General features: G+C 38.3%; 4 protein-coding genes across 5 annotated transcripts in view; 2 read left to right on the top strand and 2 right to left on the bottom strand.

The window, feature by feature from the left end:
- The first annotated feature begins 5,059 nt into the window (after positions 1–5,059).
- On the top strand, positions 5,060–29,299 carry Coq9 (ubiquinone biosynthesis protein COQ9, mitochondrial). The gene is made up of 4 exons (XM_065226432.1): positions 5,060–5,196; positions 20,113–20,768; positions 28,880–29,089; positions 29,153–29,299. Exons 1-4 carry the CDS (start codon positions 5,145–5,147, stop codon positions 29,189–29,191), a joined length of 957 nt encoding a protein of 318 aa, XP_065082504.1. The 5' UTR covers positions 5,060–5,144; the 3' UTR covers positions 29,192–29,299.
- Positions 5,504–7,833, top strand: LOC135704863 (glomulin). 2 transcript variants are annotated; one of them, XM_065226377.1, is made up of 2 exons: positions 5,504–6,265; positions 6,326–7,833. In XM_065226377.1, exons 1-2 carry the CDS (start codon positions 5,584–5,586, stop codon positions 7,441–7,443), a joined length of 1,800 nt encoding a protein of 599 aa, XP_065082449.1. In that variant the 5' UTR covers positions 5,504–5,583; the 3' UTR covers positions 7,444–7,833. The 2 variants fall into 2 exon arrangements, with proteins under 2 accessions (XP_065082449.1, XP_065082450.1); XM_065226378.1 differs by lacking the exon at positions 6,326–7,833 and having other exon boundaries at positions 5,504–6,314.
- Positions 29,300–35,551: 6,252 nt separating the features above from the next.
- LOC135704862 (GEL complex subunit OPTI) lies at positions 35,552–36,290 on the bottom strand. Its single transcript, XM_065226375.1, has 3 exons — positions 36,072–36,290; positions 35,914–36,017; positions 35,552–35,853 (listed from the first exon to the last, which is right to left on the bottom strand). Exons 1-3 carry the CDS (start codon positions 36,177–36,179, stop codon positions 35,658–35,660), a joined length of 408 nt encoding a protein of 135 aa, XP_065082447.1. The 5' UTR covers positions 36,180–36,290; the 3' UTR covers positions 35,552–35,657.
- Positions 36,291–54,928: 18,638 nt separating this feature from the next.
- LOC135704868 (suppressor of cytokine signaling 6-like) overlaps positions 54,929–60,948 on the bottom strand; it is an 8,767-nt gene continuing 2,747 nt past the window's right edge. The window contains exon 2 of the mRNA XM_065226382.1: positions 54,929–55,291. Coding sequence (XP_065082454.1) covers positions 54,997–55,291 — 295 coding nt within the window. The 3' untranslated portion in view covers positions 54,929–54,996. The remainder of the gene's footprint in view (positions 55,292–60,948) is intronic.

Below are 60,948 nucleotides of genomic sequence, written 5' to 3'. Positions count from 1 at the left end.
TCGACCCATCAACTCATGAACCGGGGACCAACGGCTTTACTTCCCATCCGAAGGAAGGCGTGATCAGAGATGTTATGCCTCAGAACATCCCGGCGGCGCCGACTGGGATTGAACCCAGGCCTGTTGGGGTGAGAGGTAATCACGCTTACCACTACACCACCGGCGCCGTTCACTCCCTATGAGTTGTGGTGGGGACGAAAGCCTGAATTGGGACACTTGCGCGTGTTTGGCAGTGAGGCGTATGTGCACGTTCCTGCGTCAAAACGGGTAAAGATGGACAGCAAAGCAAGAAGATTGGTGTTCGTTGGATACTTTATGCAGCATAAGGGGTACCGGTTCCTTGATCGAGAAACTGACTCGATAACTATCAGCAGAGACGCTCGTTTTCTGGAGTTAGGTAACGGGTCTTCGTGTGTGGAGATTCCTGCGTTTATCGAAAGTGATTTCGGATGTCAAAGAGCGGACCCGAAACAGGAGGAGCAAGAAATCGATTTGCCGAAACAAGAGGAGATATCTGATGATCGTGATCCGTTGAGTGACGGATCTGAGTGTGACGAGTTCTACGAAGTTCCTGAGGCAGAGGATCAAGATCAGGAAAGCACAAGGCGATCAACTCGTTCAACCCGTGGAGTGGTTCCACGACGCCTCGGGGATTATGTCTTGCACTGTGCAGTTGAGCAGGCATCCTGTGCTTTCGAAGAACCCAGTAGCTTCAGAGAAGCTATGGAAGATGACCAGTGGTGTCGTGCAATGGAGGAGGAGCTGCATGCCCATCAGCGCAGTGGAACTTGGGAACTCGTGCGCCCACCCGAAGGGCGGAAAATCATAGGGTCTAAATGGGTGTTCAAACTCAAGCGAAACGAGAAAGGTGAACCAGTGAAGCACAAAGATTCACGAAAAATAAAGATTTTCTTCTCGTCGGACACTTTTACCATCTTCTACTGCTGCTTATAATAGGATGAATAACCACTCGCGTTTTATGTAATGAATCTACGACTTACGAGGGAATGACGGACGTCGCACGCAAATGAACTTCATTTTATGCACTAGCATTTTTTTCATCCAACTCAGAGTTATTTTCACTCAACACAAGCTTTATAGTAAGTTACTCAGCGTTGAGTAAATTAAGTAAATTTCATTTTTTTTACTCACCTTTAGGTAATACATGTATTAATCAAGCGTTGAGTTGAAATTAACCATCATAACACATTCATTTTTACCCAATGGGATACTATAATGGTTTTACTTAATTTTGGGTTGTTTAAACTCAAGCTTTGGGTAATTTTCATTTGTTGTGTGCAAAGAAATAAAAAATTACCCAAATTAGAGTTCTTTTGACTCAACCTCGAAGTTCCGTACACGGTAACCAGCGTAAACACATTAATGTGTAAAATTTCACACATTTCGTGAAAAAAGGGGCCTACTCATAAAATTTGTATACTGCGTTTACTCATTTATGTGTAAACCCAGCAAACGTCAAAAGATGTGTATTTTTTACACATTTTTCAAGGACGGTTTTTACAGCAAAATGTGTAAAAAGTAATCATTTCTAGAACCTAAATATAATGGGTGCGCAAGGTTTTTTATTAACTTCAGAATTTTCTTGTTTGTGTCAATGGTAAAATAAAGACTGCTCGAATACAATAATATTTTATTAAAAAAAGAAATGCAAAAATAAGTAGCGGCACGTGATTACCTCTCACCCCAGCAGGAAAGGGGTTCAATCCCAGTCGACGCTGCCGGGATGTTCTGAGGCATAACATCTCTGATCGCGCCGAGGCGTCGGTAGCATTGGTGCTCAGCACGGAAAACAAATCAAGGGTAGAAAAACAAAAATCAGTATATGAAGTATATAAACTAAACTAAAACTAAAAACTATGAAAAAAGTTTAAATCACCTACCCTCTGGCATGTCCATCGTTGCGCACTGTCCAGTTTGGACCGTAGTTCCTCCACTTTCCTACTGTTCTTCACTATTTAGCAAATGGCATGCGTAAACAAAGCAGGATGCAGCAAAGTTTGAAGTTTTTTTTTACCCATTAATGAGTATAAAAATACACATTTTTTGACTGGTACTACATACTTAAAATGTGTATTTTTTTACACATTTTAGGATCTTCAAATTTACACATTTTTTGACAGCTGCATATAAATATGAAAAATGTGTATTTTTTTACTCATTTATGTGTTTACGCTGGTTACCGTGTACGAGCAGCTAATTTTGGGTAAACATGAACAGACGTCCATACACGGTGTTTCGCGAAAACCCATTAATGGGTATAAAAACACCCATTTCCGCTAAAAGTGCCCCTCCTCATTTAATGGGTAAACTATGGTTTACTCATTAATGGGTAAATGAGGGATCTGTCAATAAATGGGTGTTTTTTTACCCATCTTCTTGAATTGTGTTTTTCGTAAAATGGGTAAAAAAATACCCATTTCTTCAAATGGAGGATGCTGGTCCTCGTTGATATAAAAAAAAACTTTCTAATATTTACATTGAGAATAAATGCATTTGAAGCGAAAAAAAATATAACACGAGATATTATAATACCACATTGGATAAAACTGTATAGACTTATCCGTAAGTCTCTCCAATGTTTCGGAATCTAACCTTTTCCAGAGATCGTTCATTTTTGCTAAAAAAAGCGGACAGAAACTTTTTGCATTCCCAATGGTCGGTGACGGAATGAGACGATAAAATTTCCAAGTGTTTTTTCACCCATTAGTGGGTAGAAAATATACCCATTATGCAATCGTGAACTGATTCTTTAAATGGGTATTTTTTCACCCATTTTATGATTTCCAAATTCCCCCATTTTTTGACAGCTGCATACATGGTTTGAAAATGGGTATTTTTTTACCCATAAATGGGTTTTCACGAAACACCGTGTACACGGTGTTTCGCGAAAACCCATTAATGGGTATAAAAACACCCATTTTCGCTAAAAGTGCCCCTCCTCATTTAATGGGTAAACTATGGTTTACTCATTAATGGGTACATGGGGGAACTTGTGTAAAGTTAAGTGGAAACGTCGCCGTTACGATTTGTAAGGATGCTAACACCACGTAACGACGACGTTCCCACTTATTTTACACAAGTTTCTGACCGAGCTTGAACGTCTGTTCTCTGTGATGAGACGATAAAATATACCCATTATGCAATCATGAACTGCTTCATTAAATAGGTATTTTTTCACCTATTTTATGATTTCCAAATTCCCCCATTTTTTGACAGTTGCATACATGGTTTGAAATAGAAATTCTATAGAAGGAGAGATGAGCGGAGAGAATGTTTTGAGCCAAATGAATTAATTATATGATTTGAGTTGTAGCTATACTGAAGATCTGAGAGATACCGCTCCTTCAGTGGTAGGAAAATCATTTTTGCAGTATGGAGAATATCAGAAACTCCACGATTTGTGACTAAACATGCTTTCGCAGAAGGAAACAAATAAACGAGTGTTTACCTTATCACCACAGTAATGTACTCGTGCAATTTTTGTGCATCTAAAACTGCCCATAAAGACGATAATGAATAAAAACTGAAAATTTTCATGCATTTCCAAATGGTTTCCTACCATTCCCATACATTCGAAAGTGACTGGCCCTCTGCATGTGGATGATGTCAAAAACAACAAAACATGATTAATTATTAATTTACAGGTAAATCAAGCATGATTGACCGCCCACGGTGAACCAACAGATGATGTTTGGGACTAAAATTCATCCTCAATGTGTAAGAACTGGAGATCTAATATTTAGCAATACCAGCGCCGGTCGTGTCTTAATGCAGGTCAACTAGGGAATGGGAAGGAATGTATTGACATGGTATTCGCTGTGAAGGAAACTGAGAAATCCTCTGCGCTTCCACGAGAAATCACTGGGATGTTGGATGTGGGGAAAGGTTGCACGCACACGCAGGGATCGTTTTTGGTAGAGCGATTATAATACACAAACACACACACACACACGCGCTCGCACTCATCCAATTTCTATTTTTAGATCAGGACCCACACTGTGGTAAGTGATGCGATCGGTGTTAAAGAAGAATTTGTTTTCATTATAATCTAGTGGGTATAGAATAAGGCAAAGTGAAAAATTGCAAGGAAGGGGACGGGCCTGGGATTGAACTCCCGACCTTTTGCTTAGTAAAACGCTGTCCAGACTGGAGAGTTATAACATGTTGTCAAATAATTGCAACACAGAAACCACCATCAAGATAGCGCTATAACATGTTATAACTCTGTAGTCTGAACGTAGCATAAGCAGAAACGGTAACCACTGAGCTACCGAGCCTCCTCAATTATTAAGTTACAGCACTTTACAGGTAAATCGAATCAAAAGTAAAAGTCATGTGAAATGCTAAGTTTGAGCAAGGGTTGCAAGATTATTTAGATGGGGATCCCTGCTGCCGAATTGTATTTTGTTTTCTCCGCCTATCTCTCCCTCTGAGCATTTCTAGTTTGAAAATGGGTATTTTTTTACCCACAAATGGGATTTCACGAAACACCGTGTACTTTTACTGTACACGGTAACCGCAAAATATACACACAGTAAGCGTTTTCGAGGGAAACTGGGACTACCCATGAGTAAAATTTTACGCATTTATGAGTAATTACAACTATAAAAACAAGAAAGTATTCATTTTGAATAACAAATACTCATCAATGGGTAATATTTTTACTCATTTAATGGGTAGTCCCCCCAGTCTCCCTCGAAAATGCTTACTTTTTAGTCATTATTAGGTATTTTGCGGTTACCGTGTAGGGCTTTAGTCCCGTCAGGTTCTGACTCTGACGTTCAAAGCTGCATTACAGGGGAAACATGTCAGAAGGGTATAACTCGAAACGTATACAATGACTTTGAACGTCGATTTCTCTTGAATGACGACACACTCATGGAATCTGACGACACCAGCTTATAGGACAAACATTTCTATCATAATGATTTAGTAAATTTAAGTGGGTGTGTTCTCATTCGTAAGAAACCGACGATCCAAGTTATTGTTTACGTTTTGAGTTAGACCCTTTTCACATGTTCCCCTGATTATTTTTCTTTCATTACCCTCAGCGATAATTTAAGCATTTTTTTGCTGTGATACCGAAAATTAAAAAATATTCTTGTGAGTGCTTGTGCTTAACAATGAATTCACTGTGGAAAATAATTTCGCTGCAGAAGCGCATTAATAGTAAAGGTAATGTACTACAAAAGTCTGAGATAAATTATGAAGTCATAACATTATGAGTTCCGTATTTTGGGTCGGGGGAAAAGAACTGTCAGCTAATTTCACAAGTTTCGCTAATGTTTTGTTGAATATGTTTTATATGGTGTGGATTGTGAAGTTTTTCCCAAACTTATAAAACTTGTCGACTTGGTATAGACATCGTACGAAAGAACTGCGACTGCAATTCGATGTACTTTCGCGAGTGCTGTTATGCACAAAGTTTGGATTTCTTTCACTTGTAGATTATAAGTTTTTTTATTCATAGTGTTGTATTCAGAAGAGCTGCTGTATTTTTCTATTGAAGAATTCTTGTGTATTCAACTTAATCTGTTTCTTCGCTGCGCGTAAACCTAAAATATGAGTTTAGCTAAACTTGTACATGCAAAGCTGAAAGCAGGAGAGTTTAAAGATGTGATTAAGTTATTACGAGATAATAAAAACGAAGCACTGCTGCACATGGAAAGCATGGACATAGTTTCTATTTTGGTTGACAATCTGACAGAAGAGAACCTACGAGATGATTTCAAATTGTTTTCGACATGTGAAAATTTGTTGAAGCTCATCGCTGAAAAATGTGTCCCACAAGAGGTTCTGTTTGAACTATTGCAAAGAGTGGAGCTCACGAAAAACGATGAAATCTTCACTAGCTTGCTGAAGGTGCTACAAGTTGTGCTACTGCGCCTAAACGAAAACAAAGCGCGTTCTCTAGAATGGAGCATGAACTCAATATTCTCGTATATAGAAGCAATTGGACTTCCTGACTATATGACCAATATTGGATCAGAAGAAGAAAAACTACTGGAATGTGATGAGACCATTCGGCGGATCCTGCAGCTGTATATGACAGTTATCCTATTTTTGGAACCGATTGTCAAGGCTTTTCATAAAGAGAAAAATAATATTTTCGAAGTCACAGGAATTACACGAAAAAACGTTGTCATCAGCTTCATTCTTCAGCTGATGGGTAAACCATTGGTGTACTTAAATCTTCATCACCCAACGTCGCGCGTATATGAGGATAGTATACTTGCCAAAGCAGGTGAGAGATTTCGGTAAATTATGAATACCAAATAGGCACCTAATCATGTTTTATTCAAAGGTTTTAAGACGTATAGCCGGCAAGTTGCGGAAGAATTGGCATCAGCGTTATCTAAATTACTTGGTGATCCCTATCGGCTATTGCAATATGGTGAAAGACGATTGCGTTGGCCACCGAAAAAACGCCGTCAATCGGAAGGTGTCTTCGAAGAAACATCACTGAATATCTTCATGAATGAAGAGAAATGCCCTCTGCTCTCCTTGGGAATGTACCATTATTTGCTAATCGGAGAAGATCTTCTACCGCATACTGCTCCAACTGTCTACTCGCGTCATTATGTCTTCGAAATGTGCTTATATTATTGTACTGAATTAATGGGCCATGATCAAACTGTTGTACATTACAAAGGCATCTTGTTGGCTAAACAATTGCTGAGAATTATGGGTGCTGAAAAGCTGTCCTCCGAAAATTTAGATGTTGCAATTCATCAAAAGTTCTGCAAAGCCTTGTCAAAATTGATTGTTTACTCGTCTATCGAAAGAAACCGTAAGGAAGGCACATTTCTCCTTCGGGATTATATCTACCAATTTGACCCAAAAGGCAGATATTTGGTGATTGCAAACCTCTTTCAGTCGATAGAACACAGTGGACTTCACTCATACGTTGCAACAATTTACAAAGACCTGATACACAAGGAACTAACTAATGGCATTTCCAGTGAATGGTACGTTGGAGCACCATTTAAGCATTTACTGCTGAAGGAAATCTGCGTTCTGAATAAGGGAATCGAAACAGACCTCGTTGAAAATGCGGATACTGTGATATCTGGCCTCAACATCTTGAGATTTCTTCTGATTCGTGATAAAAACAACCAAACGTCAATATGGGACTGTATTGAAGAAATCGAAGACAGCTTTTTGAAACCTTTGAGGAAATCTATCGATTTAGCAAGAGCTCATTTCAAGCAAGAACGATCTGTTGTAGAGCAAGACTCTGTAGACATCCAAAAGCCGGATTTTGACCTTACCATCGGGGTTCTAAATGGAGAGCAATTCCCTGAATTGAGCAAGGATAAAAAGCTGGAAATGCTCACACAAGCATTGAACACATTCGATTTGATGGACTGCCTTCTCGCCAGAGTTGTTGAATGCGCAGGTTCAAAACCTCAGTGTAATTAATGTATATCAGCAGGAGAATAAATTTTAATAAATAACTGGATTCTTTTTTGCATTTCCCTCTATCCTCCTCTAACCACTCTTCCAGCAACTGATCTTCGTACCTTGATGTTGATGCTGTTGTTTCTGATACAGGTAATTGTTTCAGTCGGTAATTGGTTGATTTAGATGTTTAAAATAGTTTGTTTTTTGTTCTGAATGTGTTCAACATGGGAAACCCGGAATCTTCAGAGAATTTTATTTTACCACAAAGAATTTTTATCAACCAAATGTTTAGGAATACAACATATTTAAGTACCGTGACATGCTCTATAACCGTGAGGTTAAGAACGCTTCATGTTTAAATCAGTTAGCAAACAATAAATGTGCAGTTATTTATGTTTCTTTAAGCGTCATATGATTGTATACTGTATACAATTTGCCAGAAAAGTTTGATTTGCAATTTTTACAACCTAAAAAATAATAAAAAGTGTAACGTTTAAATATACGCTTGTGTCTAATACCGCGCACTTGAAGGGTGACACGTTCATGGTTACATAATGAGTATATTTTCTACCCACTAATGGGTAAAAAAATACTTGGATATTTTATCGTCTCATTTCATTTCATTTAGAAATTTCTAATCCTTCCATTGACGTTAAAACTCTTGCTGACAATCTATCGTATCTTTGTGGGATCCTGAAGCATACTGTTCTAGAACCTACTGGGTAGTCGTAAAGTACATAAAACAACACGTTACCAAGTAGCTTGCCATAAGAACAAACGAATGTTCACATCTGTTAAAAGGACAAGGCAGGTTAAAGAAGCAATTCACCACATTTCCGTTATCATACTGCAGAACCCATAGGCTCACGACATGATTCAAAACGAAAAAGAATATAGGTACAGAGAAGATTTGTACCTTCAAATATGACAAACTGTATTTTCCTGTGAAGGTAAACAAAAAGTGACGACTTTCAGCTTTAAAGTTCAAAACTTCGATGACCGAATCAATTCAATATTGGACAGTACACTCGGTTCTCATTTTGCGGTCAAAACTGATGAAAAACTATGGACTTGAACAAATACTTTTTTTTAACTAGTTCGTTTATTTGGGAGGCTCAATGGCGTTAGCTTTACGGAGCCGATAGTTCCTTGTTCTTTGTTTGTAACAAAATTCACTAAATTATATGTTTAGTAGGAGTTGGGCCGAATACTCGCGGCTTACTCAAGGTTAGAGAGGTACATTGTCGAAGGATAGGATCAGGGGAGGAGTTTGGAGGTAAGGTTTCGTTGTCTCATCAGAGCGTTGTCGCCAGTATGAATGGTAGTGCGGTTCTAGTTTCGTCTGGAGTTCGACCGGCTATGGTGACCAGTGGGCGACGATGAGACTCATCGAGACGGGGGGACAAGACAAACAAAAACTATTAAAGAGAGACAAAAGACAAAGGAATTAAATTCTTATACTGGACATTTGAAGAAACACATAAACCGACTGCATATAGCAGATATCGCGAGTTCCCAACACGTTTCTGATAGGAACATAGGGTTGTCTTCCTTGGGCCTCAAGGGTATTTAAAAGTTGCTTTCTGGCGGCGTCATTATCCGTACATTGCCAAACTGCGTGATCGATGTCATCGTAACCGTTTCCACACCGACAGATGTTGCTGTCTACGAGGTTTATTCTATTGAGATGAGCATCTAGCGAGTAGTGGTTGGACATAAGTCTACTCATCACGCGAATGAAGTCACGACTTAAGTCCAAGCCTTTAAACCACACTCTCGAAGAAACATTAGGAATAATTGAATGTAACCACCGTCCAAGATTTCCATTGTCCCAATCGGTTTGCCAACTCGAAAGGGTACTCTGACGCACTAAATGGTAAAATTCATCGTGTAAAATTTGCCTGTCATAAAATTCGCCTTCCTGCGCGTCCACCTTTGCGAGAGAGTCCGCCTTCTCATTGCCTGGGATTGAGCAATGTGAGGGGACCCATACAAAGGTAATCATATATGATTTTTCGACCAGCACACTCATCTGCTCCCTTACCTTTGAAAGGAAATAAGATGAGTGCCTACTTGGTTTCATCGACCGAATAGCCTCAATCGAACTGAGACTATCCGAGAAGATGAAGTAATGGTCTGCGGGCATGTTGAAAATCATCCCCAATGCGAAGTTGATTGCTGCCAGCTCAGCAACAAAAACGGAATAAGGTTCCTGGAGTTTGCGGAAGGCGCTAGAGTTTTCATTGAAGACACCGAAGCCAGTGGATCCACTGAGACGAGACCCGTCTTTAAAATATCTGTTTACGAAATTGACGTGTTGGTACTTTTCAGTAAAAATACGCGGGATAATAATAGTTCGAAGTTGATCTGGAATCCCGTTAATCATTTGTTTAATGGACAGATCATATTCAATCGAGGAACTGCGATTGGTGAAGTAAGCACGGTCTGGAGTATAACAAGGTAGACACATATCCGACAATATGTAGTGGTGGTAGATTCTCATAAATCGAGATTGTGTGTTCAGCCCGAGGTTCAGCCCAAGAATTTCTTCAAAATTTGCAATTATAAGTGTGTTCGTCACTCCGCATTTGATTAGTATTCTGAGAGAGAGCTCCCAGAAACGGTAAGGGAGGGGTGTTACTCCTGCCAGAACCTCGAGACTCATGTTATGCGTTGAGTGCATACAGTCAAGAGCAATACGCAGACAACGGTATTGAATTCGTTCCAATTTTATTAGGTGACATTTTCTTGCCGAGAGAACCCCACCATGTGCCCAAATTGAACGGAGAAAGTTGATCATCTGCTGACATTTTTGCTTCAAATACGTAATATGGGTATTCCAAGTGCACTTTGAATCAAACCAGACTCCAAGGTAGTTGAAAGACAATGATTGAGTAATGTTTCTGCCCAAAAGAATAAGATGCATTTGGGCTGGGTACCGCTTTCGAGTATACACTACCAGTTCAGTTTTCTGCGGCGAGAATTCGATCCCTAGATTCCTAGCCCAAGAAGACAAGTTATCTAAGTCTTGTCCACATCTGTGCAGATTGTCTGACAGAATTTCAATGGAAACTGAATCAAAAGCCCCTTAATGTCCAAGAATACTGAAGCCAATTTTTCCTTGTGCGCAAAGGCCAGTTGAATATCTGTGGAAAGCAGCGCTAGACAATCGTTTGTTCTTTTGCTCTTGCGGAACCCAAACTGTGTATTTGATAGCAAGTTATTTGTTTCGACCCACTGATCGAGTCTCCGAAGGATCATTTTCTCCAACAATTTCCTAATGCACGAAAGCATAGCAATCGGACGGTATGAGTTATGGTCAGACGCTGGTTTGCCAGGTTGTCGAATGGCTATTACTTTGACCTGTCTCCATTCAGGCGGTATAATGTTGTTTTTTAGTAAGGAATTGAATAAGTCTAGCAAGCGTCTTTTAGCGATATCTGGGAGATTTTTCAGAAGATTGAATTTAATCATATCGCTTCCCGGTGAGGAGTTGTTCGATGAAAGAAGAGCCATAGAGACTTCCAGCATTGTGAATGATCTATCCAGAGAGCTGCCGCTCGGAGACGCTTGTCGAAGAATGTGTTGTGCTGGAACTGAGTCCGGACAGACCTTTTTAGCGAAATCGAATATCCATCGGTTGGAGTATTCTTCACTCTCATTAGAAGATGAGCGGTTACGCATGTTACGAGCCACCCTCCATAAGGTGGTCATTGAGGTTTCTCGTGAGAGTCCCTCGACGAAATTGTGCCAATAACCGCGTTTTTTTGCTTTGATTAATTGTTTCAGCTTTGTTTCAAGCTTTGAATATTCCTCGAAGTATGTGGAGGTTTTGTGTCTACGAAAAGCTTTTTTTTTTTTTGTAAGGTTTGTTTTTTTCCGTCGATCTTGTTTTCCGTGCTGAGCACCAATGCTACCGACGTGCCAGGAAGGCAGCTCCCACACCTGGACCCTACCTATCGACCCATCAACTCATGAACCGGGGACCAACGGCTTTACTTCCCATCCGAAGGAAGGCGTGATCAGAGATGTTATGCCTCAGAACATCCCGGCGGCGCCGACTGGTATTGAACCCAGGCCTGCTGGGGTGAGAGGTAATCACGCTTACCACTACACCACCGGCGCCGTTACGAAAAGCTTTGAAAGCATCAGATTTTTCTACATACAATTTAGAATGCACAAATTGTATGTAGAAAAATCTGATGCTTTCAAAGCTTTTCGTCCCATCCAGGTGTGGCTGGTCTCCTTTTGAAAGGCGCACTTGGAACTTTTCTTTTTTGTGCTTCCAGTGTACTTTTGTAAATCAAATCGGCGAGGAATCGATATTCTTCCAATGGTGGAGCGTATCTATTGATTCGGCACCGATTGTCACCGCCGTTGCATATTTATGCCAATCTATGTTCCTTGTAAGATCAAATAGAACTCGAGATGGTTCTGCAGAGTGAGGGGCACACTTAATTGAAATGATGATTGGCAAATGATCGCTACCATTAGGATCATTGATAACCTTCCACAGACAATCCAATGATAGCGATCTTGAACACAAAGATATGTCGAGTCGGCTTTCTCGAGCCGGAGGTTTTGCTATACGTGTCGCTTCACCAGTGTTCAAAATAGTCAAGTTGAAATCGTCGCATAAATCGTAAAAAATAGCCGCTCTATTGTCGTCATATAGATCGCCCCACCCAGTACCATGGGAGTTCATATCACCCAGAATTAATACTGGGGATGGAAGAATCGAAACTAGATTCCAGAGTTGACTACGGCTAATGGAGGTTCTTGGTGGAACGTATACTGAAGCTATGCAAAGATCTTTGTTCTTCACATTTATTTGGCAAGCAACGATTTCGACGCCGGATAGAGCAGGAAGGGGAATTTTGTAGAAAGGGTAGCACTTTTTGATCCCTAAAAGTACTCCTCCATAAGAATCGTTTCTATCCAGGCGTATAATGTTAAAATCGTGGAAGTTGAGTTCTTTATCGGAAGAAAGCCATGTTTCACAGAGAGCAAATATATCACAGTCAGAATTGTGAAGTAAAAATTTGAACGAGTCTAGTTTAGGCACTAGACTACGGCAGTTCCACTGTAGCACAGTGATCATATCTTCGACCTCGTTCGACGAATTATCCATCGAAAGATATGATTGATGCAAGGAGGGGCCATGAAACAGTCAATTGCTTAAGATATGATTCTAATGTTGGAAGCAAGGCAGAAACTAAGCTTCTAAGAGGGTCTTGTATGTTGAACATATTTAAAATGAATTCCACAATGTCCGAAAAAGCTAGCAAACCTCGCTCGGACTTGGATTTCTTTTGAGAAGTTTGAGGAGCAACTTTATTATTTTTCTTATCTTTTTTGGGCAATGGTGGAAAATTCCTGCTGCATCCAGGGATTGGTTCAGCAGGAGCCTTCGGTTTCGTTTTTTCATCCCCATTACCCTGGGAATTTGCCAATCTTCTGGAGGTGACTTTAGTTTTCTTACGGCGCACTTTCGGGGAGGGGCATTTTCTTTTTGAGGATCCGTCCATTTTTGAAGGTGCGTGTACCACCGTAGAATCACCTTCATCGGATGAGTCAGAGTCCGATTCTTCAGCTGACAAAATCGAAAATTGGTTTGCATCTTGGACGACTGATGCAGCCTTCACCATTTGAGCATATGTCTGCTTGGAGCGTCCTGAGATTGAACGCTGCACTTTATCGGAGTGCTGCTTGTACATCGGGCACTCCTGCAAGGGGTGAGGATTCTCGCCACAGTACGCGCATTTTACTGATTCTTTGTGGCAAGAATCCTCTTTGTGGCAAGAATCCTCTTTGTGGTTTTCACCACATTTGCCATAACGAGTTTTGTTGCCGCAATGGCTGGCCGAGTGTCCTAGCCTTTTGCAGTTGGTACAGTTATAAACCCTCTGTACAAACAATCGCACCGGAAAAAAATCACCATCAACTTTGACAAAGTTTGGGAGAACTGAACCAGCGAAAGTCACCCGAAACGAGTCTGAATGCTGACAAACTTTCTTGCCATCTTGTAAAGACACTGAATGCAGTTGCCTAACATCCAGTATCTTTACAAGCTCGCTTGTGACTTTTCTGTTTTTAAAACAACCCGAGGCACGTTTCAAGTCCTTGACAGACAGACTCGCGTCGGAGACCATGCCTTCTATCTCCACATCTCGAGAAGGGATGTAGATGTTGTACTCAACACTAAACAACTCGTGATCAGCAATTTTATTTGCTACATCATAATTCGGTGCTTCTACACGCAGTTTGTTGAGTTGAATCTCTCCTTATGTACCAAGATTACCGGATACTTACGCAGCAAGTCTCTCGAAATATCGATTTTTAGACCGAAAAAAGACAACCCATGGTCCTTTCGAAAGTGGTTGGTAATACCTGGTTCGCGCAACGTTGGCATCGGAAGATGCCATAAGTGTTGCGCAAAAGCGGTGCGCAACCGCTTAAGAAGGAAAAAATAAAAACCTTCTTCAATTTATTAATTTTAATTACTAGTAATTAAATTTTTTGCACGGCGTACAAGCAAATTAAAGCGAAAAAAAACTTATATCTAGTTGCAACAAGTTGTCTCACTATGAACCATACTCCCTTACCAGGGGTGAGAGACAGAGCCACGCGCCACGAGGCAAAACAAAACTACAATAGGGAGGCAATGGACTTGCAAAATGTATTGTCTAATACTTATGCCGGTTGTGTAAACAACCTATCAGTCGGTGCAGCTAGGTATTCCGTTTGCTGCTGCTACGCTGCGGCTATTGACGGAGATGATGCGATGATGATGGTGATGATTTGATGATGATCGATCACTGGGGTAAAGGTGAACAGTTTATACGTAAGACTCAGCTTACGATAGCTGCTTCCGAAAACCGTGCGCGGTTCACCTGAACACTTTTCTCTTAACAACGATAGCGATGGAAACGCGGTAAAAAACGAGTGTCGTATGAAGAGACCAGGACGCTGTTAACTGGCTCAGCGCTCGATACGGAATGAACAAATACTTCGTCCACATTTATTTATTCAATTTATAAGAATCCATTTGAAAATGGGTATTTGTTACCCATTTTACGGTACACATAATTTAAGAAAATGGGTAAAAACACTATTGACAGACCTCCCATTTACCCATTAATGAGCAAACCATAGTAAATGGGTTTTCGCGAAACACCGTGTATGGTGGTAAGGGCCCATGCATTAATTATGTCACGCTAAATCGAGGAGAAATTTACCCCCATCCCCCTATCGTGACGTTTTTCCTGTACCTAATGCATTGCTTGTCTCAAAATCTTAGTCCCCCCCCCCTAGAGCGTGACATAATATATGCATCAACTCTAAGCTCCAACCGATATTCTCCTCGGATTAAATCCCGATCAAGAATATCCGACTGCTTTGATGTTGACGTCAGAGTTAATCAACACGACTCATACCACACATAATGTAGATCATCCAAACAGGGACGCTATTAATAGTTAATCCGAGTTGGAGCTTACCGCCATTTTTTTCCTCAGTTCGGGACATAACACTACTGCGAACAGTAATTTGATCTATTGTAGTATATCCCGTGTCCTTAGTTTAGTGCATGTTATTTTACTCCATCACTATTGAGAAATGATGAAGTATTCGGTTTTGACACAGTTGTCATTCTTGCCTTCATCGCAAGGAATGGATTCTAATTGAAATGGCCCGCTATTTATACCCTTCGGAGTGTTGGAACCCCCTCCAATGGGGACGGCTTTACTTCCCTTCCGAAGGAAGGCGTGATCAGAGATATTATGCCTCAGAGCATCCCGGCGGCGCCGACTGGGATTGAGAGGCCTGCTGAGGTGAGAGGTCAAAAGTAAGTAAAAGTGAATTGGCCGTTGGATACTTTTTTCTAACCGTGTACACCACCGGCGCCGCTGATATGTTGTCTTAAGCAAGTTACAAACGCAATGCAACGCAATCAATATTTTGTTTTTTTTACGTGTGTAACCAGTTGTTGAATTTGTCATACATCAGTAAAGATGACTCATATGCTAACGTTTGGGATAATTAAAAATCAATATTTAAACAAATATTCAAGTTTATTGTCAAACCCACGGTATTAGGCGCTGCGCGGAATTAGGGCAGCTCTTTCTGATCAAAACTGGAGAAAAATGTATTCAAATCTCTAATAAGGACAAATTCCCAAAGGCTTGGTACTTTACTTAAATCTTTGGTTATTATTAGTTAGGTAGGTTCCGATTCTACACGTTGTAGTTTCATTTTTATACCTGTGATCTTGAAATTTTTACCTAGGGGATGAGTGCTTAAGGGGGTTAGGTTTTTGATAAGTCTTTAGTGGGAATGACACTGCACATTGTAGTCAAAATACGTATCTGTCATGAATACCAAAATTAATTAAGTGGAATTCAATGGAAGATATCCCTTTTTGCTGTTTTTATTTCATTACTTCAATATCCAAATTTATCTTCCTCGTTATTTCATTCGGTGGACATAATAATTATGGAGTGGATTTATCTTGAGATCTTCTTCTTCTTCTTCTTCTTCTTCGCATTTCAAGTTTATTGCTTATCGCATATTGGCTTCTTGAGTGCTCTCAACTTAGTGTTCTAAATGCTCTTCCACATTGTAGCTGCGCTTTAACCGACTGAGCTAAGTTAGGACAGTTATCTTTAGTAACAACATAAATTCTTTTGTTTTTAATATTCTGGAACATGGATAATTTCCACAGATTTTGAACTTAGACTATTTTTTTAAATCTTCTACCTAATGAAATCAAATCAGACATTTACAAGAACCTGGAATGAAAATAAATATTCAAACTTCGAACAGAACCCAGATTTCAAATAAATTCAAAGAATTTCCTGGATTAAAAGGTAAATATGAAAGGATGAATTTTTAGGGAAAGATTTCAAACAAATTCCTGGAATTCTCGGGGTTTGGGTATTTTCTGGGGTTTGTGCACTGGCTTTTGCAGATTTTACCTGGATCTTATTTCGAGCCTAACCCAGATAAACAAAAACAGACACTCGCACTGCACCAGGTTTCTCCTATTGATCAACATAAAATTATCAAACTGTATCTCCCGTTTATTCCACACGCCAATGCAGGTATTTTGTTCCGGTACATTTCACAGGTGTTTGTTTCCTAACGACAAAATGATGCTGCTCCTTGTTGTGGTGGATAACTTTACTTCCGACTGCAATATACGAATAAAACAGATTATTTTGAAATGAAAATATTCTGCGGATTTATTTTCACCTCGAACCTCGCGAAAAAGCGTTAAAACGACGTGAGAAAATAAAGCATAGTGGAAATGGTGATTTGCTTTTGTTTACAAATGGCTTCCATTAAAACTTTCGGATGTAAAAAGAATACCAGGAACATGCTATTTAAACCGTAAAATATTGTCAGCAAAAAATTGTCGGTGCGCAGCTTTCTATTCTACTACAAATGCGGTTAAAAAACCATCAAAGAAAATGGTTTGTGTCTACAATCGCATGCCACATGGTAGATTCAAACATTTTAACGATTACTATCAACCGAAAATCTCAACTACGATTAATCGTTAAAAATACTATATACTTTCTTACTAATGCTTGCTACTTTCTACTGAAATGCGGTAAATACAATTAGAATTGTTGTAATTTCAACTATTTTATGACACAGTTTTCTTGCATTAATTCCTACACAATCATGCTCAGTGTAAATATGAAAGGATGATTTTTTAGGGAAGCGAAACGTAAGGTGAAAGTAGTTCTGGTTCTGAGTAGAATTCCAAGGGAATCCTGAGTAGAGTTAAAAGCAATTTTCAAGAGAATTCTGTGGCGCATTTCAAAGCAACTCCAAAGAAAGTTCTGATTAAAACTGCAAAGTAATTTTGAGGAGACTATTCTAAGGGATTTTTAAGGATAAATGAAAGTAAATTCTGAGGAAAACTCCAAGGTACTTGTAAGTAGAATTCCAAGAGAGAAAGGAGAATCCAAAGGAAATCCTGAAAAGAATTCAGCAGTTTCATTTCAATGAGATCTCAGCAAACAGTTCAGTTTTTTTTCAATGTCACTTTTGCTGAGATCTCAGTGAAACTTACTTTTGCCGAGATTTGCACAACCGAGCTCGGTAGAAAAACGAAATGTGTGTGAATAATTCCACAAGCATTCTTAGGAGTATTTCAAAAGAAGTTCTACATCTATTTCCAGAAAATAAAGTTCCAAGTTGATTCAAACACAGAAAGTTTACCGATATCTCAGAAGGAAAATGAAATTATGAAACTTTGAAGTTATTTTAATTTAATACCTCATGCTTAGAAAAGTTCTCTTGATTCTGGATTAAGAAAAACCTTTAATAGGCGAAATGGTTGTAATGTGTGTGTGTGTGTGTTTTTTTGGCAAGGAGGAAACCTTCAAAAGGCCATCATCTGAAATCAGCTGAAATGTTCAGTAAATCATTGTGTGCATTTGTGCATTTTTACTGAACATTTCAGCTGATTTCATGGTACTTATTAACCTTTCTACAGCAGCTTTTCCGATGATATATGGTACAATTACACTTCAAAATGGTGCAAAGCGGTGCATACTAAGGAGCATTTTCAAATGCTTAATGTACAGTTTTCTCTATTTTAGGGAGCGTACTTTAAATATTTACTGAGCATTTTACGATTTTTAACGTATTTTGATCGTATCTCAATCATTTAAGGAGCAACCCGATCTATTTTAAGTAGATTTTTTTTACTTATTAAGGAACATCGTCATTGTTTATTTTTTTTTCTTTTTTTTTTTACAATTATGCATAGAATTTGCAATGTAAAATTAGACGAAATACTATATACCTACGTTGTATTCGGGGTACTCGTACACAACGTATATTCGTTATAGGTCAGTAGTAAAAGAAAGGGTATATAGCAAAAACATTGGTCAAGACGTTTTTGGCGTTTAATTATCTTTCTCTATCCAGCACACAGGGATGAATGTATGGTTTTTTCCCCACTAATCTGTTTCCCTCTTGCTCGCACTCCTTCAATTTAAATGGTGCGTTAGTGTGCACTGATTAAACGCTCTATAACTTGAGCAAAGACTACCAAAGGATGTTTAATCAACGCATCGAGCCTGACCGGACTTGGTCAGCAGGTTGTCATACAGCTTTCTAGCACGGGTTCTAGCTACGGTTATCTGCTTGAGTGATCGATTTGGTTGCCTAAATACTGGCGCGGTATGCCTGTAAGCATTCGGCATCTTACATTATACGAGGGGCACGCAATAAAAATAACCGGTGCGTTGAAGTTAAAATGCAATCAAAGGTACTTAAAACAATTAATGACAATAGGTAATGAAATTAATTTAATTACAGCCATTGCCTACGTCGGAGTTCAAGATTATTGCGTGCCCCTAGTATTTTTACTCAAATTTCGATCGGACACACCTGGGTTGTAGCGGCGTCGGTGGTGTAGTGGTAAGCGTGATTACTTCTCACCCCAGCAGGCCTGGGTTCAATCCCAGTCGGCGCCGCTGGGATGTTCTGAGGCATAACATCTCTGATCACGCCTTCCTTCGGAAGGGAAGTAAAGCCGTTGGTCCCCGGTTCATGAGTTGATGGGTCGATAGGTAGGGTCCAGGTGTGGAAGCTGCCTTCCTGGCGTCGGTAGCATTGGTGCTAAGCACGGAAAACAAGATCGACGGAAAGCAATTCAAGGAAAAAAAAACACCTGGGTTGCTTCTGATGGACCTCACGACCTTTCCCTGGAGCTGATGGATGGCTGTTCGAATCCGGCGTTTACTTTGAGGCTTCCGATTCGTCATCAAGGTTTCCTGTACGTTTTGAGCACGCGCCATACAGTGTTTTTAGGGAAATTCTCGGGGAAATTCAACACTTGGACAGCTTGGACGCGGACCACAATGGGTTTTCCAGGTGACTGCGCACGATTTTTTTTTCTACGCTCCTTTTGCATGGTGACTGTCTTGAAAATAAAAGCGTTTTATGAATTGAAAAAATACACTGTTAATGTTAGCAAATATACTTCAAAAGCTTGCAAAAACGTCCACAAGGAGCGTTGTAATAGCAAGAGTTTGTTCCATTACTAACCACCATGAACCATGGTTTAGATTAAGGTTATATTTATTGATATCATAAGTCATACCTATGATTTCCGGTGAAAATGTGACGTGCTCATTGCAAGACAGTCTACACACTAATATTATTCACAGATTTCTGTGAAATTTTACCGAAATATCAAAGCTGAACCACAGACAAACAGACATAATTCTTGCAAGCTATTCATCGAACATGCTTTTAACGGTCAATTTAAAAGTATCATAGTTGGTAGTACCGCCACCTGTAGCGCGCATAGTCAATTCCCTTGCATTTGACGTTTACACACTACCGCCATCTGTTCAGCGTACTACCCACACAGTGTACTCAACAGATGGCGGTAATGTTTTAGCGACGATGTTTTACTGTGAGAAATGTTCAATGTGTTATGTCTGTTTGTCTGTGGCTGAACGTTCGGAGATTTTGCACAAACTTCGAACAAAAAACTCCGAACTGTTTACCGAACGTTCAGCTGTTGAGATTTCACTGGTCATTCACTACAATCAGCCAAGAGTAATGCTCAAACACTGTTGTATGATCGAACGTGTTTGTTTTATCTATTTCAACGTTCAAATCTGCTTTTATACTATAAACCCTTTTCTTTTATTACAGGTATCATATTACGATCCGTTTGCTCCTATCTTCGAGTATGCCGTGGGAACTACAACCTAGATTTTAAACCCAGCATTGGTTATCAATGTATTCAAAGTGAAATGTGCAGCACCTCCGCCTCCCAGCCACGGGAGAGTTTTGATGATTTTCGAGCTCGAGAAGAGCAAAAAGAAAAAGAAGCGTTACACCAAAATTCACCGAACAACAATAACAAAAAACAAGAAGACCAAGACGATGAAAAAGTCTTAGCTATAAAGGAATCGATTATGAATGCAGCTCTAGGTTTTGTTCTTACCCATGGCTGGTCCAAACAAGCCATTGCGAAAGGTGCTGAGAGTGTTAATTATCCCAGCGTGGCTAACGGATTATTTCCGCGAGGTGGTATAGAGTTAGTCCAATTTTTCTACAGACAGTGCAACGAAAAACTAGTACAACATTTGAAACAAGAAACTTCCGGGACAGAAAAAGTAATTGATCCTGTATCATTTGCAAGAAAGGCAATTGAAGTGCGATTACGAATGTTGACTCCATACTTGAAACATTGGCCTCAGGCGTTAGGTCTCATGACGCTACCACCAAATGTTCCAACTTCATTGGCAAATGTCCTTACTCTAGTAGATGATATTTGTTATTATGCTGGTGACCGTTCTGTCGATGTATGTATAGGTTTGTTAACCCTCTCCTTCCCACACTGAGGCAAAGACGTAAGAATTCCATAAGAACCACTTATACATTTTCGAGAAAAAGGTTTCTTATGAAAATCATAAGTTATTCATGGAACAGAACTCATAAGTTAGCATATATGAAAAAAAAAATTAAAAAAAATATATACAGGGTGTTTGGTTCCGGGTTTTACATATTTTCAGGGTAGATAGGGCTCCTAAAGTTATGAAAAAATCTCCATGAAACATAGGGTCGGAAATGACTGCTAAGTGAGTTATTCAACATTTTATGTTTTTTTGTATTGCCAACTTTGGTTAGCTATATTTTTTTAATCTTAATGTGGTTTTCTGATTTCAACATACCAAATGAAAGATTAAAGTCTTAGCTATCATTGCTCTTTAGTAAAGAACTCGATTAAAGTTAATTATCATACATTAAAATTGAAAAGTATGTTGAAAGTACCAAAAAAACTGGTGAAATTTCATACATTTTAGTGTTTTTAAGTTGAAAATTTTCATTTCTGTTTATTTAGTTGTTCTACAAAACATGTTCTCCATGCAGTTCCCTAGATTTGTGCCTTTGGTAGTAAATTTGGTAGAATGTTATTGTAGATGTTTAGCTAGATTTTTAACTTTTGATTACCACACATCTCCTGGGCCGAAAGAAAACATAACTGCGGAGATGTTTCGCGGTATCGAATATTGCTCAGTCTCAGCAGAAAACACAACGAGAGACACCGAATTCTGAGAGCGGAAGGGATAGAAGTAGGTAGTGGTAATAATTCGATGTCCCTTTTATTTCATAGCACTCGCAGTTCAGCTGCGGTGCTGTTTCGTTTGTGGAGTGTGGAGCTCCGCTGCTTCTGTATACACACTTAGATTTTTTACAGGAGTTAGTATTTTTACTGGATTTTTGGATTACTGACTCGGTTAAAATTCAAATGACTGTTATTCGTAAAGGTTGGATAAAATCGAAAAATTTTCATCATTACGCGGGGTTAACAGAAGTTAGTCTGTAAATTTTCGTAACACATTTTCTCAACTTTGAATTTCTCACAGATTTTTTAAATTTTACCGAGGAGCTCCGCAATTCAAAAACTCGGTAAAAATTACTGACTCGATAAGTGTGTACTGATGTATGGTTGGTGAAGAGGCTAGCATGTGGAGGGTATTCTCGGGCTAGTGAATGCCACCTATCCCCACTTATAATTCAGTAATACACTATTTATCCATTTCTGTTTGATATGTTTACAAAGTTTGCAAACAGAAATAAGCATTGCAGTGTAGTTACCAATTTTCCATGTCATTGACTTCAGATAACTGTTCAAAATCCCAGATTTTTTATAACGGAATCATGAACAAAAAACCAAAGACCATTATGACAAACGTGATCGGTCTGAAGGGATCTTTACATAGAAATTGTTTTAAGGTGATACGATCCAGAACCTCGGGCTCTGGTTCCACTTCGCTGAGCTGCGAGTGCTATGAAATAAAAGGGACATCGAATTATTACCACTACCTACTTCTATCCCTTCCGCTCTCAGAATTCGCCGATTCGGTGTCTCTCGTTGTGTTTTCTGCTGAGACTGAGCAATATTCGATACCGCGAAACATCTCCGCAGTTATGTTTTCTTTCGGCCCAGGAGATGTGTGGTAATCAAAAGTTAAGAATGTAGCTAAACATCTACAATAACATTCTACCAAATTTTCATGTGCGTAGTCCACTGCAACAGCCGAACGTACGTGACTATAGCGTACTTTATGAAAACGTCACAAGTTTTTATGGCTGTCTTAAATCAATAATTACGAAGAAACCATAAAGCCTACAAGTTTACTACCAAAAGCACAAATCTAGGGAACTGCATGGAACATGTTTTGTAGAACAACTAAATAAACAGAAATGAAAATTTTCAACTTAAAAACACTAAAATGTATGAAATTTCACCAGTTTTTTTGGCACTTTCAACATACTTTTCAATTTTAATGTATGATAATTAACTTTAATCGAGTTCTTTTTCGAAGAACATTGATAGCTAAGACTTTAATCTTACATTTGGTATGTTGAAATTAGAAAACCACATTAAGATTAAAAAATATAGCTAACCAAAGTTGGCAATACAAAAAAACATAAAATGTTGAATAACTCACTTAGCAGTCATTTCCGACCCTATGTTTCATGGGGATTTTTATATAACTTTAGGAGCCCTATCTACCCTGAAAATATGTAAAACCCGGAACCAAACACCCTGTACATACAGCCATTCCATAGCAAAACGATAAAGTGGTTCTCAGAATTTCGTAACAATTGGCAGTTTTGTTCCTTATCGAAAAATATTAGACCCGAATTTTTTTTATTTTCTCATTAGGGTGACCATTTAACTGTTAGGGTGGTCCAAAAAATCGATTTTTTTCTATTTTTTTTTCAAAAATGGCATTTTTTTTTTAAATCATAACTTTTGAACCATTGAACCGATTTGAATGATCAAAATATCAAATAAAAGGTATTAAAAATACTTTTCAGAAATTTTTTTTTTTTTGAAATTGGAGTATTGTATAGAAGAACTTTAATTGTATTTGTTTTTTATGGTTTTCATGGTTTGTAGACAATGCGCGTAACACGCTTTATATTTTTTTTTTGAAAATTTAGGCTTTTCTACACATCATATCAAAAAATCAGCAATGTATTTTTCTTCGTTTTTGAGTTACGATTTTTTGAAATTATCATGTTTAGAAATTTCGATAATTACTCCAATACGACTAGATTACCCTGCGTCTCCATTGATACATATCGAATGTAACATGGTTACATTACTTACTTATTTAAATTTCTGATCCTAGACTACCATGACATTCATAGAAACTTGAATCAAATTTATTGATTGCTTTTGCGTTATGTGTTAATAATAATTACTACAGTGATTCATAGCATAGGAATTCAAATAGAATATATTTATATTAAATCTTATGGTTTCCAACTATTCACATGGCTAGTTTGAAATAAAATTCATTAATTTTTTATTTTTATTTTTTTTATTGTTTGTAGACATAAAACATGCTTAAAGATACTTTCAAAGTTTCACAGTATGTTCTTCTTCTGAGAACGAGAATCGTTTCACAATAATATAATTTTCATTTTCTGGCCTAAAACTATGATATGACTGTGTTCCGGAAATTTGTTTGACATGATTATAACGAGTTTTAAGTTTTCTTTCCATCGCTTTATGATCTGCGTCTGAAAAAAGCCATAGTGCATTTTTGAATCGATTTTAGAAATTGCCCATGTATTAAGGTCTTTAGCAGTTGTAATGAGATGCCCCTGCAAACTTGCTTTAGCAGCATTTCGTTTCAAGACTCCTCCCAAAGCATCACATGGACCTTTACCGTGGCATGTGGCGAAAAAGTTCCACTCCGCGTCTATACCAAAATCCTTTTTCAAATGGCACAAATTAAAAGCTGTCATCTTTTTTTTGTACTGACTGCCTGATCCATCTGAGAAAAAGTGAATTTTCTTAAGGCTGGGTATCTTACTCTTGATGAAATTTATACAATTAACAACGAATAATCGAACTGAAACATGGTTGTGCTTGGTAAACTCCGCGATTGCAGTGAAACTAGTGAACATTAAATCTTTGGTATGATCATCTCTATAATAAATAGCAAATAGATGTATAGTGCACTGTGCGTTTGCCCAGTGAAATCCTTGTACAGCGTCTTGTACAACAAATTAAAAGTTTTCGGAAAAATCACTGATCGCGCACGGGCGGGATCCCTACGTTGTGTTACGGATATAAAATAAAACAACACCGATTGCTTTGCCGTCCTGCCATGGCAGAGGCAGTGAAACTATGATATATATTTATTGTTATCATCGGTATCATTTGTATCTGCTTGTGTGAATGTGTGTATCGCCGGTAGGGTAGGTGTACATATATACGACGTATTGTACAAACATACACCCCCCCAAAACCAACGGTTTTCAATCATGATGTAAGCGAATGTTGGCAAGAGGGTCACTGACATGGTATGATTTCACATCAGCTGGAAGTGACTTTCTATCTTGAAGAGTTTTAAAAATTAATTTAACATTTTGGTGGTAAACACACACACAAACAGTATGTGTGCCACTCGTTCCTGCCAGAATGCAATGCTTAGGGCGGTTACTTGCAAACATTGAAAACCCTATTTTAGTTGCGGGATATTGATCCTTGAAAATGGCATAAACTTCTTGCACAATAAAGAATGATACGGTCAAAATTTGGTCAATATCAACTTGACGTATTTCTTTCAATTTTGCATTTAAAAAACCTGAACACCCCTCATTTTGAAGGTGTGTGTGTGTAGAATGTTGCTCCTATTTTGATTTTGGAATTCACTCTTCAGTTGTCAAAATGCCGTCCAAGCAAGAAGAGCAGCGTATCAAAATTTTGCTCGCGCATCGCGAAAATCCGAGCTACTCGCACGCAAAGTTGGCAAAATCGCTAAAAGTTGCCAAATCAACCGTTACAAATGTAATTAAAGTGTTTGGGGAACGTTTGTCGACAGCCAGGAAGTCTGGATCGGGGGGAAATCGAAAACCGGAAGCCGCTGAGACGACAAAGAGAGTTGCCGGTAGTTTCAAGCGAAACCCTAACCTCTCTCTCCGAGATGCCGCAAATAAGCTGGGTGTATCGTCTACAACCGTGCATCGAGCCAAAAAACGAGCCGGACTATCGACTTACAAGAAGGTAGTGACTCCAAATCGCGATGATAAACAAAATACGACGGCCAAAGCGCGATCCCGGAGGCTGTACACGACGATGCTGACGAAGTTTGACTGCGTGGTAATGGACGACGAAACCTACGTCAAATCCGACTACAAGCAGCTTCCGGGACAGGAGTTTTATACGGCAAAAGGAAGGGGAAAGGTAGCAGATGTTTTCAAGCACATGAAACTGTCAAAGTTCGCAAAGAAATATCTGGTTTGGCAAGCCATCTGTACCTGTGGCTTGAAAAGCAGCATTTTCATAGCTTCCGGGACTGTCAACCAAGAAATTTACGTGAAAGAGTGTTTGAATAAACGTCTGCTGCCTTTCCTGAAGAAACACGGTTGTTCCGTACTGTTTTGGCCGGATTTGGCATCTTGCCATTACGGTAAAAAGGCCATGGAGTGGTACGCCGCCAACAACGTGCAGGTGGTTCCCAAGGACAAGAACCTTCCCAACACGCCAGAGCTCCGCCCAATTGAGAAATACTGGGCTATTGTCAAGCGGAACCTAAAGAAGACCAAAAAAACTGCTAAGGGCGAGCAGCAGTTCAAGGCAAACTGGCTTTCTGCGGCGAAGAAGGTGGACAAGGTGGCTGTACAAAATCTGATGGCAGGGGTCAAGCGTAAGGCCCGGCAATTCGGATTTGGAAAAGCGGAAGCCTAACTGAATATTTTTCCTGAATTTTATACTAATTGAACTTGAAAAAGAAATTTAATTTGATTTTTTAAATAAACGATTTCACCGATTTACACGCGTTTTCCCTTGACCAAATTTTGACCGTATCACCCTTTACTAATCTTCGTTGTATATAAACCTTACCATCAACATTTTTTTGTAATAACATAGTCGTGTTTTCCTGGACAGGCTCGGCTTATTTCGTCACTGGTATAGAAATCACGCAGGAGTGATGAAGTTTCTTCTGCTAAAGACGCCCTGCACAGCTTTCTTCCTGGTGTCGTCATTATCCCCTTGTCTTCCTGTAGTGTTTTGGTCCGATCCGCCATATATTGAGAAACACCGAATTCCTTCGTTATTTTATTTGCTGACCAGCTTCTGGGTAAAGTCGTAAGAATGCGATACTTCTCATTATTATCATGAGTTTCTAGAAACTTTTCCTTGAGTTGCTGAATGATTTCATCATCGTTTGTAGTAGGCACACTGTCAGTACTTCTGATCGATTGTAAACTGGGTGCTTCTAGTGACCCTGAAAATGTAGTAAAAAAAAAACATATTTGACAATACTGTAAACACACTACATTTGAGCCTGACGTTACAATGTTTTCAGATTGCTATAATGTGATGTCATGCTCGTTTGACTCATGACTAGGAATGAAATACATTTTTTTAAATACAATATTCACCTTGGCTGTTGACAGCAGGAACTCCGGATGGTCCAGCGGTGGCCTCTTCGGGTGCGGGTTTATACGGTTTGAGGTATCAATTTCTGCATATGAAGGAACTGCCTTCTAATTTCACTTTTTTCTTCACCGCATGAACTTGAAGAGCTTGGGTAAGATTCCTCTTTAACGCATTTGAAACCCACAAACAACAACAAGAACACTTAAAATTCATCGTTTATAAAACACTGGCTGTACAGAATATCTTTGGATTAACAGAGCTTTTGTTTCCTTACTGATTATTTAACTACTAAATTCATCCTTAAATATACCACCATGCATTGTACCTACGAACGAACACCGTTTTCCGTATGATTTTAGCATGTGCTCTGTCTAGGTAACTATTAACTTGTTGAAGTATTCACTTTGAATAAACAAGCCTAAAAGCAGAAGCAGAAAATCTATATGGATTATGTGACTATGTCAGCTATGTACCACTGGAGACGCAGGGTAATCTAGTCGTATTGGAGTAATGAGCGAAATTTCTAAACATGATAATTTCAAAAAAATCGTAACTCAAAAACGAAGAAAAATACATCGCTGATTTTTTTATATGTTGTGTAGAAAAGTCTAAATAAAAAAAAAAAAAAATCGTGTTACGCCCATTGTCTACAAACCATGAAAACCATAAAAACAAATACAATCAAAGTTCTTCTATACAAAACTCCATTTTCCAAAAAAAAATATATATTTTTTTCTGAAAAGTATTTTTAATAACCTTTCATTTGATATTTTGATCATTCAAATCGATTCAATGGTTCAAAAGTTATGATTTTTTTTAAATGCCATTTTTGGAAAAAAATGAAAAATTTTGGGCCACCTTAACAGGAAAATGGTCACCCTAATAAGAAAAAAAATATATATATATATCTATATATTATATATAAATTGTAGTGGACCGCCATCGAACCCGTTAGGTGTATTAGAATCACTCGTAGTACCTCATATAGTACGATAATCATTCATAAGTCGTGCTTTTTGGATGCTTAACTCATGCCTGTAACATGAAACATAAATGGTCTAGGTCACGGCTTATGGAATTCTTACGATTTTTTTCTTGGTCCGCCTCATGTTTGTCAATCTACCATTAAATAGTCAGTTCTTAGTTGAAGATGCTAATTTCAAATAACAGACTGAAGTGGTAATTTTTATACGATAGATGGAGTAGATGAAAGCATAGAGTTGATAGTTCCGTTAGAGTACGGCAGTGTGAAGATTGTATATAGATATTAGAAAAGCGAGCTAAGGACAACTTTTAAGGAAGGTACAAATCGGTTATTTTCATCTCTCTTTACCAAACTCCCCCTTTGGAGAGGGATGGTGAGGGGTGTCCCCCCCCCCTCCCCGCCACCACTGGCAAAAAGAGATGAAAACCGACCCGCTCAAATACCAACTGTGTGTTTGAAACAGTTCTACCGATTTTTTACCGCACTTCAGTTGTTATTTGAAGGAAGGCATCCAGTCGTAGGTTTTGGAAATTGCAACTATTGTTTACCCCTACCACGATATGTGCTCCTGTCATCGTCGACTTGACGATCTGCAGGGGACACGGGTGGGGTAGGTGCTGCTACTGTACCTTTCGACCATTGACAGTAATTGATGGTATGCTCCCATCCAGAGTTATGTACTTTGCATGTACTGTTATTTGAAATTAGCATCTTCAACTATGTAAATCGTTGACTTCACGTAGAAGTAATACTAAAAACATATAGTCAAAGTCAGTTCTTATTTAAACTTCTTCATGTGCTCATTATTCATTGAGAATTCAACTGAGCAACTATAAGAAGGCAATCAAAATACTATTGATTTTAAACAAAAACTTTTTTGATTGACTCGATGGTTTTAGACTGTATGGAACATCTTTTGTTCTATAACTTTTTTCAAAAAATATATTTTTGCATCTCAAAACAACGAAAATTGGGAATTGTGTGGCAATATTGATGCATTTTTTTCTCTATTCTAGTTCAATTGGTACACTAGGCGCGTTGGACTAGCGAGTATTTACAAAACTACTGAGTTGTACATGTTACAGGATAGTTCGACTGATTTCGAGAAAACTTGGAAATTTTTGGAACGACGTATAGAAGAAGCTAGTTTAGTGCATGATTTTCTGGTAAAATCAGAAGGTGCAACGTCGCACATACAAAATGCCGTTGGTTCAGCTTTTGCCACCGTGAGTATCAATCGAACTACATTGTTTTACTTAACTCAAATATTAAATAAAATTGATTTTCAGGCACGAAATATCCTAGGGCTAAATTTTGAAAGGCGATGATATCAATACCACGCGCGTAATAGAAATACAGGACCTACTCTTAGGAAAGGGTAAGCTTTGATTTTGTTATTCTATGTCGTAGTTCACTTAATAAACAGCGTCAAATGATTCTGAATTCTTTCTATTTATTGTGAAATTTCTAGAATGGTTAGAGGACAAAGGGGCAATTTCATATGGCCACTAGGGTGCGTCAATTTTACAACCCTCTGCTCCTCACTGCTTTTTTTTAACTCTTTATTTGTACCAAATTCAAAACAAATTACATGTAATTATTAGGTTACTAGGTGCTCCAGTTACTACAGTAACTTACCAGCCTTAATTGTTATGATATATATCTACGTGTTTTTACATTGTTCCTGCCTTGGCAATTCAGTATTTTAAACAGGTTTTTTAAACCTGCATATCAGTATAACAATTGAAATCTTAAAACTAAAAACTAAAACTAAATCTTATCTAAGTATAAAGGGAATTAATCGTTGCAATTGAGGATTGCCACGATTTTTGTCTGAAATTATTACTTTAACTATATGTTTAGTATTACTTCTGCGTGAAGTCAACGATTTACATAGTAGAAGATGCTAATTTCAAATAACAGACTAAAGTGGTAATTTTTACACGATAGATGAGGAGATGGAAGTATAGAATTGATAGTTCCGTTTAGAGTACGGCAGTGTGAAAATTGCATATAGAAGTAGAAAGCGAGCTAGACAACTTTTAGGAAAGTACAAATCAGTTTTATCATCTCTCTTTACCAAACTCCTCCCTCCTCTCGTCTATTATAATTGAATCGAATTTAACCTCGCATTTTGGTACTGAGGCAGCTCTTACTTCAACTATAGAAGTAGTCAGAGATTCAAGAGCATAATTAATTTAATCTTTGGTTTGCAAAGGAATGTTTGGATCGAAGTTATATTCCATAAATGTTCGATATTGCTCCCAATCAGCTCTATGGTAATTGAAAGTAGAGCTGTTGGGATTACAAATTATTTCTTGGATATTTCAAAAGTTACTGGTAGGTGATCAGAACCGAAGTCAGCATGGGTTACCAATTTGCTACAAAGTTGACATGAATCATTGAGGAATTTCTTGCAGAAGAAAAGCATGTTGGGCTGTTTGAATATTGAATAGTGTAATAACCCGCAGAACAATCATCAAACAGAATATAACCATTGGAATTGCTTTGAGCATTATTCCATGAGCGGTGTTTTGCATTAAAATCACCAATAATGAAGAATTTAGACCTATGACGGGTAAGTTTCTGAAGGTCACCCTTGAGAAAATTCTTTTGCTGGCCTACGCATTGCAATGATAAATAGGTAGCTATAAACGTAAGTTGTCTAAATTTTGTTTCAACAGCAACTCCCAATGTTTCAAAAACTTTGGTTTCAAATGAAGAAAGAATTTTATGTTTGATTCGTCTATGAACACACAGGGTCCATCAAGACGATCATTTCTATAAATTAAATAATTTGAGTCCTTCTTAACGTTATGGTCAGGTTTAAGGAACGTTTCAAAAAGTTAAATAGCTCTTCTTCATTATCTTTAAGAGATCGAGCATTCCAATTTAAAATATTTAATGCTTTAAAATCCATTACTGAATTTTAAAGTCATGACATTATTGTTTGCAAATTTTACTCCCTCCCCATGGACATGGAGGTTGACGGTACTGAAGCAAAGGGTTATGTTTAATTTCTTTATATTTGCAACGATGATGATTTCCCATAGTGACACATATCACCTTCTTAATGCTTCAGTATAGCTCAAACGATTAATTCTTGGTTGTTAATAGAACTTCCTTGATGCAATCGGCTGCTTCATGCAGACTGAGCAATTCTGATTATAGTATCAGATTTGTTCTGTATACAGAGGAACTGGGAGGGCTTATTAGAAACTTCTCACCAATAAAGTAATGACCTTCTAGTAAATTTTGCATATCATTTTATTAATATTTTATTTTATTTAAGCATATTATTTTTGTTACAGTCAATTAGCATTAGCATACAATACAAGAGATTTAATATTACTTGCTCGGTTTTGCGTAAAATAATCAATATGTATTTTGCTTGTAATTACCTTTGAATTTTTTTTTTGTGATTTCAAAATTTTCCTAGTTTGGTTAGAAGTTTCGAAGCTAACACATGTCCACAGGCCTAATAGAAAGATAGACAGACAAAGCGTATCATGAAGAATAGTTGCATGCAGGGTTGCTTCCACTCACTTTCTATAGATGAGTGATTTTCGGAGTTTTGAATTCGTTAGATGTTGTAATGGTTGTAATGGAGGTTTGTGTTGTTGGATGCGGGAGGAGATTGGAGGGCGGGTGTTTGACGCATAAGGCCTGTCAATTTCGCTTTCAGAGTGTCGCAGTCAGCGGTTTTATGATTCGTGAGCGCTCGCGATTCGTAGAATCGTTGATTGTGACTGCCAGTGGATTTGGCGGGTTTTGTGTGTCGGACGCTTGCTTTTTGGCCCTCTCTTGTGTCTAACATGTGCAGAGTATCATTATAGCGTCTAATGGTTTTGAGATTCCTGGTTGCGTGAAATATACTTGTGAGAATATCTTTTTGAGATTTTAGTAGTCACGTTTTGTTTGTAGTTTATATGTTATTTCTTTCATGTAATTATCGTAAATAATAGTTATTCAATAATAGATAATTCATCCATATATTCATCCATATATTACGAATGACTATAATTTGGATACCTAACAATTGTACAGAATCACTAGCAAGAATAGGTTGTGTTCGCCTTCGAAAATATCGATTCGTTTTTTCAGGGTTGTAGTTTTGGTTTTCATCAGTGGCCCGGCTCTGATTGTGAACAATTTAGGGAGTATTTTTAGGTAACTATTTAGCTTTTAGCACAACTTTGCTACTACGAATCCACAAAAGACATTGAATTGGAGGCGGATTCTGGTACGGAATTACAGGCTGCTATTCTGAGCAACTTATCTTCATAAAATTAAAAATTACATTTAGGTATTAATTAGCAAATATGAATAGTAGTTAACTTTAACATAATTTTGATAAAACAATCATTTCATCCAGTTCACTTTAAAACAAACAAGTATGAGAGGAGATTGCTTAGAATAAAGATAAAAGTAATAAGCGCAATATTAAAAGACATTAAATTTGAATCTGATACGGTAGGCCATATAACAGAGTCGATAGCCATTGCAAATCAACCATCTCTACCTGCTTATTTTCCTAACTTTCACTATTATTGCTGTTACTCTGACTATCCCCTATGTTCAACAGCTTTCCTTACTATCCGGTATCGTAAACAGGATTCATTTGACCCCTGTGGTTATTATTCTGTGATGCCAAATCTATACCTCTACCCTGGTGCAGTATGGACAGCGATTTTTCGCTGGTGACTTGGCCCTATGACCCCCTTCTGTGCTTGAAAATGAAAATGAAATGACAATATTGTTTGCAAATTTTACTCCAGTTTGAATACCATCAAACATGGAGTAAAAATTCCATTTTAGGGGCAGTAATGCTTCCTAAGTCAAAATTGTCAAAATTTCCGTTAGAATTAAGTTGGTTAGTATTTTGATTTCTACCCGTTGCAATAGCAGCATAGGTAGCTCCATTAACTCGCTGAACATTGTTAGCAGCGAGGGGAGTAGGTATAGATGAAAAATTTGAAGCAGGGGTGATATTTGTACCTATGGGTACGAATGTAGAATTTGTTCCTCGCTGAGCGTTCACTGAAATAAAGAGAATAGTTAGGAATACTATTTTGCAGAAAACACTTATTTTCAGTATAACCATAGAGGTAACTCTAAGACCACTGGGTCCCGAAGAAAATCATTATTATTTTTGGCTCACTCAGTACCAGAACAACGGTCCCAAGCAGTCCCAAGCTATTTCACTCACCCCTGCATGTTCTGCATGAATCCACACACCCCTGATGTTATCGCTTAATACCGTTAAATCTACCATGATTTCAGTATACACGGAGAACAAATTATAGCAGACGCAATTATTTTTCCGGTCAAAATAACTATATTGTTCAATTGTTTTAGAGATAACCCGAAACTATAGTTGATTTGACTATATATAGAGGGCAACAACTATAGTCCATAGTTGGCTCCTCGGTTGGCTCAACTATATTTTTCAGTAGATGAACAAACGCCAAACTTCAAAATACAACTATGCGTTAGTTGATTCAAGAAAACTATTGTTAGAAAAGCAAAATTTTACAATGTTCATTAAACGAACTACTCTTCATTATCGACATATTAAATAAAGTTTGTTTTGCTTACACATCTGCAAAATCATAAAAAAGTGAACATAAACATTCAACTTAGATTTGAACCGTGTTCATCTGCGTGAGAGCCAGCTTATGGCCTGCTCTACGCATCACAAGTTAAAAGGATGTGGATTTATGATGATCACTTGAAACCAAATTATATAAATAAATTAATTTGACGGTTGTTATAATTTATCAAATTATAGTTGAATTGAGTATAAGATGAACAGTTGAATCTATTAGGTAGATATGATTGATTTGACGGTCAAATTAATGTTGGAATAACTATAGGTTTCTTTCAAACAACAATACTTTTCCATGTGAAAGTAACTATTAGGATTGTTATCTTAACTTAACGAATTTGGTCTCCGTGTAGTTTACTATAAATATATTCAAATTTACTATAATTCTGTCAAAACTACTATCGTTACTCAAACGGTATAGTAGTTTTGATAGAAAAATTAGTAAAATTAAATGAATTTCGTTTCTGCACAAATCTATTGGTGGGAGTATTTAATTTAAACCATCAATATAGTATTTTTGCCAATGGATTTTGTTTTTGTGTTGTTAACAGCAAAGGAATTTGTACCTGGTCGGAAATGTGGAGCGTTTCCTACCTGTCGGTTAGAACGAGATTGTAGGATCTTTCCCAAAAATTGGATTTGTGGTTTTCACCACAATTTGAACATTTAAATTTCTTAGGACCTTCCTTCACAGGACAGTCGTTCTTTGCGTGAGAGGATCCAAATTTACTTTCATTTATTTAAGATAATCATTGATCAAAAATTGTCCAATGTACAGTTTGAAATGATGGATACATGATTGTTACATCGGTCATTCGGACTGCCTAACATGATTGGTGCTCATTTTCCAAAGGCGGGCCAATCTAAAGTTAGGTACTATACTCTGAAATCTGTGAAAGGGAATCTAGTATCATGTAGACAAAACGTCCAATATAACACTCATTGATTATGTCATTGAGAAAAATCGTCCAATGTAAAATGTCCGATGTACAACTCGACTTGTCAAAACGTCCTATGTGGTTTTTCTATAGAACATTAGGTTTTGCATCGTCGGGGTTAACCTCAATCTGATGACAGTTCAGTGGTACTGTTTACGTGGACTTAGTCAATTTTTTCTTGGGTAGATTTTCTCGATATTTTTTTCAGACTGCAGTGAGATGTAAACCACACTTCTGCAATGTCCACGTGTAACATCCTTTCACCAAAGATGAATACTAAGGCTTTGAAACTTTTGGTGGATTATTTTAACTTTTGGTTAAAATATGACAGATGGAAAGTTATCGATTAACCCTGCTATCCGAGCGGGGTTATTTCTGACAGACAAGAAGTTAAATGTTGACAACCGTGGCTGAGTTCTTCTCGAACACCGGTCGATCGACAGCACAGGGATTTTCGAACATCAAAAATAACTTTCGAAATGTCACTTTTAACCACGAGTTAAATTTAACTCGGCAAATGGTTCACAGCCTAAGATGAAACTGTCGGAAGAAAAACTTTCTATTTTAGTGCCCTCTTTCACGGTCCCTTTCATTCAATGAATACCCCTCGTATTCAAGGTAATTTTGTGGTTTTGCTGCCCCCTCGGTGAAGATGAAATTTTGCGCTCATTTGGATCAAAACAAACACACCAAAATCAGAGGTGTCCCATTTTTTAATTACTCGATGAACAACTAATCGATTTTTTTTTGTTCGCTGTGCTGCCATTTTTCCACCAATGAGAGTGCAGCACATGTTTGAAACGATCGGTGATGATCCTCTGGAGAAGTTAATGCTTATATCGGCTTGATATAACCGATTACAAATATTTTACTTTTCGGTTCGTTAATCGATAATTCGAATGAAAATCGGCCAAAACGTCATTTCAAATATATGGACCGTACATAAATAATGATACAATTTGAAAGGGACCGGGGTTCAGCACAAATTACGTCCACACGGTAACTGAAATAAACACGAGTGTTCACCGGTTGCTTTCACCGCGCTGTTCCTCGACAATTTTTAAGTTAAAATTCGGAAATTTTAGAATATTTTTTTCGAAAAAAACAGGGTCGATGTTATAATAAAAGTCCCGCCAAAAGAAAATGTTGCGAACAAGCAGCACTGTTTGTGATTTATTTTTCGTCAGAGTAAACAGCAACCAGTTTTTTGCTCGATTTAGCGTGACATAGTTAATGCATGGGCCCTAATTAGTGAATCGTTTCAGTAGATAGATGATCAAAATGTACTCCTGTATAAAAGATAATCCACGTTACAAGGAAGCAAGCAAACGAGGTCATGAATCCTTCTTTGATGATTTCCCATATTCCTCCATATGCTTCTTCGTCAATTGATTGGAAACTTGTACTATACAAGTATACAATAGCACAATTTATCAATGCAAACCTGAAAAAGAAAAAAAAAAACTCAGCACAATATCTTGATTATTCAATGAACAAGCCTTACAAAGCCAATGCAATGAATCCTTTCAAAGGGAATAATCCCATTACTACCCCAATTAATATACCTATAATTTGGCGGGACCAGTAAATAACATCCAAGAAATCATCCTGAAACAAATGACACCTTTAATAATCTTAATCATACCTCAAATTACAACCTACCTTTTCAGCCCATTCTGAGTTTTGAGTAATGGCCCGTTTCCAAATATTTTTGAGATCAGTAGATTTGGCCTTAGGTTTACGATCAGATTGATTTATTTTAGCTGCCATTGTAAGTGTATCAAAAGATGTTTAAATTTGCCGAAGAACGTAAAACCTCACACTTTTGTACAATAACTTATTCCTATCCGGTGTTGGCCTTCTCTCTCCGGGTCGTCCTCGTCGTCGTCGTGTACCTTCTTGTCAAAATTAAATTTTGATGTGTTCAGGGGAAACATGTCAGAAGGGTATAACTCGAAATGCAAACAATTACTTTGAACGTCGATTTCTCTTGAATGACTACACGCCCACGGAATCTGACTACACCAGCTCATAGAACAAGCATTGTTCTGTCAGATTATTTAGTTAGTTTGAGTAGGTGTGTTGTCATTCGTGAGAAACCAACGATCAAAGTCATTGTTTACGTTTCGAGTTAGACCTTTCTGACATGTTTCCCCTGAGTTTGTATTTGATAGCCAAACTAGGATTGGGCGACCTTTGATCGATCTTTTCATTTCGATTTTTAGGAAAAACTGCTGCCAGATGTCGCCACTGAAAAATGATTGTAAAAAGGAACCATGCACTTATTACGTAATATTTAAACAATAAATTTTCTTACGTTATACCCCGTTCACATTACAGCCTATATCACGTAATATAGGCTGCCTTGCAATGAGCACTCATGCATTGGATTTCCAGTGAAAACTAGATGTATGAGAGCTCATTGCAAGACAGCGAATATCACGTGATATACGCTGTAATGTGAACGGGGTATTACAATTAGCCAGGCCTGTGACAAGGCTTATAGCATTATTTGACAATAGGCAGCATGTCCCGGGCTCAAATCATTTATTTTGCAGTGCTGGGCCCGCTGTCACGGTATAACATGTTGCCTATACGCTCTTGCCACTGGGCTACAATTGGCTCGGCAATTGGTAAACCAAAGTTAATACACTGAAGTCTTTTTTTACACGGTTTTTTTTACGCGGTTTTTTTTTACACGGTTTTCCACGATTTACACGGTACGTTTTTAACGATTTCTCGACAACGATACAACCTATCGACTTGATTCCAATCACATTATCCGTTTCAAGCTATTTGCAATCGAATGGCATACTTAAAAAAAAAATCACAATTTTTGGTGTAAATACAGAAATTTTTAAAATATGTCTATATGGACCATATCATGCTTTAATTACAAATGGCATCAAAATCCGATTTTTTAAAAACATTTAAGCATGCGAAAATCAAAATCTCGTAGGTTTTTTTTTACACGGTACGTATCCCCCGTGTAAAAAAAGACCTGAGTGTACTCGTGGAGAATAGAAGAACTACACACATAAAATTTTTCGCCGAGATTCCAACAGCCGAGCAGTTTGTTTTGCTGAGATTCAGTAAAACAATTGCCGAGACTCAGCTAACAAATAACTTTTTGCTGAGATATCAGCTAACAACCCTAATAAAAAATTACCACACGCGAACGATAACCACAATGGTTGAACTATTCCAGCAATTGTTAGGATGATACCCTGAACACGTCGTTAAGCAAATTAACCATAACATTTTTATTAGGGAAAAAGATATTTTGCAGAGATATCAGCAAAAGTAAATGCCGAGGTAATCGGCTGTTGGAGATTTTACCGAGCTAGATTAAGTGTGTATGAAAGTTATGTAGTTTTCAATCTTCCACGGGGAGGTATACGAATGCAATCTTAAAATGCATTTATTTTGCAAATTGAGCATTTTAATTAAATTAGGTTGCTGCTACAGTGGTAGAAAAGGTGAAATCCAAGGGGTAAGACTGCTTTACTCTGAGCTGCTTTTTTGCAGCAAGTAACTCGCGAGTAACTCAATGTACCTCAAAATTTAATCGACGTTCATCGATTTCTTTCTTTCTTCCTACTCCGTTTACTCTCTTTGAAAAGATTTATCTCATATTAGACGTCAGTTTCGTTTGTAAACATAGTAAGATTGTTCAGATCTGCTATTAAAACGATGTGAATTCCAGTACCACTTGGATCGAAAGGAATTTTTTCCGGAAAACGGCTCGAACTATGCTGGGAATGATTCCAAAGGGGGCCTCCTTCAGCAGTTGCTATAACTGTTTTGGAAGTGATTTTTGTTCGTATACTCTTTGTAACAAACCTGTTTTTTACATGTTTTTAATTTCAATACTGGCTGTGAACCATTTGCCGAGTTAAATTTAACTCGTGGTTAAAAGTGACATTTCGAAAGTTATTTTCTATGTTCGAAAATCCCTGTGCTGTCGATCGACCGGTTTTCGAGCCACGGTTGTCAAAATTTAAGGTCCTTATTTATAGTTGAAGATGCTAATTTCAAATAACAGACTGTAGTGGTAATTTTTATACGATAGATGGAGTAGATGAAAGCATAGAGTTGATAGTTCCGTTAGAGTACGGCAGTGTGAAGATTGTATATAGATATTAGACAAGCGAGCTAGGACAACTTTTAAGGAAGGTACAAATCGGTTTTTTCATCTCTCTTTACCAAACTCCCCCTTTGGAGAGGGATGGTGAGGGGTGTCCCCCCCCGCCACCACTGGCAAAAAGAGGTGAAGACCGACCCGCTCATGTACCAACTGTGTGTTTGAAACAGTTCTACCGATTTTTTACCGCACTTCAGTTGTTATTTGAAGGAAGGCATCGAGTCGTAGGTTTGGAAATTGCAACTATTGTTTACCCCTACCGGAAACCGTTGACGAGATAAGGTGAAATCATTTCTAGACCAAAGTTGTTTCTCGTGGGTTAAATCTTGAACGGTTGATTTGCTAATATTTTCGGTAGTATTTCTTAAATTCAAAAAGAGTGTCAAGCAAAGTCGGTCGGACTATAAGGAGACTTATCCCATTCAACGTGGGTGTTTAGTCTGGAGAGACAAAGTCCCGTTCGTGCCGCTCGAACACTCGGTCGTCGCTAGGTGGCAAGCAGCAAACCACCAAATTCAATTCCAGGGCGAAAATTTACCCGTCGAATCCGCTGTGCGGCCAGGCTAGGCTACGACGATTGGAAACCTCACCGAGATAGTTCAGTGCGTCGACGCCATCACGAGTCAGCCATCGTTGGACCTGCAAGCCACGCCGGCTCCCAAGTAAGAACGTTCTTTGTGCACATGTTGAAAATCGAGCTCGTAGCCATTCGCCAAGGCTGTAAATAATTGTAAAAACTGTAAATATAAAGTAAATTAGAAGTTAGGTGCCTTTAGTCCGTAGTTTTTTTTTTGTTTTGCACTCTTTCGCGAATTAAACCCTTCAAAAAACGCTGAATTTTGCTTTTCTTAATTAATTAGTTCGGGAAATGGTTTAGAATCAGGTTCGATTAAATTTCTATTGTTAAGATTTGGTCGTCTGAATATGATTTTGGCGTGAACGACAACGTGTCTAGCCGGCGCCGGTGGTGTAGTGGTAAGCGTGACTGCTTTTCTCACCCCAATGGGTCTGGGTTCAATCCCAGCCGAGGTCGGTGGGATTTTTCTGAGGCATATAAAATCTCTGGTCACGTCTTCCTTCGGAAGGGAAGTAAAGCCGTTGGTCCCGGCCCATGTGTGTTGAATGGGTGCGATATCCTACGCAGGTGTGGAAGCTGCCTTCCTGCACATTCGATTGCCGTCAATGGATGGCAACCGATGTCCGTCGGTGATTGGCACTAGATTGCGGAACAGAGACCGACGTTAAATAAAGGAAAGAAGAAAGACAACGTGTCTCCATCATATAACTCGAATTTTTTTTAGAAGTTTAATTTCGAGCACTTTTCTTTGGTACTGTTTAGTTTCTTTTGCTATAAATTTCATAGGTTTGAAGTTGGTTTCCTTTATTGTTAATGCCTGGATTGGTTTCGAGTGTGGTGATAGGAGAAAATTCGAGTGAGTTGGGAAAAACAACCTGCCCGGAGTAAAGAGTCTTTGGCCGGACATAAACCGTACCAGTGACCCTTCGTTTTGAAGGTGGCGCTTAAGTTACTGGTCACATGTAACCATCCATTTTCGTTTCTATAGTTCAGCTCTGGAGAACGTTCAGGGTTACATCTTCCTTCTCGAAAAGATGGATGTGAATTAACTAAAAGTAAGTGGAACCAGGCTATTTATTTGTTCTCATCAAATAACCAGAGGGATCGTTTTCAGATGTCCACCGAGGAGAACGTGAAATCACCGGTATAGAAGAGGCCAGTGTAGCCGCCATTGCCGAAGCCGGTGAGTATGATCCTCGATCGTCGTCCGGACTTCAATCCCATCATTGATCTACTGGACGAAATCGAATCCTGCATATGGTTCAGAAAGAGTTTAAGTAAAGGGTCCTTGGCAATCTCAAGATTGTCAATAGTAGATCTGATCTGAACAAGTACAGGATCATCGTTATGGACTTTGCCGACGAGAAACATGCTCCGGATATAATACATAATAGATAAAATACACCATTAAACTAACGAAAAAAAATGTTTTTTTTTTTTTCTGTAAGAAAAATACACGCAGAAATATAAACTTCCGTCAACGGCCGCACAAAAATATTGGTGGTGTATCGCACCATATCACGATTATCCTGAAGCCACATCAGTAGCACCAGAAGTGGGATGGTACCCGCTGGCAGCAGAACGTCGCCGTAGTAATCCAGAGCTCAGATCACAGATTTATTCAGTGACAGGTTGTCCATCAATGGTAACGGGATCGCTGCTACTAGTATCAGATGACGTACGGGGTACACATAATTTTTCGGATCGGAAGTATTTGGTCCGGCGGATTGAGTTTTTCTATCACTTCACGCCAGATGTTTCCTTTTGCTGTTGTTATGTTTGACAGCAGCTTTTCGGCTTCGCACCTCCAAATGTTGCTTCGATGCGAAAAGTGAGAAAGCAAATGACAGCGATTTTGCTCACTGCGCAATGTGAGTTACTCGAGGTGCCTCAAAAGCAACTCTGAAATTGCTAATGATTAAGAGCTGTCTTACCCCTTGGTGAAATCTATGTATACACCTAAAAATCTTAAAAGAAACTACACACTTAGATTTTTTCGCCGAGATGGGCACCACCGAGCAGCTCGGCATTTTATTTTGCTTGGATCTCAGTGAAAAACTTGCCGAGATTCAGCTAACAAACGGGAATTTTGCCGAGATCTCAGCTAACAAACAAATTTTTTGCTGAATTTCCAGCAAAATAAAATGCCGAGCTGCTCGGTGGTGCCCATCTCGGCAAAAAAATCTAAGTGTGTATGTTTTCTATATTATATTTAGTACTGACAGTAATTAAAATTATCGGTCCGTAATTATTGTAATTAAAAGTATTGAAAATGTAATAAAAGTACTTTAATTACGAAATTTCAACAGTAATTAATGGAGTTAAAAAGTAGTTAATGTTCTACATTGTGTAATTAATCTAATTAAAGCAGTAGTTAATGGAATTAATTTAATTACAGCCGTTGCCTGCGTTGGAGTTAAAGGTTATTGCGTGTCCCTAGTGTTTACTTTCATCTGCTTGCTCAATCAATGAATTGTGATGCACAATCCTACTGATCGTATGCTTAGCAAGTGCACTCATCGTTGCAGAAACTTTAGTTGAAGTGATTTTCATCTCGTTGTTATCAGGACGACATTAATTTTTCGTTTTCATGACCTTAAAACGCTATCCAGACTGGAGAGTTATAACATGTTATAACGGTTGTCAAATAATTGCAACACAGAAACCACCATCAATATAGCGCTGTAACATGTTATAACTCTGTAGTCTGAACAAGGCATAACGATAAAAAAGAACCTCCACAGCTTTTTCAAACATTTATAAGATTGAATAATTTGAAGTTCAAAAATACTTGATCATAGCTAGGGAAAATGTTTAGGTTTTTTTTTGTTTCGTGTCCCTCGTTAGCCTTATGTAAGTAGCTTTACTCATTGATTCGTCCAACAATAAACTCAAAGCTCAATCGAGATTTCAATACACGCCAATACGATTTGAACTGTCACCGTGTCCTCCTTTCGGATCTCCAGAACTATCTGACAGGAATGAACCCAACTACCGCGGGTGCCGGACAGCGAGGCAATGTTGATCTCTCTACGGCAGTCAATTTTGAATCCCTTTCGTCGGTTTTCCTACACGCTAAGATCAGTTTACCTAGACGGTACAAAGAGATTACCGAGATTGGCCGTAAATTGCACAAACTCACATATAGGTAATTTTTTTTAACCCAAATATGGGTTCTTATGAACCAAAAATGATTTATTTTTATGCAAATTTGACTTAAATTTACCCATATTTGGGTTAAAAAATTTACCTATATCTGAGTTTGTGCAGTTTTCGCCTAATTTGGGTAAAGTAAACCTATATTTGGGTTATCTGATCTTAAACGCTGTCCAGACTGGAGAGTTATAACATGTTATAACGGTTGTCAAATAATTGCAACACAGAAACCACCATCAATATAGCGCTATAACATGTTATAACTCTATAGTCTGAACGTACTATTATGCCTTGTTCAGACTGGAGAGTTATAACACAAACGAAGTGACAGACGGAGCGGCTCGAAAACTTTGGTGACTAACCTGCTATTGCAATTTTTCAGTGTACCACATGGCAACACCACTACTACTGGATTGTACCACATGGCAACACTACTACTAGATTGAACTAGCATTTTCACCAAATGTACTAGAATGTTTTGGTTCTATCTCTTTCACTCTACTCAAAACTGAAATGCACAAAAAAATGACAAAATGATACGCACTTTTTGCACACTGTCAAAGAATCATTGTACACAAAATCAACTTTGTTCAAATCAAAACAAAAAAACTAACCCATCTGGTGGATGATGGCACAAGCTTCCAAGAAAATTCTATTACAGTGAACCACATTATTTAAATGGATTTCTTCGCCAGTTAGTCGTCTGTCACTTCGTTTGTGGTTATAACATGTTATAACGGTTGTCAAATAATTGCAACACAGAGACCACCATCAAGATAGCGCTATAACATGTTATAACCATAGAGGTAACTCTAAGACTAGAAGGTCCCGAAATAACGTGCTCAACTTTTTGGCTCACCTCTGGTACTGTCTTCGGTCCCAAGCTAATCGATTCACCCCTCGAAACATAGGAAAAACGAATAACCCCTCATTTCATCTGTCAAACTTTCATAGCGAATCAAAACAAACATTGCGTAGTACTAGAATTTCGACTAGAATGGGGTACGTTAATCGTTTGCTTGGGACCAATAGGCTAGTCAAGTAGTGAGCCAATTTAAAATCGTTAGTTTCATATTGATTGTTGTTATAACTCTGTAGTCTGAACGTACTATTAGCATAGAGGTAACTCTAAGACCACTGGGTCCCGAGGAAAATCATTATTATTTTTGGCTCACTCAGTACCAGAACAACGGTCCCAAGCAGTCCCAAGCTATTTCACTCACCCCTGCATGTTCTGCATGAATCCACACACCCCTGATGTTATCTGTCAAACTTTCATAGCGAATCAAAACAAACATAGTGTAGTAATAGAATTTCAACTAGAATAGGGTACGTTAATCGTTTGCTTGGGACCAATAGGCTACTAAAGTGGTGAGCCAATTTAAAATCGTTAGTTTCGTATTGATTGTTGCTATTAGGGTGTAGATCAGAACAAGGATGCCATACACTAATAAAAATTTAATGCAAATTTTTATGTGTCCCACACAAGAATTTTTGCAATGTGATAAAAAAATGATATGTATGTGTCGGACACATCGTTCTTATGTGTACACACAAAAATCAGGTGTAACCACACATACTATTCATTTGGCTCATAAATTTCATGTGTACTTCTGAGTGGATTATGTTTATGTGTGGACACATGAAAATCATGTGGAGCCCTACAAGGAAATTCGCCAATAAAAATAATATTATGTATTATATTATGTCGAATTTTATTAGTGTACACGCTACTTCAAAACTACCCAAATTTCGGTAGAATCCACCCAGATCGGTCAAAACTGAACCTACCCAAAAATGGGTAAACTGTGTTGGGAGTTACAAGATGACAAATGAACAACATCGACATGAATCCGATCGACGTTGTTAATTTGTCAACTTGTCACTCCCAACATACTTTACCCAATTTTGGGTAGGTTCAGTTTTGGCAGATCTGGGTGGATTCTACCCAAATTTGGGTAGTTTTGAAATAGCGTGTAGCATTTTAAGATGAACATTTACCTACACTCAAAAAATAAATCACATTTCCAATGGAAAACATCCATTAGAACTTCACATAACTTTCATGTGATCTCATAATTGGGAATGGCACTACAAAATCACATGAACCTTGTGTCCAATGAAATTAATGTGATTTATCACATAGAATTCATGTGATCATATGAATGTTATGTGAATCTCAGATAAAAATAATTAATTTTATTATTGGAAAAATATCATGTGCGTTCCCAATGGAAACTATATGAAATTTGTTTTCAGTGTAACATCGAAGGGGATGAAAACAAGAAACAACAACTCAAGGAAACCCTATCCTCACCAAGGGGGGGAGGTGGCTGTCAAATACGAACAATCGTCGCCTACCTCGCATAACTGGTTCCAAACGTAAACAAGCCATAAGAAACCTACAGCGTTTGTTTACGTTTGGAACCAGTTTCATACAAGATGATCAGTAGGCTGATTTGACAGCACATCCCCCCCAGATCCTCACCGCAATTCCAATGAGCGCTGTCCATGTTTTCCAATGCCCTGCAATAGGGACAGCTGGGACCGGACGTATCGCAATTTCAGCTGAACACGGAAACCGTGGCAGCAGCCAACAAGGGCGATTTGGAACAGTTTATCAAAGCTTTGGAAAATGCCCACAAAAATAACACAAAGAGCAAATTTTCATTACGTCGAAAGTAACAAAGTTAAACAAAGTCTAGCTATCAGTGTCAATCGATGCTCCTGCTATTACACTATATACAGTCAAGATTCCTATAGTACGGATTCGTTCTTGCCGGATTCCTATAGTACGGTTGCCACTGGATTCCTATAGTACGGTTGATCCGGCATTAACGAATACACGTAGCATATGGGATTAGAGCTAATTGGGACCAAACACTGATTGTACGGCAATTTGAAGAGATAACTTCCTGATGTCTGTTGAGAAGTTGTTAAGCAGAAAGTTGGCCACCTTTTGGGACGATTCAGTTTGCAGTAGAACACAAGTCTGATCCTGTGGAAGATCTGGAACATCCGTAAAAGTGGCCAATTCATGAAACTGATCCTAGAGCTCCGCGGTTTTTTTGAAACCACTAATAAACGTCTTATCAGAATGAATTCGGAGTTGTGACCGGGCCCTGTGGACTATGGTATAGTTCACCGGAAGATCCGGAACATCCGTAAAAGTGGTCAATTCATGAAACTGATCCTAGAGCTCTGCGGATTTTTCGATACCACTCATCTTAACGTCTAATCAGAATTAATTCGAATATCTTTTCATAAGTTCATTTCTCGTAAAAGCCTTGTTTGGTTACATTTAGAACTTATGATGACGCATACTTTTGCTGAAGCAATCAGGCTGCTATTTTTTTATTATTATTATTATTAGAAAATTAAAGGACATTTTCTTCGAAAAAAAATGGTTCTATGACGAGGATGCAAAGGAGCAAACCGATTTTCAAACTTTTGATTTCATTTAAAAGAGTTTCAAAAGTCTCTAGAAGATGACTTTCATGAGAAATTTCAAATAAAAAAGTTAGTGCTAAAAAACTATTTTTTCCAGGAACACTCTAAGTCAACTCCGCAAAATTACTCTAAAATGAAAACGTGAAGAGATAGAAAATAAATTTCTTCGACAAAATTGCTTGCAATTAACTTAGCTACAACATTTTCAAACAACACATGTTTTTATTTTGTAAAACAAAAAAGTTAGTTTTAAAAATTCCCTAATTTGAGGACCACCCTGACGTTTGCAAACACCAAAAGAAGGGAATTTTTATTGACCACCTTCCGGTGAACCATCCCGTGGTCCCCAGGGGTCATAGTCCGGTAACAACTCCGAATACATTCTGATAAGACGTTTATGAGTGGTTTCTAAAAATCCGCGGAGCTCTAGGATTATTTTCATGAATTGACCAAAAGGTGGCCAACTTTCTGCTTAACAACTTCTCAGAAGACATCAGGAAGTTATCTCTTCAAATTGCCGTACAATCAGTGTTTGGTCCCAATTACCTCTAATCCCATAGGCTACGTGTATTCGTTAATGCCGGTTCCTATAGTACGGTCCATATTAACCGTACTATAGGAATCTTGACTGTACTGTCCGAATATAGGATCACATCAAGGGGTTGGTCACTCTACACAGTGTGCCAAAATCAAACTGGGGCACACTCAGGCGTCGTCATTGACGCTGTTTGGCACCCATGGTTACAATTTTTATGATCTTTAAAGGTACTGGCAACACTGACCTTTTTTTGCGCTTACGCAGTGTGCATGTGTCAAAATTTGTTATTGATGTCGCCACACTATAATCAAATTATTTTCAAAGCAACCGTGAATCTCCACCAAGTCTCGCCATGGATTCTCAAAATCGTTACACCCGTGACGGCAGTCGCATCCACATTTCCTCCCAGACGAAGAACAGGTGACAGCGGTATCTTGGCCTGACCGAGGTTTCCGGCCATGGCTACACGAACTAGCGATGCAGGTCCCACGGCTGCGGCTGCTTCCAATGCTGCTGCTGGTCCGTCTTTTTTTTATGAATTTAAGAGGAGACGGAACAGCAGCAACAGCATTGGAAGCAGCCGCAGCCGTGGGAGCTGCATCGCTAATTCGTGTAGCCGTGGCCGACGCTGGAAATCTCGGGTCGGTCACGATAAGCAGTGCTTGAGTTTTAATCGGAAAGTCAACAACCAAACAAAAACTATACCATTCGAACAGCTCGAATACATCCATGGCGGTTACTGCTACACCAACCGTTCCTTCGTCCAACATATAATGTTGGAGGACCATCTTGGCAAAATCCAAGGGGTAGGTCACTCCGCACACCAATCTTGGGTCATCTTTTTTGTGAGTGTGCCGCAAGTATGCCGATTGTGCCGGTCATAGAGCAAGCTGCAATTGTTTGTAAAATATCCATCTCGGCAACCCGGTATTTCTGACACCTTGAACGTTTTGGTTTAAAATCGCAAGGATAAATCGGATTGAGGATAACCCGGGGGAAGTGGCGAGTGTGCGAAATTTCGGTGTTTTGTGATCCATAGGGTAATAAAAGTCCTGTATTTTAGTGTTTTATAATGCCCTCAAAGGCAGACCAGAAACCTAGCCTTTCGGCCGGAAAGAGTTGGAAGCGGTGGGGAGCATTGTTGGAGACCGACTATAACCCTCGATGAATAGACTTCTTTAATTTGTTTTGTGTGAGTTGCAGCATTATTTGAATTAAGGGTACTAATGAAATCTGATTAACTGCCTCTTCGTCTTGAGTCCACTCCCCAACAAACAATTTGAGTTATTCAACAGCTGAATAAGCTATTTTTTAGCTGACGAAGCTTGTTTTTGCCTGAATCAGCTCTTATTCAACAATCAATGTTTGTTGTACATTTCATGTTTAGATCTATAAGTGAACTGCTGGTCTGAGTTCCTCGAGTATATTCAATTAGAAAATGTTCCTGAACATACAGTCAAATAGAACGTAATGTTCTGACAACAATCTAATGCCTACGAGATTGTGCCGAAGGTATGATGAAAATGTGCCGATGGAAGTGCCCAAGCTGTGCCGAATATAATTTCGGCACAATGTGCTGAGTGACTTACCCCTTGGCAAAATCTCAAATAGTTCAACAAATTATTTGTACTCTCCTGCCTTTTTGCACTTCCAACTAACACAATAAGAAATTATAATTACGAATCATAACATTAACTACACAGAAAAAGGAAAATCCTTTCTTTTCTCAGAAAAAGAAAGCTAACGCTCCACGCACCGGTCATCTTCTTGGAGGAGGAGAAGCACAGCTTCATAATAAACGGAAATTTTGTGCATTTGTGATCGATCGCGCTGTGGTTGCACTTCATGATGGCGTTCACCGCCAGGGCTACGCTCGGGAACTGGACCAATCCGGAGGAGGAACTTTCCGATTTCAGCGGGAACATTCGCACTTGCGACGGGTGGCAGTCCTTGGTGGTGAATGCAGTCAGCAGCAGAGCATCGGACGGCATATGGGTGGGGTATTGAATAAGTGGAGAATACGATTTTTGCTGGCCTGGGAAGTAATTGTCCGGCAGGGTGTACGTTCGTCTGCGATGGCGTCTCCCATCTAGACCATGGCGGTACCCTCTTTGGTCTTCAGGAACTTTATTCTGACATTTCCATACAGGCGATACAAATTGAACAGCTTATCGGTGTTGGCTGTGTTGTTATCGAGTCCGTAGGCCATCATCACTGCGCCTTGTTGCTGTGCCGGTTGAATGAAGTTGGCTGGTCCGTTTCGGGTTAGCGGTGCGTCCTTCATCAGTCCGACGTGTGTTCCGGCCGGTGTTGGTCTCCAGTTTTCCGACGGATGATACTCGGGCGGTGACAAATTCGGTGCAAATCCGTTTCCTCCGCCGGCTCCCAGAAGGGCTTTTTGACTAATTATTGACGTTCGTTGTGCGGGGTTTTTGGGGGAGGGTTTTTGAAAACATTGAAAATCAAAACAAAAACAAGAGCTGTTAAAATACCGGGTTGCCAAGCAAGGCATTATTCACAAGCAAACAAAAGTCAGTTCAATGACTTCTTGGCACTGCCGATACAGCTGCGGCACACTGAGGTACACTGTGAAAAATATTGGCACAAATTAAGTGTGTAGAGTGACCACCCCTTGGATCACATAAAAAAATAAACATTCACATTAACATAAAAATCTGAAACAATTATATATTTAAACATCATCATGTAAACCCTAATAAAAATAACCATAAAAGAGAGCTTAACGACGTGTTGGGGATAATCCAAACCATTTGTGGGATAGTTTACCCATCCGGGATAGAGTTCGTTTATGGTATTTGTTTATTAGGGAATGTATGCATAATATGGGCCGTGGTTATTCACTTACCGGCCTTAAAATTGAATTAGGTCAAATTAAATTGCCTTATAGCGAAGACATCATATCAAGAAGACTGGCAACTTTGCCAGAATCCAAGCGACAGATACAATAGCGCTGCGCTTGAATGAAGGTGGAAGCAACGCATAGAAAAAATGAGCAAATACACAAACCCTCCTTTTGAGGATGTAATCTTTGCAATCAAATTCGTTCAAAGCATTTACCTTTGAGCGACAGATGACGCGATTGTACCTGTCTCATAGCGTTCGTATGAGAAAATGGAAGAGTTGCCAGTCTTCTTGATTTGTTGTCTTCGCCTATAGGGTTGTTTTTGGAATTTTTTTTTAATCAATGTTATCTCTAGTTCCAATCATCTTTTTCTCATCAAGGGTACAAAAGGGTGCAGATAATATTCTATAGGTTTTGTGGGCAGAACCATGTTCTTTCAGAATATGCGTAGAAGTTTTGCTCATATATGCTCCTTTTGGAGGAAAGTGTCCCGGAAAACTTGACTTTTTTTTACACAAAAACAGGAATAACTTTCGTAAAACAACATCTATCAATCCCCAACTCTTCTCAAAAGATGTGTCCTCTCATGATCCTGAAGTTCTTTGAAGATGGCTCTCAGAATAAAACAAAAACAAACAAATTAGAACAAAAAAACAGTTTTTTTTCAGAACCACCCTATATGAATTTAGAAAAACGTTCATAGAATTATGTGTTGATGAGATAGAACTTTGATGTGTTCGACATTATCTTTGACTTTGTAGAAGCAAGTATTTCCCTAAAACATATAAATAAAAAGTTACGATTTTTTATTTTGAAAGAAGAGGACCACCCTAGTCACTGCCTGCCCAAAAAGGAAGATCTTATCTTGTAGACAAACTCTTCCAAAGGCATCAAACCCCTAGAGTGCATATTTTTCGAGATATCGATTTTTGTCGTGACATTTTAAGTTTTCGACCATATGCGTTGTTGTGAAATATTTCGACAGTGAGCATGCATAAGGGCGTAAACGCGGTGATCGATTCTCTTCGTCGATTTTTTCTTTTGTCGCTAGAATCAACGTTTCTCGGTTCGTTTGCTGTTTCTTTTGATAGCCAATACAACCTGTTAAAACTCTGCATTGAACAAATTTTAGAAAATTGTTTCGTTTAGCTGTAGCAATACAAAGAGCAACCGATGAAGAGAATCGATCATCGCGAATACGCCCTTATGTATGCTCATTATCGATTTGTAGATTGCGTTTTCCCCGCAGGTGAAAAATTTAGTATTTTGTATGAGATTTTCGCTTCGCGTCGATCTCTATATAGGCCTTTCCACCCAAACGAAACTTTAAAAGTGGACCCTACACGATGGCTTTTATTGACAATAATCGTACTGTCAATACATTCTATATTGACATCAATACATTGGTATGGACAATATTTCTGTATTCACATCATCAATATTATTGTCAATAATTCCCCTTTGAGTCAATATATTGAAACGTGTGGAGTTCGCTTAACTTCTATAACGGCTAGTAGTCGCTTTGTGTCTGCCATAGACTTCTCTGACGTTTGTGAAATGCACAAGAACTTTGGGTAAATTATAAGTATTAGTGCAAGAAAACCTTTGAATTTACCCAAAGTTCTGCACTAACACTTGTGCAATTCACAAACTTCAGAGAAGTCTATTGATGAATCTACGCGAAACTGCACCAGGGCATGCGACACCTAGGTATGAAATCCAAAACCACAAAAGTGATGATGTACTAAAAAATATTCCATACGATTTGACAGCTAGCAAAACGTCATTATCATTTTCACATCATTTCCATCTGCTGGCCGACCGTAGCGTAGATTCATCAATTGGTGAAGTGAAAGAAAATATAGCAATATAAGGCTGTCCACGAGACAGCTGCGATCAGCTGACTTTTTTGTTTACCAAGAACTTTTGACAGATGACAGTTCACTCATATGAATTTCTGCTTTGTTTATGTTTACATTCAGCACCAGATCACTCACACACTCTTGATTTCTAGCTGTCAGTTCCACTGAGAAACGTCTCTTGGATCACCTTATTATACCTGCCCTTTCTAGGAAAACGAGAAGCAACGGATTCATTTTTGCGTCGATTCAATTCTCAGATTCAACTTTACACGTTGTCAATAGTCTCGCAATATTGAAGGAGCTTGTAAAATCAATATCAAGCATGATATTGAGACCGTATGAGAGCGGAAAAAAAAATCATTTAATAGTTGATTTTGCTAATACTGAGTAGCATATCGAAATTTAGTGAGACACCTTTATAAATTACTATTGTAAGACCGATAAGAAATAATCTCAAATGTAAGTATCGATGAATAAAGATTTTTAAATGTTTACATCGAAATCATAGAAATTTAAAAGCATAGAATTACAGTCATAAATCAATAGAATTACAAACAGAATTGCACTATCTTAAAGGCATACGGCTATGAATTACTTTTTGTTCGTGACTACTGCTCATTTATGTCATGTAAAAATCATTGGGATATATGAATTTTTCAGCAGATTATCTTTATTGAATATCCAATGTAAGTAAAAAAAATCAACAATGTTAATTACGTGTAAATTAGTTTCAGTGTGCGTACCGCACTTACTTTATGTAGCGCAAAATTTGCGGAAAATTATCGATTTACTTTTCTTGGTAACCTTTTTTTTTCTTTCTATTCTATTCTACTCGGAACTTTAGATATCCCTAATAAACAAATACCATAAACGAACTGTATCTCAAATGGGTAAACTATCCCACAAATGTTTTAGATGATACCCCGGACACGTCGTAAAGCTCTCTATTATGGTTATTTTTATTCTCGTTTTTATTAGGCTTAGCAATGAACAGCGCCTTACTGGTAGCTATTCTTAAGCAGACGTTACATGTCAATATTGTATGCTCAATCCCTATTTATTGGTGAAGTTGAAGGAGTCAAAATTCCTGAAGTGGACCACTGATTTTTCACAAATCATTGGATTCCGTTCAAAATACGTCTATATATTGCTCTTACCACGACAAACAATAACCCAAAATATTTCGGCAAAAAGCGCATTTAAACAAAAGTTATAAACAATTAAGTTTTTTGGACCCTTTTTCGAAAAAAAATCTTATCTCTAGATCGGGCCAATGAATTTATCTCCAGTTTTGATATAATCACAAGAAGACATGTTTCTTCCAAAATCACTAAAATGTATTCATCAAAAATGTAATTTGTTTATAATAATTACAATTTTTTATAAACAAATGCAATTTTTTTGGTGTTCCCCGCACGATACAAGATTGATTTTTTTTTAGAATTGTTCCTTGACTTTTTTCCCATACAGAACCGTTTCAACATTTTTGTCACCAGTATTGAGAGCCGAGTTATAGCAATTTTTGTAACGCGCTGCACCAAGCGCACGGCGCCGCGTCGCGCCGCTCGCGCGTTCACGCATCGGGAAAGACACGGGAAAGATGAAACGAGGAAACGAGTTCGGACCAAGAGCGCGTAGCGACTCGCTTCGCGCGCGAGCGGCGCGTCGCGGCGCCGCGCGCTTGGTGCGGCGCGTTACGAAAATTGCTATAACTCGGCTCCCAATACTGGTGACAAAAATGTTGAAACGGTTCTGTATGGGAAAAAAGTCAAGGAACAATTCTAAAAAAAATCAATCTTGTATCGTGCGGGGAACACCAAAAAAATTGCATTTGTTTATAAAAAATTGTAATTATTATAAACAAATTACATTTTTGGTGAATAAATTTTAGTGATTTTGGAAGAAACATGTCTTCTTGTGATTATATCAAAACTGGAGAAAAATTCATTAGCCCGATCTAGAGATACGATTTTTTTTCGAAAAAGGGTCAAAAAAACTTAATTGTTTATAACTTTTGTTTAAATGCGAATTTTGCCGAAATATTTTGGGTTATTGTTTGTCGTGGTAAGAGCAATATATAGACGTATTTTGAACGGAATCCAATGATTTGTGAAAAATCAGTGGTCCACTTCAGGAATTTTGACTCAGATATTGCCAATTCAGAGAAAAAATAACATTTGGCATTAGATTATCAGCTTTAATTGAAGAATCAAAGTGACGATTGACTCACAGATGGCGAGTGGGTGAAAATGGTAATGACTATAGATACTATAGATTCCATAGATAAGCGGAAGAAAAGTATAATGTAGCCAAACAAACTGTCAGTTAGTGTAACCAAACGAGCATGACGTCATCATGGTGTTGTTTGAGGGAGAATTATTGTAATATTATGAGCACAAAACGCTTTCCATACTTCACATTCCGATTTATTTCGCGGACAACGGAAGAAGAAAAGATAAAGCAAACCATTCCTCTATACATTGTTGCAAAGATTTGCTTTGCACTTCCTTTTGAAATTTTACGCACGAAATAAAACAAAACTGCACAAAGAAGAGCTCTATGATGGCATGTACTTTTTTCACGGATGCCAGTAAAATCATTTATTTTTCATGGTTGTCACAACAACTTTTTGTGCCTCCACTTATCTATGGAATCTATAGTATCTATAGTAATGACGTATTGATATCTGTCAAATTGCATGACATTTTTTTAGTACATCATCATTTTTGTAATTGCAGATCTTAAAACTAGGTGTCGCATGACCAGCTTTGATTCGCCAATTGATTAATCTACGCGAAACTGCACCAGTGCATGTGACACCTAGGTTTAAAATCCAAAACCACAAAAGTGATGATGTACTAAAAAATATTCCATACGATTTGACAGCTACGTTATTATCATTTTCACATCATTTCCATCTGCTGGCCGACCGTAACGTAGATTCATCAATAGCATGTTGCGGCTTTCAGTTGCGTTGATTTTCCCCTGCAATGATAATATAACAATATATTGACATATGTACCGTCCGCAAGGCCGGGGCCGGTGGTGTAGTTGTAAGCGTGACTGCTTTCTCACCTCAATGGGTCTGGGTTCAATCCCAGCCGAGGTCGGTGGGATTTTTCTGAGGCATAAAAATATCTGGTCACGTCTTCGGAAGGGAAGTAAAGCCGTTGGTCCCGGCCCATGTGTGTTTGAATGGGTGCAATATCCTACGCAGGTGTGGAAGCTGCCTTCCTGCACATTTGATTGCCGTCAATGGATGGCAATCGATGTCCGTCGGTGATTGACACTATATTGCCGAACAGAGACCGACGTTAAATAAAGGACTGAAGAAGAAGAAGAAACGTCCGCTTTATGAACCAATTGGACGCGGAATATTTCTCAAAAAAATCAAAATCATTTTTTTCGGTAAAAACCGAAATTCTGTTTATAAAAATGAGTTCACAGTATTTCACTTAATATTTAGTTTTTTTTCATAATTTGTTTTCCGTCGATTTTGTTTTCCGTACTGAGTACGAATGCTTCCGACGCCAGGGAGGCAGCTCACACACCTGGACCCTACCTATCGACCCATCAACTCATGGACCGGGGACCAACGGCTTTTACTTTTCATGATCAGATTTTATGCCTCAGAAAATATATGCGGCGCCGAGTGGAATCGAACCACGCTTACCACTACACCACCGGCACCGCTAGTATTTCACTGATCAAACTAGTTTTGACAATCGGAATAAAGTGAACACATTCCCATGAATAATATATCAGTTTTTAAAAAAAGTTCTTCAATTTTTTCAAACAATTTCCGCGGCTCTTTGCCTTACCGGTTTATCGGAATATGTGTAAGGCAAATACACATGCTCAAATTTTCTGAAAACTCTAGTAAATGGTTTATGTTTAAAAAAAAAAGTAAATTTTCATTTCTTTGATTTGTCTTACATGTTGATCATATCGACTAAAGATTGTGATTTATTTATTACATAATAAGCTATGCATATTTTCAGAAGTCATAGAAGTTTTCCTCTATGTAATCCTTTAGTTTACTCGGCAGGGGCAGACGTGTGATATCGTTGGTATTAATTCGCTGTCGGATTATAAATCTACACATATGCTGTAAAGATGAAACTTCATAAAAGCGATTGATTGGCTTTTTCAACCGTACTGGGAATGGTGGCGTAAGAGGGGATGTTTGCTTTCCGAACCCAATAACATCGAATTCAGATTTTCTCATCGAATCATCAATCAGATCCATCATGGTTCCATACTGCGTAGGAGTTGTTAGTCCAGAAAATGTCCTAGAAAACAGATATTAAAATATTTATTTAGTATCATTACATCGTGAGCAAGATGCTAATCATCGTTGTTTCGTATATAGGGTATTATACCATGAACCCCGGTACATAGACATATAAATAGGACGTTTGACTGGGGAGTGAGTATGGCCCTAGCTGAAAAGTCATAAAACATCGGTAGTATAGGGAGGGGGATTACTTTATCCTATAACTTTACTTATTTACTGGTAAAAGTTTTACCAACTATTCATAGATCCAATTTTCATGGTTTTCATTTTTTGATGTTTAGGTTTATAGGAAAATTCGAATGCACAATCTAATGGATCTTGGATATTAGGCAGGAACAAATATTTTGAAATGACAGGTTCATAGTGAGAGAATGTACCATATGGTGCCCGTTCACTGATCAAAATCAGATTCACATCGTCAGGCCCTGTCCAAGAATAAGGGGATTGACGATGATTTGTCAAGTTTGATTTTGCATTTGCATACAATTATAATTTTAACTTTGCTTTTGTAAAGATAAGATAAATAGCTTACCTTAATTGAGTTGTATAAACTTGACGGATCATACACCTAACATAGTAGTAGTTACAGTGCCACATGATCTAACAACCACTGTCTGCAACTAATGTTGGAGGGGCCGGCAGGGCTGATAACGGATCAAAACTAACATAATTCTAACACTAAAATGATCCAGAAACTAACGCTCATTCATTACACTTTAAGTCATAAAGTAGTTTTATTTATTTTCGGTCGACATTGGTCAAAATTGGATGTAATCATGTAATCATAAAAAGTACCAAGATTATTTAATAGTCTAGTAACCTCAAGTCCGCGCTCGGTCACAATTTGTATTGTGATTAATCAACACTCAATGGGTAAAGTATGAAATTTGAGTGTGCTGAAGTCTGGCCAAGTAAGTAAATTAGGGTCTAATGATGTCTGAATGGACAATACAGTGCAGGTGGATATTTTTATTTTGGCCCTTATTACTAGAAATACTCAGAGGGAGAGATAGGCGGAGAAAACAAAATACAATGTGGCAGCAGGGATTTGTACCTAAATAATCTTGCAACCCAAGGGGTAAGTCACTCAGCACATTGTGCCGAAATTATATTCGGCACAGCTTGGGCACATCGATCGGCACATTTTCGGCATACCTTCGGCACAATCTCATAGGCATTAGTTGTTGTAAATAAAATGGGAGCACTGCTGGACAACTGTAATTGAAGTTGTTCAGAACATTACGTGCTGTTTGGCTGAATGTTCAGGAACATCTTTTTATTGAAAATACCAGAGGAATTCAGACCAGCAGTTCACTTATAGATCTAAATACGAAATGTTCCAGAATTAGTACCCTTTATTCAAATAATGCTGAAATTCACACAAAACAAACTAAAGAAGTCTATTCATCACCCTTAATAGTCGGTCTCCATCAATGCTTCCCACCGGTTCCAACTCTTTCCGGCTTAAAGGCTAGATTTCTGGTCTGCCTTTGAGGGCATTATAAAACACTAAAACACAGGACTTTTATTACCCTATGGATCACAAAACACCGAAATTTCACACACCCGCCACTTCCCGCGTCATCCTCCATCCGATTTATCCTTGCGATTTCAAACCAAAACATTCAAGGTTTCAGAAATACCGGGTTGCCGGGATGGGTGTTTTACAAACAATCGCAGCTTGCTCTATGACCGGCACAGTCGGCCGAGCAATCGGCATACTTGCGGCACACTGATAAAAAAGATGACCTAAGATTGATGTGCGGAGTGACCTACCCTTTGGTGCAACCCTTGCTAGAAGCTAGCATTTCACATGACTTTTACTTTTGATTCGATTTACTTGTAAAATAATAATTGAGTGCATGGCAATATTTTGCGCACTTCTTGGTGCTATTACTTAACCAACTAAAAGCAATTAATCAATAGAGTTAGAATATTGTTTTTTTTTTATTCAAAAAACTAGTTGAATTTGAGAAGCACACGAAACATAAAGGTGATTGAATTTCTGTTGGATTGCAATACTCTCTAAATTAATCTAGTAAGAATAAGAAATCTTCGGAAAAATTCTAATGGGAATGTTCGATTGGCTCAGATTTTGACAGACTACTTGGCTCGAAACATTCCTTCCGCTTATCTCTTCCTCTGAGTATTTCTACTTATTACCCGTTCAAGGTGAAGTGACAACTTGTCACTCACGGTGAAGTGATTCCCATTTGATTTACACGGCAATCACTTCACCGTGAGTGACAACTGGTCACTTCACTTCGTTTTCACCGTGAAGTGACACGCGTAATAAGGGCCATTAAACGCTCTAACAGAGTTAACAGGGTTAACAGAGGCAGAACGTGGATCACATTGCTGCTCAGGTGGACATCGCGATTAAAAGTGGGATGGCAGACATTAGACTAAATGTAAATGGTCTTGAAAATTTAATTTGTGAGAAATTGGATAATATGAAAAGTTCATTTTTTAAATTGATGCTGAAAACCAATTAGCTGTAATGAGTGATCAACGCAGTTCATTTAGGACGATTTAGTCAGAATTGGACCAAAATACCAGACGTAAAAAACGTAAAATAGAAAATAGTGATAATGATGATGGTGTTGATTTTCAAGAAAATGTGAGTTTTGCGGATGTTGTAAAAAGACATAGTCGTGCTAGTCAAAGTAAAACTACTAGTAACAGTAACAGTAAAAGTAACAAACCAGATAATCGTAAGACTCGTCCGGTCATTGTGATTAACCGAAAGAGTCCAAACAACCTTGCGAAGATACTCGTAAGTTTTTGAAAACTCAGTTGGATACAAAAACACACAAAATCAGTAATTTTAGGAATGGTAAAGATGCTAAGTGATGTGAATGAGTACTGAAAGCAATCTGGGGGAAAACTATAGTGCTGTTGTTCCCACTTCGGTGCCAAGATTGAAAATAGTGGGCATGAGTGATCAGTATTTCTCCGATGTCTTCATTGACTCCTTAAAAAGTCCAAATGAAGACATCGCTATAAATGATATAAAAGTAGTTAACATGTTTGAAAATCCACGCATCACTTACAACAAGTTTAGTGTTGTGATTGAAGTCGATGTCGATACGTATAAATATTTGCTATGTGCAAAAAAATAAATAAATGTAGGGTTTGATCGGTGCTCGATAGTTCCCGTGATTAATGTGTTGAGATGCTTCAAATGTGGAGAATTTCGACACAAGAGCATGGATTACAACAATTGTGAGAGATGCTCTAGATGCAGCCAACAACACAAATCGTCGGAGTGTACGTCAACTGTATTGAAATGAATTAATCCAGCTTTCCATGCTCGGTAATGGCGGCCTGTTTGTATGAATATATGTATCTTTCGATGTACTTTTTGACACTAACTGGAGGGCGTATGTTGTTCCATTTACTTCTGTTCCTGGGAGAGAGAAAGGGAGGGATCAAAATCCGAACCTCCAGATAGTACAGTGAAGGATACATTTATTCATACAAACAGGCCCCCATTACAGAGCATGGAAAGCTGGATTGTTTGAAAATGAATAAAGAACGTAAAATGAACTTGGACATCAACCATGTCGCATTTAGCTCTGAATGTTTGCTCTACAAAAGACTTTTTGAACAGAAGAAAAGCAGCTTGCGTTTCAATAAATAGCAGCCAAGTTCCAGGAATGTGAATCTATTCGATTTTTTGTATTTGAATATTGCGGGGTTGTCAACAAACTACGTAGTATTACCAATCGGTGGAAACTAATGATTTTAAATTGGCTTACTACTTGACTAGCCTATTGGTCCCAAGCAAATCGATTAATGTACCCCATTCTAGTCGAAATTCTAGTACTACAATATGTTTGTTTTGATTCGCTTTGAAAGTTTGACATTTTATCATTTCTTCGGGACCTTCTGGTCTTAGAGTTACCTCTATGGTATTACCATATAGGTAACTTTAAGACTAGTAGGTCCCGAAGAAACGTGCTCAACTTTTTGGCTCAGCTCTGGTACTATCTTCGGTCCCAAGCTAAACGATGCGCCCCTCGAAACATAGGAAAATCCACGAAACCCTCATTTTATCTGCCAAACTTTCATAACGAATCAAAACAAACATTGTGTAGTACTAGCATTTCGACTAGATGATTTGCTTGAGACCACCTTAATAAACAAATACCATAAACAAACTGTATCCCGGATGGGTAAACTATCCCACAAATGGTTTGGATGATACCCCGAACACGTCGTTAAGCTCTCTTTTATGGTTATTTTTATTAGGGCAATAGGCTAGTCAAGTAGTGAGCCCATTTAAAATCGCTAGTTTCTACCTGAGTACTGCGAACTCAGCCGATTTTATTTTTCAAGTGAGCTAGAATACATCTTGAAAATCTACCGAAGTTTCAAATTGTTATGCTAAAACAGCTCACAAAATAGTATATACATGCTGTCAAATGAACTCTTGGCTCCTCCTCTTCTGCTCCAGAAATAACGTACACTGATAAATCAAACTATTCCCATTTTGCTTGAAATTTAATCAATTTGACATTAAACTCAGTTTAATCATATCGAATGATTAAAAACTAATCCTCTCTCTCTAAAAAATAAGGATCTGATATTAATCCCAGTTTAATCATGGTTGATTAGATTGTAGATTATCTTTTTTTTAATATTTTTTAATCATTTTTGATTCTATTTTAAAAATTTTTTGATTGAATTTTAATACTTTGACTATATGTTTTTTAGTATTACTTCTACGTGAAGTCAACGATTCACATAGTTGAAGATGCTAATTTCAAATAACAGACTGTAGTGGTAATTTTTATACGATAGATGGGGTAGATGAAAGCATAGAGTTGATAGTTCCGTTAGAGTACGGCAGTGTGAAGATTGTTTTTTTTTTTATAGATATTAGACAAGCGAGCTAGGACAACTTTTAAGGAAGGTACAAATCGGTTTTTTCATCTCTCTTTACCAAACTCCCCCTTTGGAGAGGGATGGTGAGGGGTGTCCCCCCCGCCACCACTGGCAAAAGAGATGAAAACCGACCCGCTCATGTACCAACTGTGTGTTTGAAACAGTTCTACCGATTTTTACCGCACTTCAGTTGTTATTTGAAGGAAGGCATCCAGTCGTAGGTTTGAAAATTGCAACTATTGTTTACCCCTACCACGATATGTGCTCCTGTCATCGTCGACTTGACGATCTCGAGGGGACACGGGTAGGGTAGGTGCTGCTACTGTACCTTTCGACCATTGACAGTAATTGATGGTATGCTCCCATCCAGAGTTATGTACTTTGACTATATGTTTTAGTATTACTTCTACGTGAAGTCAACGATTTACATAGTTGAAGATGCTAATGACGTTTTCTTCGCTTCGCGCTCCTTGCTGCCTTGGAGATATCCACTTCGTCTTGCAAGCTACGAGAATCGCTGCCAATTGATCAATGTCGAGCCCTTACGTATCCAAAGAGATGTTTTCAGAGCCTTAACCGTCGCCGATACTCTGCAAGGAAGAATCGACTGCGAAGCAATTCTACAACAAGTGAACATTAATGTTCAACCTCCACTACGCTACAGTCTTATGCTGAGACTTCCACTTCTTCGAACTAATTATAGCATAGGGAGCGCTATTTACGGCTTGCAGCGAGTGTTCAACCGAGTAGCGTCGATGTTCG

The sequence above is a fragment of the Ochlerotatus camptorhynchus genome, unplaced genomic scaffold, assembly GCF_037179485.1.
Source record: "Ochlerotatus camptorhynchus isolate MF236.1 unplaced genomic scaffold, CSIRO-AGI_Acam_v1.1 ptg000250l, whole genome shotgun sequence".
NCBI classification, from domain to species: Eukaryota; Metazoa; Arthropoda; class Insecta; order Diptera; family Culicidae; genus Ochlerotatus; species Ochlerotatus camptorhynchus.
The sequence above is the reverse complement of the archived record's forward strand: the minus strand, read 5'-3'. Positions and strand labels throughout refer to the sequence as shown.

Excerpts from the sequence above, each read along its gene's own strand:
- LOC135704862 (XM_065226375.1), bottom strand. The coding sequence starts at position 36,179 with ATGGCAGCTAAAATAAATCAATCTGATCGTAAACCTAAGGCCAAATCT. Across the intron at positions 36,018-36,071 it reads ACTCAGAATGGGCTGAAAAG|GATGATTTCTTGGATGTTAT; the intron begins GTAGGTTGTAAT and ends CATTTGTTTCAG. Across the intron at positions 35,854-35,913 it reads GGATTCATTGCATTGGCTTT|GTTTGCATTGATAAATTGTG; the intron begins GTAAGGCTTGTT and ends TTTCTTTTTCAG.
- Coq9 (XM_065226432.1), top strand. The coding sequence starts at position 5,145 with ATGAATTCACTGTGGAAAATAATTTCGCTGCAGAAGCGCATTAATAGT. Across the intron at positions 20,769-28,879 it reads CTGGTGACCGTTCTGTCGAT|TTCAATTGGTACACTAGGCG; the intron begins GTATGTATAGGT and ends TCTCTATTCTAG. Across the intron at positions 29,090-29,152 it reads TTGGTTCAGCTTTTGCCACC|GCACGAAATATCCTAGGGCT; the intron begins GTGAGTATCAAT and ends ATTGATTTTCAG.
- LOC135704863 (XM_065226377.1), top strand. The coding sequence starts at position 5,584 with ATGAGTTTAGCTAAACTTGTACATGCAAAGCTGAAAGCAGGAGAGTTT. Across the intron at positions 6,266-6,325 it reads TAGTATACTTGCCAAAGCAG|GTTTTAAGACGTATAGCCGG; the intron begins GTGAGAGATTTC and ends TTTTATTCAAAG.